Below are 70,858 nucleotides of genomic sequence, written 5' to 3'. Positions count from 1 at the left end.
CAGAACCAATGTTTCTTAAGCTAGAGAAGGACATCATGTGAGAGTATAGTCAGGAACTATCTTGTTGAACCAGACGGCAGTGGGAACCCTCTCCTGAACTCACACTGCCTGGGAGGAAGCATAGCCTCCTACACACGGACTATACACTGCTTCACCAGAGGCAACTCCATTCACACACTCTGTGAGAGACAAGAAAAGGTAAAGGTAGGCAAAATAAACATGACCAGGTAGAAAATTTGGTTGCTGCTTAAAAAAAAAAATGCCTTTACAAAGAAGACTTCCAAACCAAAGAAACTCAGTAGAAGTAAACAGGAAATGAGATATCTGAAAAGTAGGAAGAGACTAACAAGTTCAACCAGACTCATATATAGCATTAGCCAATGCTTTAAAACAAGCAGTGAGGAATGATTTATGTGTACCAGAGCCATGAATGGAATTCAACCAGATCTCCCTTGGCTATAACTGGCATTTCAACAACTTGTCCTTAGAATAATACTTGGTTGTAGATACTTTTAGATGTCCTAATATCAAAATTCATCCCCCCTAGGGCATCCACAGCTATGCTAATAGTTCTGTTTCATTGTCAAGACATAATGAAGGCAAGTTGTCTCATTTTTTGTAGCGTTCCTTGTTGAAAAGCTGCATCGGCATATATGGCATGCTCATACTATATGGTCCTTTGGACTGGAAAACGCACAGAGACAGAAGTAGGGTCTAGAAAAAGTTGACAACTTACAGAAACAAAAGTTGCAGGTGCACCAGAAATGCCAAGAATAAAGGTGTGCACTGCTTGTAACTATGTAAACCTTTGCTCAAACAAACTGTACAAGAAAACTTGAGATTCACATTCTCTAAAATAGGTCTAAGCAGGTTCAGCCTTTTTTCCTAGTCTCTCAATCACATTTTATAGCCCCAGTTCAATTTTGTATCACTGTAGTTATATTAGTTTAAAATTATTTTGGACGTATTCTATGAGCTAACATCGTGTTTTAATTACAGAGCAGACATCCTCAAAGTTTAATAATGTTCACAGCAAGATTCAACGATTTCTGGACCAAATAACAAATAAAGTGTTGAAAAAGGTATTTTATTTATTAGTTAGGTACAGTGAAGCACACCCAACTGTCATTCTTTAGTATGTTCAGTTTTCCATGAAAAAAGTTGAGAAGTGAGAGTTCACATATTAAAAAATGAAAAATTCTTTCAGGTTAATTAGGAACTGACAGAAATGTCATCAAGTTTGTGATAAATGCTGCCATTTGGGATATTTGGGACAATGGGAAAGTAGCTGAATCCAGTGCTACCCAGTGCCAAATGGCTCATCAAAATTCCTGTTCCTAAGGTACTCTTCTGAATGGAAAGCTGTTCTTAGCTGATCTGTGGTCTGAAGAGAAAAGAAGATGACTGAAAGTAGCACTGAAACTGATAACATATAACAAAACAACAATATGTCTGCAGTTGGCTTTGACCCTTGCCCCCAGGAAAAGGAAGAAAAAGTGTGATTCAGGGTATTGCTCTAAACATTATTCTAAGGGCTATTAAAGCCTTACTACACGAAACCTTGAAATTAGCCCCAAAAGCCTTTCATGCAAGATTGTAGATTAGTCAAAAAAAAGAAAGAAAGAAAAATGGTAAGCAGGCCAGCATTGAATTCCTGCTAAAACCTGATGCAGGCAGAGCCATTTCCCCTCCTGCTTTGCTTAGACAGTTTGGATCTCACAGGTGTTTTCCATGTGCTCCTACCAACACACTGGCAGGAGCAGGTGCAGGCTCTGGACATGCTGGCTGGTGATGGGGGCTCTGACAGAGCGGCCCCAGGGAAGTGAGTCATCCGCACCCCGACAAAACCAAAAGCAAAACCATCCACTTCCCAAAAGGAGCCCTCAAGAAGTGATGGAAAGCCAGTCTAAATGCTTGCTTTGCTGCAAGCACTGACCACTGAGTAGGAAATTCTGCAGTGATGTTCACAGGATCAGAGAGCAAGAAAACCTGATGTTCTGATGCTGTGGCCAGGATAGATATGTGGGACAGCAGTAATCCTGAGTCATGGTCTTTACACCGAATACAGTGAGGGTATGTATCATAACAAGAGTCTGTGGCCTGGCTGTCTCAAACCACTGAGCTGTAGCAGACAATAATGAGCCTACTTGGTTCTTTCAAAGATGACATCCAGAAGAGGCATGTCATCTGCTTGCCTTTTCTAAAGAATATTTTCCAGGAACAAATTAGAATCTTTGACTCTTCCCATGAAAAAATGAAGAGTTGCAGAAACCAAAGTACATAATTTTTCTCTCTCTCTTTTTTTTTCCTGTCTTTTTTTTCCAGAGAAGAAAAGATGTTTGATACTCTCCAACTCATTTGCATGATTTGGTGGTGTATGATGCTATTTCATCCTGTGCATGCTGACATCCAGTGTACAGAGTGTAAGTACATTTTTGCAGATATAAGCTGAGAAACAGGGTTTAATTCTTCATTTTGCAGAGATATTTGCAATTAATCTGCCAGCAGCTGTCATCTTAAACCTGTCAGATCATAGAATCAGATAAAGGTCTGGGTTGGGAGAGACCCCAAGGATCATACAGTTCCAACCCCCTGTCACAGGCAGGGCCACCAACCTCCAGGCATGTTCTAGACAAGATTGCCCAGAGCCCCATCAAACCTAGTTTTGAACCCCTCCAGGCATGAGGCATCCACCACCTCTCTGGGCAGCCTGTTCCAGCACCACTGATAAAGATGTTAAAGAGCAGTGGTCCCAAAACAGACCCCTGGGGGACACCACTTGTCACCGGCCTCCACCTGGACATAAAGCCATTGACCACCATCCTTTGTCTGCGTCTCTTTAACCAGTTTCTTATCCACTGGATGGTCCACCCATCAAATCCATGTCTCTCCAATTTAGAGATAAGGGTGTGGTGGGGGACCATGTAAAAGGCCATGCACAAGTCCAGGTAGATGACATCAGTTGCCTTCCCTTTATCCACCAACGGATACTTTCCCCTGCATCCAACCAAAACCAATAGCATACCCTTACTGAACTTACTGTGTAACACTTTCAGCGGAGCCACATGAATCACCTTTTACGAACGTGAAAATGAATTGGAAAAAAATGGAACTCTCCTGGGAGAGCAGCAAGAATTTCCCTAAATACATATGTTTCATCAAGAACAGCAAAATGGAAATCCTCGAGGAAGAGGTAAAATTGCTTTTATTTGAGACAAATAATTGCACCTTGTTCTTTACCTTTCACTCACCTTTAAAAATTGCAGGTAAAATCCGTGATAACAGTCTACAGCTTGATCTGTCAGGGGCTGTGGAAAGCTTTTGCCATTGCCAGGGTGTATTTTCTGCAGGAGGAGTATCCTCTGCATGCCACAGAACTGAAGTTCTGGCACCAAAGTGAAAGGGAGGTGATAGGTTGAACTATAGCTACATTGAATCATCAAGTGGGATGTAGAGGCTGAAAAAGGGGTCTGGGAGACCGAGGCTCCTAGAGAACTTAGAGAGATGGAGCAAAATACCCTTCAAAGAAAAAGCATCATGGATTTTCTTTATCTCTTCACTTGTTTCCCAGAAAATTGGGTCATGCCTGTAGCAAAGGTTGTTATAAACATGCATTATCCACAGAGAAAGGTAGGAAGCTTCACAGAAAGAGACATAGAGGTGGCTTATTTAGCCTAGCAAAGCAGCTGCCTTAATTGGAGATGCATATTACAAAAACACATCGAGTCTTTATTGAAAATTGTAAGTACAATGCCACAGACAACTTTCTGACCCCTGAGGAGGTCAGACGAGGACTTTTATTTGCTTAATCCTTTGATTAAATTCCACTAATCCTTTGATTAAATTCCACTGTGGTTCCCCCTATGTTAGCCATCCTCTGTTAGGCTGTTGGGGTACTATTGGCCTTCTCTAATAGTAGCACACTCGTGCAGCATCCAACTCCTAAGTGGCAAAGCTGGTTTTGTAGTTACAGTTTTGGTCACTCCGCTCTGTTATACATCATCCTTGAGTGCTACAGGACAGAGTTAGCTCTTGAACCTAAAACACATGCATATACACACAAGATTTTGGCCCTACAAATTGAGTTTCTGAGTTGCACTTTCATAGGCCACGTCATCTAGCACCAGCAAGGGGAAAATAGAGAAATAAACCATCAAATTGTTCTCTTTTCAGGCAAATAGTACTCTATGCAAGTTTCCAAAGAAACAAGACCTGCCTCTGCACAAAGGGGTGTTGTTTATCATTGAAGTGCCAAACACAAACATCTCAAAAACCTGCAGATTCATCCCTGGAGGTAATGTCTGTGCTCGGGGTGAGGTTTTCACCATGTGCAATCTTTTGAAGGTAAATGCTGCCTTAGCAAACAATTCCTCACACGGCAGGTAACCACTTTATTTTCCATTCAAAATGCTTTTTGTTGAAGAGCTAAAATTATTTGTTCTGTAATGAACGTTTCCACCATTCTGCAAGAGATGCATTATGACAAATGTATCAGTAATTGCAATGTTCTCTTCCATACCAGGGCTCCAAAATGCTACTAAATCACAGTAGTTTAAGGGTGGATTCACCCAACTCCTCAGGCTGTTAGCAAATTAAGCTGTTAACACACATTTCTCTCTGAAATTCTTTTCTGCTGGGCTGTGGGTGAGTCTGTCAGCAGCCAGAGCACAGAGCAATGGAAACCATAAAATGGGAGGAGGAGAAGAGAGGAAAGGAAATGCTGATGATTGACAGCAGCTAGGGGAAACTGAACACATCAATCTTCTGGTCTGGATGCAGTCACACTGAAACACAGACACAGACACACACAGGTTCCCTCAGCTGTTGTGCAATCACCGAGCTGGGGCCGCTGCTGTTGAACATCTTTATCAATGACAGAATTGAGTGCACCCTCAGCAAGCTTGCGGATGACACCAAGCTGAGTGGTGTGATTGATACAACAGAAGGAAAGGAAGCCATCCAGAGGGATCTTGACAGGCTGGAAAGGTTGGCCTGGTGAACCTAATGAGGTTCAACACTGCTAAGTGTCAGGTCTTGCACTTTGGCTGGAAGAATCCTAGACATAAATACAGACTGGGAGAAGAGTTCCTTAAGAGTAGCCCTGCTGAGAAGGACCTGGGTGTCATGCTGGATGAGAAACTTAACATGAGCCATCAGTGTGCTCTTGCAGCTCAGAAGGCCAATCCTATCCTGGGCTCCATCAGAAGAGGGGTGGCCAGCAGGGACAGGGAGGTGATTGTCCCTCTCTACTCTGCCCTCGTGAGGCCCCATTGGGAGTCCTGTGTCCAGATCTGGGGCCCACAATACAAGAAAGATGTAGAACTGTTGGAGAGGGTTCAGAGGGAGGGACACAAAGATGATTAGAGGGCTGGAGCACCTGCCCTACAAAGAGAGGCTGAGGGAGCTGGGCTTGTTCAGCCTAGAGAAGAGAAGGCTGCAGGGGGACCTCATTGCGACCTTCCAGTACCTGAAGGGAGCACACAAACAGAAGGGGAATCAACTTTTTAAAAGGATAGATAATGGCAAGGCAAGGGTGAACGGACTAAAGCTAAAGGAGGGGAGGTTTAGGTTAGATACTAGGGGGAAGCTTTTTACAGAGAGAGTGGTGAGGTGCTGGAACAGGCTGCCCAGAGAGGTGGTGGATGCCCTTTCCTGGAGGTATTTAAGGCCAGGTTGGATGGGGCCCTGGGCAACCTTGTGTAGATCCAGGCCTGGAGGTTGGTGGCCCTGTTTATGGCAGGGGGTTGGAACTGTATGATCCTTGGGATCCCTTCCAACCCAGACCATTCTATGATTCACAAAGATAGCCTGAGCCTAAGCCGTGTGGGAGGTAATCAAAGTGGGATTGATGCACATCTGTGTTTCATAATTCCAAACTTGAGGCTTTTATGGCCCATTTTCCCCTTTTATCTGAACTCACAGTTCTCCACTAAAATTCTTCAGTCACAGTGCTCCTGCAGCCCTGTGTAACTGGAGTATTTCAGACTTGACGGAGGTGATGAGATTAGGAGTTTGCTTATATCCAAGCAGAGTACTCCCTACTCACCTCTTCCTCGGGGCTCAACAGAGGAAGCACTCTCATGGTGACCCTCAAAACACAAGCCAGGACACTATGCCTTCTAAAGCCTCTTGCTTTTGATGTTCCCCCCCCAGCTGGCCTTAGCCTCCAAGCATGCAAGTTCCCTGGGGAATTCCCCCTGCTTCAACAAGTGCGCCCTGAGTCCTGGGTGCTGGAGGGGGCTGGGGGCAGCAGCAGAGGAAGCCTTCACCCTTTCACTGAAGTTGGGGCACACCACAGAATGAAGCAGAAAATCGGCTGAAGGGGAAAAGAGAAGGAGGCTGAGCGTGCCTGCACAGCCCAGCCACGAGGGAGTTTCCAAGGAAATGAAGTTCCCGCTTCAATGGGCTCCAGAAAAGGAAGAGATCAAGTCTCTGTCCCCACATCAGGGTGGACAGCTCTACCTAGGAAGCTATTTGAATAAGAGGGCCCACCTTACTTTTCAAAGTCCCAGCTTTTTAAATGTGGGCAAGCACTTTCAGGATTCTTAAACATTAGTTTCAAAAAGAGAAATACTTCTCTGAGTCACTTCAAGGATGGTGTTGAAAGGCAATGTGCCTTCCTTTACCTGTGTGAATGCTCCACTCACTTCCAGGTTTCAAGGTTCAGAGGTGGTCAAAACAGGGTGAGAGTCCGTCTTTCTCTCAGCTGTCATGCCTAACCCAACCAATAACCAGCTGGAGTTGCAAGTGTCTCACATATCTAAGCATGTGCCAAGATCCCCCAGCTTGGAGCAGGCACACAGTTCTTCCTCATCACAGATATTCCTGTGTTTGCAGGTGCGACTGGGTCGGCCGTTGAAAATTTCTCCTGTGTGATTTATAACGTTTCCTTCATGAACTGCACTTGGCAGGCAGGCTGGGATGCTCCAGAAGATACCCAATATTTTCTCTACTGGAAGCAATGGAGGTAAGCAGGCTTGAGCTCAGAGAAGTCTGAATTCACATTTAACAGACCACTTTGCCCACATTTAACTAAAATGCAATGCTACCTACAGTAACGTCAATGAGATGGAATGTGAGCTTTACATTAAAGATGAAAATGGCAGAAACACGGGATGCAGATTCCAAAACGTGATGATAGGGGATACGAAGGATAGCACTTACTTCTTGGTGAATGGGTCTAGCAATGACTCCCCGATCCAGTTCTATGATGACTACATTGAACTGTATAAATTTGGTGAGTATTTTCCTTTTCTTAATGCTTTATAAAATTAGGAAGTGTGGAATCTTTCTCCAAAGAGAAAAGAATAATAAAACAAAGTCTGTAGCCGTCACAATATTTTTCACTGCAAGACAGATTTTGCTAACAGAAATAATTCCAAAAAATAACTTAAATTAGTAGAGGCAGCCTGCAATAATGGCTTGGAGAAGTGGTGTGAACATATCCGTGGAATCCAAGTGATAAGACACAGTGGCTAGACTTTCAAGGCCAGCTTTACAATGGGCTTCTCATCATCCCCTAATTCCACACCTCTCTGATAACCACAAGTGCTACCTGTCCCGAAACCAGAAGGAGGGTTCAACTTCCAAATTAAAACCATGTTAGTTAACTATGTGGTGACCTATGTGTGAGCTAACTGTTTAAGCGCTGATAGAGATCCAGAATGAGATTCAGTTACCTAAAAACAAGCCTCTAGTGCCTTTTGAGACACCCTCAGACCTTTCAGGCATTCATAAGGCTTGCAGATGTGGCCTAGGTCCTGTGAGAGATCAGGGTCCTCCTGGGTGTCCTCCATGGACTGTGACGCACAGCACAGGACTGACTCCTGCCTACAGCTGATGCAGCTGTAGCCCAAAGCTATTCAGGTGAGCATGCCTGCTCCGTGGTACACCAGATGACTTTGCAGTCATGGGCTCTTCTGACATGTCCTCCACTGACTGTAGTGATTAGGCACCTGGGTGGCACCTAGTCAACTATATTGTAGGCACACAAATTCAGATGAATTGACCTCCTACCTGAACACTACCGCAGCACAAAGAATTCCATCTTTTCTCCTGTGAGGATTGTCATTGTCAGGATGAAAATTAAATGCAGAAGAAAACAGCGCACTGGTGATTGTACTACTGAATCACACAAGTTCCCTCATGCATGAACTACAGCTACTGCAGCTGTCCAACAACTGAAATTACCTATCCCAAAGGTTTGCTACTGTATTTTACTCCTCCTTACTAGAGAACATTTAACATCAGCAACACACAGTTGTACGCCAGGTGCCTCAACTGCACGGGTATTTTGCTGCGAACACGTGAGCTGCAGCTGGTTAATGACTATGTCTACATTAAATTTATTTCCAGAAATACTCACCCCTCCAATAAATCTCACTGTCAATTGTACCGGAGGTTTGGACGGTTGCATAATCACATGGAATCCACCCGTTACGAGTCATGTGACAAACAAGGATTGTTTTGAATATGAAATTATTATACAAAATAAGGTAAAAGCAATTTCTTCTTATGTGGAATTGTACCTATGTACATGCATATCTAGAACTTCTGTTTCCTTTGTTTATTAACTCTTCTCTCGTAGACTGTGGTGTTCTCGCACTCCAGCTCTGATGAACCTGCATCCCACTGCTCATGACCTTATTTTGAACTAATCAGATGTGCAAAGCACAAAAGCAGAGGAGAGCAGGGAACTGCCATGAGGGGTTCCCGACCAAAGACTGGGAGAGGCCCTGAGATGCTTTTCTGCATGAGCATGTCTCTCAGGAGGCAGCTGCGGCATGACAGCTTGTGACCTGCAATGGGGCTGTTGCCTTGGTGGCAGCCTCCAGCACAGGCCATGGTCACTCATGCTCATCCTGCTTCCCTGGGCAGGAAAATTCTTTGAGCCTATGAGGGTGACAATGAGGCAAGAAATAGAGCTCTTCCTCCCTATCCCTGGGATACCTATTTCACCATTACACGATTTCCACACGTGGATAACATCTGCAGTACGACAAGTTAGGCCGCACTCCTGTCATGGTTCAAACCCAGGCAGCAGCTCAGCCCCACACAGCCACTTGCTCACTCCATGCCATGGTGGGATGGGGGCAATAATCAGCAGGGTAACAGTGAGAAGACTCATGAGTTGAGGTAAAGACAGTTTAATAGGCAAAACAAAAGCTGTGTGCACAAGCAAATCAAAACAAGTAATTCATTCACCGCTTCCCATGGGCAGGTAGGTGTTGAGCCGTCTCCAGGAGAGAAGGGCTCCATCACACAAAATGGCTACTTGGGAAGATAAACACCATCAATCCAAACATCCCCCCCGTTCCTTTTTCTTCCCCCAGCTTTATATGCTGAGCATGATATCATATGGCACAGAATATCCCTTTGGCCAGTTGGGGTCAGCTGTCCTGGCTGTGTCCCCTTCCAACTCCCTGTGCACCCCCAGCCTCCTTGCTGGTGGGGTGGGGTGAGAAGCAGGGAAGTTCTTGGCTCTGTGTAAGCGCTGCTCAGCAGTAACAAAACCATCTCTGTATTATCAATGCTGTTTTCAGTACAGCCCCAAAACACAGCCTCGTACCAGCTACTGTGAAGAAAATCAACTCTATCCCAGCCAAAACCAGCACATCTGCCCACCCCTTTTCCAGACCACCACTCAGAAGCTTAGTATAGTGGCAGATCCTCAGGCATTTGTAGCACAAGACAGGAAAGCCCAACTAAGGATTAAATATAAACATAGAACTGGAATAAAGCAATACATCCTTAACACTCAATTTATTCAAAAGAAGGCCTGCAGTTTGCATGCTGTTTGGCTTGTCTGCATGGTATCTACCTTGCTAGCTATTTCAGGCAGCAACAGTTTTCCAGCTGGCTGGTATACTTTGACAGTAAGGTAATACTTAAATTTTTTTACATAATAATATAGCTTGCACATTGTGACTAAAGTAATATTATCAAAATGTGGGGTTTTTGAAAGACATATACGTTACCTCTTCTTTCCCATGCTGCAGTCAGAATGGCTAGGATTCAGTAGCTTCCTACATTTGGGTGTGACATTCATGTCACAGAGTGAGACACCTTCATGTAGGTGTCTGCAAAGGAGCACAAATACTACGTAAGAGTCAGTGTGCGTCTAGGTCCCCGTGCAGCTGAGCCCTAGATGTGCACCAGTAGGTGCCTCTTGCCCCTGAAGGTGCTCTAGGCACTGGAGGCACCATAGGTACTTTTATGGAGATGGCAGTGGTAACTCACACCTTTTGGGACAAGCTGCCAGAGGTCTGGCAGGATACCCCAGTGCCACTAAAATGGCACTGTGCACCTAAAGTTTAAGCAAATCATTTGCACCCTCCCCGTTCACAGCGTAGGCTGATGACTTCCATCACGTCCTAAGTCAAAGGAGTTCAGCTGACAATGACTCGTGGAAAATACCAGTATAGTTTACAGAGCAATGTGTGTCTGTTTTCTGAAATGAGACACTCCTTCCAATAATGTCTTGCTGAGATTTCCATAATGCCAGTTATCCTTCTGACATTACATGTGATAGATGTTTCCAGGACCTCAGCTTTTCAATGTTCTCTGGGATCCTTGCTAAAATCACTGCAGTTGATTTTGTTAGCTCACTTTTTTTAACTCACCATTTTTTAAAAATGATCACATTCTTTGATCCAGGTCGGTGCTTGATTCTTGTTAATCAAATTTTGATTGCATGGGATGTGTATGCAGGTCTTCAAAGGACTTTGGAAAAAGCCCTGGAGTATGGATCACTCAGATGTCTACAGACAATTTGACTGGAAGGAGAATAAATTTCCTGTTCAGATCAGTTTTCTGCCAAAAAGTTGTGACATCACAGCTTTCTGATCTGCTCTGTTTGGAGGATGCAATTTTGGCTAGCTCAGGCTGGAGAAAAGAAGGCGCCAGGGAGGCCTTACTGCAGCCTCCCAGTACCTGAAGAGGCCCACAGAAAAGATAGAGAGGGACTGTCCATCAGGGAGTGCAGTGATAGGACAAGGGGCAATGGCTTTAAACTAACCGAGGGTAGGTTTAGACCAGACATTAGGAAGAAATTCTTCCCTGTGAGGGTGCTGAGGCCCTGGCACAGGCTGCCCAGAGGACCTGTGGCTGCCCCCTCCCTGGCAGTGTCCAAGGCCAGGTTGGATGGGGCTTTAGGCAACCTGGGCTAGTTAGTGGAGGGTGTCCCTGCCTGTGGCAGTGGGATTCGGACTAGATGGTCTTTGAGATCCTTTTCAACCCAAAGCAGACTGTGCTTCTGTGATGTGATTGCTTGTGTAATTTTGATATACTTCTCCTGGATGAGAATGCACAGTGCACATATGTCCTTAGAGGCAAATATAACTTCTCACAACCACTGATAAATAATCATTTTTTCCTTCCTTTTCTAAATTTAAATGGAGGGAGCCAAAACTCTGAATAAAGAATTATATTATGGGACATTACTGGAACAGGATAGCCAATTGATTTTTCATTTTAGAATTGCTTATGATCTTTATAAGCCAGAAAATGACAACAAAAGGGGGAGAAATGTTTGATTATTTGACATGAAAGCAACAATAATGAAGATTTATCTCTGGTTTTCAGGATGAGAAAATTGAAAATGAGAAGAAGTATCCTATAGTAAGTATTCCTGTCCTATACAAATTTGTGCTTTTGCAGACATAAGCGTACAAATGCCTTTATACAGAATACAATTACTTCTAGACCTATAGTTTCTGTATCAATATAGCAATGAGAATTCAGGAGGGCATGTTCCTGTGGTATATTTATGTGTAAACTTGATATATATCCCTTTTGCTGAGGTACCTTACACTGGCAGAATTTCCCATGCATTTCACAAAGCTTCATACTTATTATATATCACACAAATAGACTGGGATTTTGATTAAGACAGATGTGACCTTTTGCTTAATATAAATTGGAAACAATCCCCTTCTCATATCTGCTGGTGAAAGAATGACACTGTAGCTTGGGAGAGCTAGACAAAGGGAATGCTGAGATCTTTGATGATTCGATGATTCTATGATCTTCAAAACCTGTGGAAGTTAACACACAGCGTCAGTCTTCCCCTTGAAACTGCGTGGTCCTCTCAGCCCTGGAAGCACCTTAAACTTGGAAGATTCCAGATTTTGTATAAAGTACCATGAGGCCAGACGATACTTATCTACTACAGAATCATCTCAAAAACATCTAGTCTGTTTGACACACATCATCCAGGGAATACTCTTTCTGGGATTAATCCCTGTAAAGTTTGTAAAGTGAATTTACAGGGTGCTTCTGAAGTTTCGGCTTCCCATCCTGTTTTTAGGATCTGTATACAAGGACATGAAAAACATGTCCTCAAAGCATAATAAATTAAAGACCAAATAAACTTCAAAATCCAACTTTAAACTTCAAAACCCAGAAAGACTGGTGGCAGGATGAACTAATTTATCACAGGTTTAAATTTAGGGTGAAGAATGTTTAGCTACTACATACCTACAAATATCATACAAATTGCTTTTTTGTAGAAATGGTATTGGGAAATTAGCCCCCAAAATTTTATTAATATCAGTTAATAAAGTTAAATGCACAGTCTGATTGCTTTGATTCTAGGTACAAGAGAGGAAATACAAATTCCAAAATTACAATGAGAAAAAAAAATACATTCTGAAAATCAGAGCACGTGGAAGAAGCTGTTTAGTAAGCAAAATGTGGGGGGAATGGAGTGAACCCATTGAGTTCGGTAAGACATAAAATATGATTTTAATATTCAATATTATCATGTTTTCCTCCCTTTCTCCTTCACACTCAGGTGTGAATACATTCTTAGCTCTTACCCAGTGACAAGGAAGGAACATGGTGGAAGTTACTGATGTGGAGCACATGCTCCAGTGCTCTGGCAATGGAGGCTGATATGAGCCTTTGCTTAATTGGGATTGGGAAAGCAGCAGTTTGTAAGATGCCTGGGCTACAAAAACAGGTTGAGACAGACTCAGTCATGTCTTTGGTCCAGAGTGCTGAGGCTGTTTTAGGTTTGTGTGGCAAGGTTATGTTAGTGAGGGGAGCCTCAGGGGTGGCTTCTGTGAGAAGCTGCTAGAAGCTTCCCCTAGGCCTGACAGAGCCAAGGGCAGCCAGCTCCAAGATAGACCCACCACTGACCAAGCCCATCAGCGACAGTGGAAGTGCCTCTAGAGTAACGTATTCAAGAAGGAAACAAAACCTAGGGGCAGCTTTTTGCAGCCAGAGAGAGGATTGGGAAGATGTGAGAGACTTTGAAGACACCAAGGTCAGTGAAGGACGGGCGATGGGGAAGAAGGTGCTTCAGACACTGGAGCTGAGGTTCCCCTGCAGCCTGTGGAGGACCCCACGCCGCAGGACTTGGACCTGGTGAGAAGCCCATGCTGGAGCAGGCTCCTGACAGATCCTGCAGCCTGGGGAGAGAGAGGCCCACACCAGAGCAGGTTTTCTGGGGGGAATCATGACCTCATGGGGGACCCACACTGGAGCAGTCTGGTCCTCAAGTTCTGCAACCCAAGGAGGAGACCCATGCTGGAGCAGTTTGTGAAGAACTGCAGTCTGTGGGAAGGCCTCATGCTGGAGAAGTTTGTGGAGGACTGTCTCCTGTGGGTGGGACCCCAGGCTGGAGGAGAGGAAGGGTGTGAGTGGACCTCCCCCTGAGGAGGAAGGTGCGGGTGAGAAAACTGTGATGAACTGACCCCACCCCCTATTCTCTGTCCCCTGTGCTGCTTGGCAGGAGGAGATAGATCAGCAGTGAAGTTAAGCCTGGGAAGAAGGAAAGGCTGAGGGCAGGTGTTTTGAGATTTGGTTTTATTTCTCATTATCCTACTCTGCTTTGCTTGCATAATAAATTAGATTAATTTTTTTCTAAGTTGAGCCTGTTTTGCCCATGACAATACTTGATGAATGATCTCTCCTTGTCCTTAACTCAACCCGTAAACCTTTCATTACACCTTCTCTCCCCTGTCTAGCTGAGGAGAGGAATGGCAAAGTGGCTTTGGTGGGCACCTGGCCTCCAGCCAGGGTCAATCCACCACAGGCTGCCTTTCAGTTCTTTTAAGTTTTTGCCAGGTATATAATCTCTTTCCTTTTGCATCTTCCTCTCCACCCCTTCCTCAACACTCTCTTTACAGAGAGTGTTCCACCACATTTTACTCTGTTATTCATCCTGTGACTCCATTTCTCCTTCTGCTTTTCTGGACTTTGGGTTTTTTGGTTTTTGGTTGTTTTTTTTTTTAATTCTCTACATTTCAAGTGTTTGAAATAGATTAAAATGCACCAAGCATACCTGAACCTTTTGAAAATGTTCTGTAAGAGGCCAAGTTGAAGTTCTTCTGGCTATTCAAGAACTTGGGTGGAATTTGCCTCCGTTGCTGAGAGCCACAAAGACAGCTTTCGTGCACGCAAAGATATTTCTCTCTCTTGGATGTTTCAGGTCAAGGGGAAGATTACATGGCTTTTGTGCTTGTATTTCTGATAGCACTTGGAATAATCTCAGTGGCAGTGCTCCTATTTTGTCTTTGCAAGAGGTAAATCAACCCTACTGAGGTAGAAACTATTGTTACAGTATTTTGTAAGAGAAACATTCCTCCTCTCTCCTGCCCTTCCTACTTACAAACTTAAGTAATCTGGTTATTAATGCCATGCATGGGGTATTATCACCAGTATTGTTGTGCATGACACTTTGGCATGCAAATTCACTACAGCTGAAACAGGGGGAAAGGATGTGAAAGTTAAGTAAGAGACTGATTCCACCAGATCCTGCAGAAACATTTCTGTTCTTACTTTCAAGCATTTAACATACACTTCACTCTGAAGCCACAGGCTTCATACACTACTGGGCAAGAAGGAATCAGGACAAGCCAACTTGTCATTGTTTTGATAAAACTTCTCACTTAGTGATGCAAGAAAGTGATGTAATCTGATTTATTGGAAGTCACTGTTTACTTAAGTATTACTGTCATTCTCATCTCTAAATACATTTTAGTTACCCATGTGGTAAGTGTAACAGTAGTTACCCACCAGCCTACACTCAGAATACTTTCCTTCTCCTGTAGTGATTTGTAGAGCAAGGGCTATTTAACCTTAAAAGTAAAAAAAAAAAAGTGCTTAAAGTATAACAGAAAATGTGTAAATTTTATTACCAGCGTTTTTAATTTCTTCCTGATCCTGTTTTCTGCCCAAAGGTACTGCCGCTCCAAAAGCATATTTTCTCCCATTCCACAACCAAGAGACAAATTTAATCTATCGACTGGTGAAGACACCCAGGTATGCTTTCCTTTCAATCCAGTCAAATTTGTTAGTTGCTAACTATAAATCATGACAGGCCAAAGACTACAATAATTGGCATATAAAGATGAGCATTAAATTTAGTCCATTAAAAGCTAATTATGCTGTTTTGGAATGAGAAATGCTTTGTGCTAGTGCTGAGGCTCATGATTATCCTGTACACATCTGCAGGCTCATTTTAAGACCAGACCTGTCACTTTTACTGTGGCTGGTAATTTCTGCATGTGCCAGTTTTGCTAAATTGCTCTTCATACTTTGAAAATAGCCTAAAGGAGAAAGCATCTACCATTGGGTTATTCAAATACCAGTGATCATAAGACAGCGTGAATATGTATTTTATAAGCCTGACCATTACCCATGTGAAAAAAACCCAACCCCATAGCATTAATCACAAATGGCAGGGCTGGAAAGTCTCATCAGCTTAACCAGCCTTCCTCTTCCCTTCAGCACGGGATTGCTTATGGCAGCTTTGGTGATCTGTGCATATTGCATTCAACTGATATCCTGTAGCATCCCTACACAGCATATTCTAATGACTAATTACCCTTCCTTTTACAAAACTTTTTAAAATTATGTCTTATTTCCCTTAAAATCCATTACCTTTTATCCTTATTCCTTTCCTACTTACACCATCTTACACACTTGCACGCTGTCAACAGCAACTAACCCTTCCAGTCTTTCTTCACATGCCGTGACAACCAGGCTTTGAACCACTCATGCTTCTCTCTGCTTGAGAAGGTGGCTGGGCACTGGCACAGGCTCCCCAGGGAAGGGGTCACAGAACCCAGCCTCAGTTCAAGAGGCGTCTGGACAATGCGCTCAGTCACATGCTCTGACTTGGCCCTGTGTGGAGCCAGGAGTTGGAACTGGGTCCCTTCCCACTCAGGAGATTCTGTGATTGTCAACTGTCCATTTGAAGAGTGGTTTGCTCAGTGAGAGATCAGCTGGCTAAAGCAGAGATGTACTTGTAGTCAATAAATCAGGCCAGTTGTTTACTGTTGACAACCAGCCTTTCCAAAGAGGCTTTCCAAAGACCTTACAGAAATGTTCGTTCTCTGAGCTGGAAAAATGTGTGAATAAAATTGTAGAAACTTAGAAATTTTTAAAAAAGAAGTATATTTACTTATTTTGAGTTCAAAACCATGCTTTTGGAAAGCAGCATTAGAAAACCTATCCATTTTGAGAGGACAAAACACTCTCTCTTTGTGAGAATCTGTGTTTGCCCATTTCCCGGAGACCCTCAAAAACTGCAGACCCTCCAGATCACTTGCATTTACCAAAATTGCAGGGTTCCCAAATTCCTGCACACCAGAATTACCCAAATCCCTCCACCATGGCCCAGAGGCCTTTGGAGATGCAGCTTTGTACCCGGTGGCACAGGCACCACCATGCAGGCAGCAGCTTCTTGGTGATGAACTGTCAGAGCTCAAGTGAAACAGTCAGCTCAGGCGGCCTCACACCTGCCAGCAGGCACTGTGAAGATAAAACTCATCAGTCCCTGATGTTTCTAAACAGTTTCTAGACTCTTCTCAGCCTATTTCAATCTTCTCTCCACACCTGGGTACCTTTAAGGCTGATCAAAGGCTGTAGCTTTTCAAAGCAGGTAATAAACAGGCAAAGAGGTTCTCTCAGGAGAGCTCTCTGTCTCCACCCAACACCAGGATACCATCACTTAGCGTTAGTGCATTTATGAGGTGTTTTGAAACCTGTGATCTCCTCTGCAAATAATGGCTTTTTAAAGCTTCCCTTTCCTTATTTTGTCCCCACTTACTGGATGACCTTCCACATTTTCACATTATTCACCCTGTTTTGCAATACAACTTCTCCTCAGATCGCTGCAAAAACTCACCATTTACAACCCCCACCTTTCTGCACCGATTTTGCCCACCATGGGCAAGATGCTACGAACCAGCTCATTCACTCCCTTGGGCACCGTGCGTTCCTCTAATGCATTTTGGTTTACTCATCTTTGCTTTTCAGTCATCCTCACCCCAAATGCTTTCCTCACCCTTACTCAGAACTAAACTTTTCATACTCTCTTTTCTTTTCCTGAACAAAACAAATGCCAAGAAAGTGCAAAACACACTCTGTGTGTCTTCCTTCCTCACAGAATTGCCAACTGTACAAAACCCCACAGTGCTTCCCAATCTGAGAGATTTCCTAAACAAAGTACCCCACCAAGACATCCCCTCAATATGATAGGAAGCCCATCCCGTTGGGGGTGTGCATGCCCCAGTACATCCCTCCCACTTTTTTTTTAATCAAATTTCTCTCCTCTCCATGTTTTAAGCCCCAAGCCCTGTTATCAGCACTATGGCCTCACCCAGCGACCTGCGCTCTTGTAGAAGTCCAAGTTAACCAACATAAAAGCCTGGAAAACTCAGGCAACGGTCACTGAGTAAACTCCTTGTGTTATCCTAGTTAAGGATGTCCAGTATTTAAATTAACTTTCCTCTGCAGCTGACAAAGAGCTAGCACCAATCATCTATGTTAGAGACCAGACAATCCATAACTGTCCTTAAGCTATGTTCACCTCCTGCTTTGCACGTCTTGTGCGTTAGAATAGTGAGATGGGGTGCCCTCAGCACTGGTGCATCCAACATTCACAGATCTTCTCTCACCATCAACAGCAACTCCGTAGCTCATTGTGTGCTATAGGCTAACTAACCCCTTTCCTTTCTCTTCAGAGCGAGCACTTAAGCCTACCCAAAAAAATCTGCATCGAGGAGGTGACTGTGGTTCAAGAGATGACCTAACTTTCCAAAAAGAAACAACACTTGGATTCCCCAACAGGAAAGGAAATCATGGATCCTGACAACTCAGGAGTACTTCACAGCAGTCTAGAAACTGGTATCATTACCTGTAAAACTGTTTATCCCATCTAAAATGGAAGTTGGGGAGAAAAAGGCAGCTAAGACCAGTGAAATGTGTTTATCTCCCCGTGTTCAAACCCACGATGCCTGGCAGCTAAGCCCCTCTGCAGGCACCTGCTGCGAAGCCCTGCTCAAACCTTGCCGGCGTTTTCGTCGCAATGCGAGGTGGCTTCTCATCCACAACAAACTCGTTATCTTTTCCTGTCTCCAGCGCCATGATGCTTCTTCCCTCAAAACACAGACTCCCTCCAGGATGGTAGGACTGGACAATACCACAGCAGCTAGTTTTCCCAGCTTATCCCTTTTATATTCCCAGAACGTTTCCTGAGGGGGAACCAGGCTATTCGATATGTGTTTGAAATCGCCCTTTAACCTTGTGACCTGATGACCCCCAATCCTTGCAGCACGTAACAAGCTTTATGCTAAAGGACACAGGAAATGACACTTGACAAGTGCCAGGCTGCCAGCCAGCCGCTTCACCAGCTCCACGCTCCCGGTGCAAACGTGAACCTCCCCAGCACTGACCCACACACTGAACTCAGACAGCAGCTCAGTTTTCAGCAACAGCTGTGAGAATCGGAGTAAAACCTGTGAGAAGATCCAGTAACTGCATTTTAAATGTAAAAAGTGCCTCCCCTTGACAACATTTTATTTGTGGCAAAGTCTGTGAGCTTCATTTCCAATGCCTTTCATGTAACACAGGCTTCAGTTGCCAGCATTTCTTTGTACAAGCTCCAAGCATTTCATACAGCATTTCAGTAAGGCAAAAAACCAAATGCTTTTAAAGTCTCATTTATTGTTTGTTTCCTATGTTCCCACGCTGCGTCATCACAGGTTTAGCCATATGCTAAAAGCAGTAGCTGAACAGAGCAGCACATGCTGCACACCCAGCCCAGGCAAACTGCAGCTCTGCTTATGAAAACCACCCACGCTCGCTCCGATTTCCTATGTCACTTGGCTGAAGCCCGGTTCTTGAAGGGAAGGTGGGCAGCTCCAGCACTGGTGATGCTGGGGAGGAAAACCAGAGGTTGGGCACTCAGTGACACTACAGGAGGTACCCACTACCTCTAGGATTTCAAGGCAGATGCAGAAAATAAACTAAGCAATGCATTTGTATAGACCAAAACTCTTCCCCCACCCCACAAAATCAATATAATTACCACTGAAACAGCAGGTTGCTCAGCAAAGTCAACACCAAACGACCTGCCCACACCCTGAGAGCGCTACCATTCACAGCCACGGTTAAGGAATGGCAGTAGGCAGGCCATGTTTGCTTACAGCCCTGTGTGCAAAGCAGCTCTGTCATGTACTTGCATTCACACACTGATGTGAAAGGGAAAAAGTGGTTTGTGCTTGAGAAGGTGGTAATAATCAGCCAAAGCCAAGTGGTTAATTTAAATACTTCATCTTGAACAGCAACCTCAGAAGGAAGGCACACAAAAGAACTCAAGTCAGCTCCATCAGCCTTCACCAACTCATATGACACACCATTTCCTTCTCTAGACCCACACAGAAGAATTCTTAATAACAGTTGGAGGATGAACACCTCATTTTCCTTGACTGGTCCCTCTGCCATGTCTTCACATATCACAGAGTACAAAAGATTATATACATATGAAGAACAGCACACAGGTATTGCATTATCTCACATAGCAGTATGAGAACTTGTTCAGTCTGATCATGGTCTTCTGACATCAGTCAGTTAACACTGAAGGTTGACCTATCTTCAGCTGCACAGAAGCACAAGTATTCCCTCTTACACACCCCTTCCAGCTTCACCTTCCACAGAGGTACCACCGCTGCTACACACCAGGGCACACAGTATGGCAAATGGCACAACCAGCACTTCCACATAGCAGCAATAATACAATACACAGGGAACTCAGAAGTTGAAGGCATGTACTAGGCCCCTGGGTTTTTGCATGAATGCCACATCACTTTCTAAAGTGGTTTAAACAAAATAAAATTCATTTCCATTTTAAGCTGTTTTACCAAGGGCAAGAGCATTACTTTCAGACTGTCCTTGGGACTTTGGGTTCTCCTAGCACTACAACAGAAATCACCCCATTGCAAGTCACATGAGAAGTTGCAAATCGATTTTTAAGGATCATGCAAAAAGCCACTTGCAGCAGCCCATCATCACACACTATCAGGCACAAAGAATGGGTGTGGTTCCTATTAGTATAACCCATGCTTCCCCCTCCCTCCACCCCCCAGTTCTCACATTCAATTTCTTAAAAAAAAATAACTGAGCTTGTTCTGTTACAGAGCAGTGTAAGTGCATGAGAGGAGCCATCACCTGAAACAAGTTTTCAAACAAAAGAGGCTTTCCCAAAGCTTTTATGTAATAATCTCAACACAGAAAGAGTAAGTACGTTTATTGTTTTACAGCAGAATGCCCCAATTTAAGAACAAAATTGCTAGATGTTCAGCTGTGCAAAATGGTACATAGTGCTTCAGTACAAGTGGAAAAGAACATGATTTGTTAGCAAGTACTTTCAAATACAATTTAATGGTCCTACAAGATAGGACTTGAAACCGGGGACTGATCCAGAGGCAATTTTTTTCTGCCTAAATTGGACCCAGCCACTTTGGACCCAGAACCTACCCCACCAGTTCCCCACTGCAGAAAAGAAGAAAGAAATCACCACACTGAATTGCCAGATTCAGTGTCTGCAGGCCTGTTACCAGGAAGTGGATCAGTCCTTAACGTCAGTTTCTAGCCCCATCTACAAACATCATCTGGCTCCGATAAATAAGACTCACAGGAATTTCTTGAAGGTCAATGGTCCATAATGGTAGTTATCTACATGATCTGCTCAACTTGATTCCCAATTCTAGTTAGGCTGCTTAAATAACTTTCTTGAATTCATCGTACAGCACAAGCACAAAAGCACCCCCCATGCCTCTGAGAACATTGGACCATGCACCCTTGAAGAAGGCCTTTCCTCCCTCATCCCGTGCAATCTTCCGCCAGCAGTCAATGGTTCCGGAGTACATGATATCAGCTGCAGGAGAAGAGCAAAACAAAGCAGAGGAGTTACTTCTGACACCTGTAATTATACCCAAGAGGTTCTCAAACAACCCCCCTGTTCCACTCCCCCAGCTCGTTTGTGATGTCCCAAACCACGCTTTAAGACCGCAGCACATCACGTTTGTCACTGCAAACAGGCAGCTAGCCTGCCCATTTCATATTCTATCAACAGCAAAGTCCTCAGCACAATTCCTGCCACACAGCAGAAGTTATGAGCCCTACTGGGACTCCTCTTATTACTTCAGTGTTGTATAACTTAAATCAGATCTATGGAAAAAGTATCCCCAAGTGCTGAAGGACGACTGTTCAGGGGGAAGAACAACAAACTCAGTTTTATTAATGCTGGTTAAAGAGCTGCACAGGTTAAGAGCCCACCTCCTTTGCGTCCTGACTGCATCATCATCCTACGCCGCACTGTGTCGAAGGGATAGGAGACTACACCAGCCACGGCCGTCACCGTCTGGGCAATCATCCAACTGATAACAATATGGGTATTTCTGGGATCTGGGAGCATGCCTGCAATAAAGAGAAGCAATTAACTTTATCTTCTACATCCTCCTCCAGTTCACTCGCTGCGTGACAGCTACAGGAGAACGATTACAGAGCACTGTAAAGCCAGCTGACACAAGACACCTGACAAACTTTAACCATGCAGCAGCAGTGTAAAAAGAAGTAAGAAAATTCAGAGGATTTTCTTCTCAACAATCAAAATAGGTAATGTTTAAGCAACGTGACTCTGAATTCAGACTGGCAGAAGAAGAAAGCCAACTACTCCCTACTCTTTTCAGAGATAAATGTCATTAAATTAAGTCACTGCCCCATAAACTGCATTAAACTCTAAGCTAGTTATCCATGACCTCTAGGTCCAAACCTCAAGCTTAAACAGCTGCTTTGTAAAAGCATGGCTCCACCCCATTCTTATAAACACTTTAATCTGTCTAATAAATAACGTACTGAACAAAGAAGCTTCTACTAATTGTGCAGTTACTTTGTTGGCATCAGGAGTAACTTCTTTAAGTACAAAACCAGGAGTACTTGAAAGCAGCCTAATGCCACCAACCCATGCCCAAATTTTGCCTGCAACACTGCAGCATCACAGATGCCCTTCATGCTCACAGTTACCACACACAAAAGTAACACCCAAGAATATACGACAATTCTGAAAACAGGTTTATCAGATCCCTTTTGAAGTTTTACCTTTTGCTGTATCATAGATTCCAAAGTAGGCAGCTCTATAGATGATGATGCCTTGGACAGAGACATTGAACCCTTGATACAAGCCACGCAGACCATCAGACTTGGTGATTTTGACTAGACAGTCCCCTAGACCAGAGAATTCTCTGTCTGCGCCAGCTTTTCCGACATCAGCAGCCAAACGGGTTCTTGCAAAATCCAAGGGGTAGACAAAGCAGAGGGAAGTGGCTCCAGCTGCACCACCAGAAGCCAGGTTACCAGCAAAATACCTCCAGAATTGAGTGTGCTTGTCTACACCTCCCAAGAACACCTGCTTATACTTATCCTTGAAGGCAAAGTTGAGGGCTTGAGTCGGGAAGTATCTGATGACATTTGCCAAGTTTCCTCGCCAGAAAGACAGCACTCCTTGTTCCTTTGGAATGCGCACTACACAATCGATGATACCCTTGTACTGCTTATCAGCGGCAATTTGTTTACTTGCATGTTGTACCTGCAAATAAAAACATTCATTTGGACTGCAGGCCCTGGCTGGCCTGTGCTACAGCTGCTTCAAAACCTGCTTCTACTACAGACCAGAGAGCTGTTAAGCCTGAATGCGTGATGGGGGTCGTGGACAGAGACAACAAAGCCTCTGTCACCCATGACAAACCAGCTGTGACAGCAAACTTCCACGCAAAGCCTCCGGGGCTGGCCCGAGTCCACGATTAAAGCTGTCATTTATATGTATTTCAGTGAAGACTATGAAGAACTCGAGACCTGGTTTGGGCTACGCCTCGAGAGCCGAAAGGCTGAGGGGGCCACACTCACTGACACGGAGCCAGCAAACGCCTGTGAGGCAAGAGCCACCCCACCGGCCGCCCTGCGCGCTCCCAACAACCCGAGGGCGGTTTATTGTGGCTTCCCAGGCCCCGCGGCCCTCAGCGCCGGCCGACACCGCAGGGGGGAGGCACGAGGCCCGGCCCCAGGCGAGGACGCGGAGCCTGCGTCACCTACAGCCGCGAGCCCCCGCCGCCGGAGGGGCGGCCCGAGCGCGCCGCGGGGCCTCCCGGCCGGCGGCGGCCGCCGAGACAGCCCCGGCACCGCTCAGGCCGGCGAAGGTCACGCGAGTCACCTTGGGGCGCCGGACTGCCTCGCGCCGCGCCCCGCCCCGCCCGCCGGGGTCACGCGGGGCCCCCGCGCGCGGGTCGCGGGCCCGGCCCGCCCCGCCGGCGGGCCAATGCGCTGCCCGGCCGCGCCGTCACGTGAAGGTCACCAAGATGGCGGCGCGCTGGCGCCCTCCCCCCGCCCTCCGCCTTTCCCTCCATCGCTCTCTGCGCCGGGACCAGGACGGGAGGAAGTGACACCGGGAGCCGCCCCCTCACCCCTCCCTTCCGCAGCCCGCCCCCGCCGCAACGCCGCGCCCCGCATAGCGGAACCGGCTTCCCCGCCGCCGTCGCTGGCGCCCGCCGCCCACGTGACCGCCCCGCCAGCCGGCGCCGGCTCCGCCGCACCGCCCGGCGCGCGCCCTTTGTTCGGCGGGGGGGCCGGCGCGCGCCCCCCGCCCGCGCCCGTCCCGCCTTCCTCCCCCCCCACACCCCACCCCCCCACACACACACCGCCCAAGCCGCGCGGGCCCCGGCAGGGGTAGAGGACGGGCCGCCCCCGCTCGCAAGCTCCCGCGGGGCTCGGCCGCGCCGCTGACCTGAAGCAAGAGCTTGACCCGCTCGATGGGCGCCACCGCCGTCTTGCTGATGGCAGCGGCGACGCCGCCCGCCAGAAAGTCCTTGAGGAAGGAGATGGCCTGGTCCGCCATGTTCGCGCCGCGCCTGAGCCGCCGGAAAGGAAACGCTGCTGCCGCTCAGGCCGAAAAGGCGGCACCGGCGCCGCGCATGAGCTAAATGCCGGCGCCCGCCGGCCCCGCCCCTCGGCTTCCCATTGGCCGCTCCGTCGCGGGGGCGGGGCCTCACCGCCCGGGGCGGGAGGGGCCCGCGCTGCCTGAGGGCGGTGGTGAGGGCGGGCGGTGTCGCGCCGGGCGGGCGGGGCCGCTCCCTCCCCCCGCACACCCCCGCCCCTGCGGCGCCAGTGGTGCAGCGCCGCGTCGCCCAGGGAGCCCCGGGCCTTGTAGGCCCCGCCGACCGCGGCCACCGCCTCTGAACGGCGAGAGGCCCTGCCTCCGCCCGAGCCCGGCCCCCGCGGGGCGGCGCGGCAGAGCCGGCAGCGCAGCGGGGTCCGGCCGGCCCGTCCCGGCTCCGCCCGGGCCGCTGCACGGTGTGAGGACGGATCTCCGTTCCTCGGAGAGGGTTTTCGCTTCCCGCAGCGTTCCCCGCGGCCGCTCTGAGCCGCTCTCGGTGGGGCGCAGGGGAACGCGTCACCGCGCCCGCCTCGCGGAGCCCTGGGCTTGGGGCGCCGGCCGCTCAGTGAGCGGGGCAGCCAAGCGAACTGCGAGGCTGGTTGGGCGGCAGCTGCTGGAAGGCAGGGCAGGGTAGGGGTGCTGCGTTCTGCCCGGGGCAGCTGGCGGCGGCCGGCGTGGAGCGGCTTTGGGGTGTTGTCGGGACACCAGCAGGTTTTGTTCCGCTCTCACCTCCCCCAGGATAGTGCTGATCGAAAGCATCTTGCTTGTTCCCAGGCTCTGTTCCCACCCGCTGTTCCTCACCATTGCGATGCCCAGCGTCCCATCGCCAGGTTTTACCGTCGGTAGCTAGATCATGGAATAGTTACGGTTGGAAACAGCCCTTACGATCATCACATCCAAGCATTAACTTAATCCTGCCTTGCCCAGCACTAACCCACATCCCTAAGCACCGCACCTACCCCCCCTTTTAGACACCTGCAGGAACGGTCACTGAGCTGAGCCAAGCCAAATACTGAAAGAACTCAATGGCAGTTTCCTAAATGGACGATGTTGGAAGCGTGGTCCCAGCTGCTTGTTTAGGTGCTGGAAGTCAGATGCTGCGAAAAGCTCTTCGGCAGGTTGCCCAAGCAGGCAGTCACCGCAGGGCCTCTGTCCCTCTAGACGGGCCCGGTCTCGATCAGAATTTCTGCCAATGGTATTGTATGCTGAAAGCTGAATTATTACAGCTAACAGCCAAACTTCTGCCTGAAACTCTTCCTTTTAAAAGCTGGTCTTGAAATGGTTCAGCTGGAGGGCATTAGTTCACGCACACCTTTTGTTACCGCTTTCACTTTTAATGGATGTTTCTACAACGGTAAATAAAGCCTAACATTCTTTTTTAAACAGATGACTGGTAAACCACAAAGTTGCAGTAATTGAGGTGTCTGAAACCACTGCTTACACATGTATATACCTCAGAGGATTTAAGAGATGAGAGTATCTCTCCCAGAGGGCATGTTGTGAGAACAGGATGTGCCAGGCATGGCCTTTGTCTCCAGTCTACAATAGACTATGTATTAGATGTCACTGTACCTTGGTTTTTTGCCCCTCGGAATATATTGTGTGCTATTTCATATTCCAAACCACGACACAGTGAAGTGACTCCCATGCCCACACAGGGTTAGGCACATACAGTTTTACAGGACTGTATTTTGGATGTAATTCATGAAAGGTTGTGGTGTGTATTCTCAGGGAGGCACACAGAGGCTACCGTGCGATTTTTCCTTCAAAAAATACTCGTAACTGCATGTTACTACATCACAGTGTGTGCAAGGCTGGGATTTTTTTTTCCCCATAAGATTTTCTGTTGAATTAAAAAAAAGAATGTCATGGTCTGGGACTCTGAAGTGGTGTTGGATTTGAAAAACAAAGTGACTTCATGATACAAAACTGTTTACTCAGTAGTTGCCCTGTCCTGGTCATCTTGGGAGCTCAGATGCATCTGACTGAGGAAAATCCTTTTCTCTTTAGCATCATCCTTTTCCTTCTGCTTCTGTACTTTATTTTTTACTCTCTAAATGTTGGGTTTTTTTCTAGTATTCACTTTTGTAGAGCTCCCAGATTAAGTAGGGCTAAAGAGGAGGAGGAGGATGTTCTTCTACCAAATGTGATGCCTCCACATTTCATCTCCAATTATAATCACAGATGAAACTCATGGTTTTATGCAACTGCCTTTTCCCAGAAACCTCCCAGAAGGCAGAGGATTCTGTCCTGGCTGTTGAGGAGCTGCTGCTCCAGTTCTCCCATCTCCAGTCTTGACTAGGCCACTGCAGTGGTGGTTTCCAGACTTGGTTAGACAGTCCTCCTTCATTTACACAGAATGACGCGGAGAAGGACGGTGATGGAGTATCGACACGGCACCTGCTTTAACTTCCTGCACCAGGGGCGAAGCAGCCTGTGCTGGTCTGAAAACTGGGCCGTTGTAAATGCAACAAGCACGAAGGAACTGGGGCGTGAATGGTGCAGTAGGGCTGCTGATGCCATTTCTGGCTGGAGACGGTTTCTGAGGGTGCTACAGGGGGTGTGCAGCCACACTATCTCTGCCATCAAATGATACCAGAATCTTCTGGCGTGATTTTACTACTCAAGTTCAAAATAAATGCAGTCAACCTCTCCCTCCTTTCAAAACTAACTCCAGAAAGCTGACGTAACATCTCTTGTTTATGACATTGATGGGAAACTGAGAATGCATTTGCATACATTTTACAAAGCATGAAACATGACTAGAAACATTCAGATTTTACTACTAAATCCATTTTTTTTCTTCCCTAGGTCTTAACACAGAGAACAACATCTAACAAGTTTCCTGTCAATCTGATTCTGACATTTGTGAACCCATGTTGTTCCAGTAAGCCTCGATACTCAGCGCCGCTTCTCTCCTTTCCCTCTGTCTGCACAAGCATGTTCAGAGACTGCAGCAGAACTGTGCTCCTCTTCTTCTTCTCGTCATCCAACACCATTTCAGCCAGCAAAATCCCACAGCCTAATTTAAGAACAGATACATGCGAAAGTACTAATCCATTACCAAGCAAGAGAATTCCTGCTACCATACATAAGGGTATGAGCTGCAACACACCGGGGATTTAATTTATCATTTAGGGATTTGCTCTGCTGTTAAATGGCTAATCCGATATTAAATACATAATCCACCCTTCTCAGAAAACCTGGGGAAGATTCCCTTCCACATCACAGAGGGATCAAACACAAGTCAAGTCATGCCCCTGTTTTCAGAGGAAGAGGGGATGACTTCTGTAGCCTTGGCGTGAGGGTTGTGGAAAGCACTGAGAGAGGAATAGTAGTTACATTTCTCTGGGACATACTGCAGCTTCATGTTCATATTGAAATGGTGCCAAGCAGACAAAAGGGTGGGTGGCAAGCAGCAGAAAACAAGTCAGTGTTATACATTGTTTCTGCTGGAACGGAGGTCTTTGTGGTGCCCTAGGGATGTGAGCAGAACTTAAATGCCCCTGTTCAGATCCCTGAGGGGAAAGGGAAGACCAGAGTGGGCTACTACTGACAAAACTAGTGTTGCTTTACTCATTGTCTTTTGGCCTGTGGTGCTGTCTCCTGGCACAGTTGGCATAGGAGGCCAACAACTCACATTTCACAGTGATTTCAGTACTGCTAAGGGCTGCGTGACATCCCTCTTTCTGACCCTTGAGAGGATCTCCTCAGAGCCATTCCTACGTGCACATCTCAGACATGTAACAGCTGATAGAAAGTAAATTAAGCATAATACTGTGGTTTCTTAGAGAAGAGACTGAGAGCTGCGGATAAAACTGTTGGCTGTTAATTATCAGGAGTCATGAAAGTCCTTCTGACAGCTTATTAATAAATTCCCTGTTTCTTCATAGAATTATAGAATCATCACAGAATCATAGGGATTGGAATGGACCTCGAGAGATCATTGGGTCCAACCCCCCTGCCAAAGCAGCTCCCCAGCTGATATTGTACAGATAGGCATCCAGACGGGTCTTGAATATCTCCAGAGATGGAGACTCCACCACCTCCCTGGGCAGCCTGTCCCAGGGCTCTGTCACCCTCACTATGTGGCTGTATCAGGAGCCACATTGACAAACACAAGCTCAAGCCCTACCCTGTGATGACCCAGTGACACAGGTTTGCATCACAAAGGAAAAGGATTAGCCAAGCATGTTCAGGGTGAGACAGAACCTACATTATTTCTCCTTTGGGATTCTTCTGCCCTAATTCAGTCATTCATACATCAGGCAGCTGTACTTCTTAAACACGCTCTGTCCAGTAGGAAACGTATAATCACTTTTATTAGGAAAATTAGGACATTTCCTTCCACAGATGTGTGAGACGAATCGTTCTCTGAAAATCACTTGTTTTCTACTGATGGGGGTGACTAGGTGAATGCCTAATATTTAGGTATTTAAAACCGGGGTGCTGCAGCTCATTTGTTACAATGCAGTGGTTTCTACTTCCCCACCACCACCCCCCATTCCCATGTGATTCTCCTTTGCCTTCAACAGAGAGAGACCTGGGAATCGCTGTTCCTGGTTACACAGCAAATGTTGCTAGGTGGAATAACACAGGACTGTAAATTCTAAGTGACCATTACATTACAGCTTTGGAAGATGCTGTCCAAATTTTGTATACTCTGAAAGGAAGATGCAAATAGAACAGCCATTGTAATTTACCACAGACAATTATTTGGGGCATCCAGGTAACATGAGAGTAATCTGAAAAAATATAACCAGATAGCACAGCCAGGGTGGGAAGAACATCTTCAAAGATTAGACACAGAAAATTAAGTTGGAAAAAAGAAAAAAAAAATGTTCTGCCTACAGTTAATGAGGGTTTACTGATGGGATTGAAATTGCATCACGAGAGGGATCAGAACAGAGCTAACCTCCAGCCCTTTCAGGGTGCATACTGTGATGAAGAAATTTTGGCCATGGTTTTACAGGAGATAAAAGTTAATAGATGTAGCAGTCTCTTTTGAATTAGAAAGTGATTAAATCCAGATAGTAATTGTTTAACAAATACATAATTTATGGCTTGCAGGTGGAGGGGGGTGCAGTGTGTGAGCCCTTAAAAACCCTTTCTTTTTTTTTTTAAACACAACAAAACAAAACCCACATGAAATACTTCCACTAGACAGGAGCCAGCTATCACAACCAAAACTGAGAGCTCACACAAAGGGGCTTAGCTATTAAATAGCTCTCCCTAAACTTTTGTGCTGGGTGGCTCAGATGACATCCCTCCCTTTGCTTCTATCCCACTACTGCCGAAGGCACAAGTACTGCTAACAGCTGTGACTAGGTCAAAAATTTGATATAAAAATGACAGGCCCAGGACAGCCAACCAAGCTGCAACTCTTCTTTCTTACAAATTTATGTTCCTCAAGGATTCTCACCTCAGGGTTCAATGAGCAAATGCTGAAGTTTTTGTTTCTACTGTTCTGTTCCTGTTAACCCCCACAACTGTCCACCTCAAAATACTGTTTCCTGTGCACCCATTTCCTCTAAACTGTTATTAACACAGGATGTGGGTAAAAAGCATCCTCAGGAAGGCACAGCTGAATGTCACCTCCAGAGCAACAGACCACCTACAGGCTTTATTAGCAGAAATTCATTTGGAATTTGAATCTTAACCCCCTCCCCCCAATTCTTCAGGCCTCGACTAGTGAACAGGCCCAAAACTTTCCTCAGTTATGCCTGCTGCTTAGGAAGCCTTTTCAGCGTAACACCATTAAATCCACCCCTCCTACCAGGCAGCAAGAGGTAACAGCTTTCTCCCAAGCCATAGGAAAACTTCATGTGGCCATGTACTGAGGGACGACAAGTTTGTAATGCCCAAGGTGGCTGAGATACCTCACATGGCTATAGTACAGCTCAGGCTGAAATGGACTCTGGGAGAGCTGTGGTCCAGCCCCTCCTCGAAGCAGGGCAGCTTTACAGTCAGCTCAGCCTGTTCAGGGCTTTAAGCTCAGATCTTGAAATCTTCAAGGTCAGATTCCACAACCTCTCTGGAGACCCTGCTCCAGTGCTTAAGTATCCTGAGCCCCACAGTGCAGCGCATTACCCCAGACAGCATGCCCAAGGGACCGATGCTTGGCCTGTACGGAGTGCTGTGCTTGAATCAGACTATGTCGAGGCTGTGCAGTAGCCAAGCCCATTCTGTTCTGATTTTACAGTCAGATACATAGTACTTACAGGCTTAAAGTCTGAGACAGCTACAGGTGTGCCAGCTTTAGGAGGGAAAGTATCTGACTCAAACAGCTTAATGCAGCTTAAAGAAGAGCATTATGAACTTTATAAGTAACTGTGAGATGAGAAACGTCTAATTCCTGGAACGAGTTCCTCTCAAAACACACACCAGTTAAGCATAATGGCAATCTTCCTATCAATATGGAAAATAAACTTATTTTAAATTTATTTAGCTGTTGGAATATTTATGTCTGCACAGATGAGATCACTTAAATTTCCTTTCATAAAAAAATTCTACCAAGAAGTAAAAATCCCAATCAGGTAAAAGTCTGACATTTCCCTGGTTGTACACAGCTGAAATGCTCTGCAGTAAGCATGTTTCTCCTGAACAATTCTATCACTGTGGCACTTTTTCTTCACTCAGTGCTCAAAGAGCAAAGTAACTTCTGATTAAGTAACATAAGATGGAGCCTACCAGGCAGATACCACGCTTGACCTCGCTGAGGTTGGTGATTCAGCACAGGCCTGGCCTCTTTCACACTGGCTTATTAGGATTATTGCCATAAAAGGGTGACAGGTAAGAAACTCAACTGATAGAGGAGAAAGCAAGTTTGAAAGTGCAACTTTAATTTCCAGGAAGGCTTCCACTACAAAGCACACTTTAAATAGGAAAAGAAATATAAATATCAATGAAGTATCAGGAAAAAAACCCAAACCTTAGGAGAGGTAACATTAGTGACATGTTACTTGAAGAGGTGGGATATAGTGTGTACTCCTACAATTAAAAGACTGGAACTTATAGAAGTTTCTGAATTTCATTTTCATTGGAGAATTTATACATAATTCCTAAAACTCCTCTCAAGTAATGAGACAGAAAACATGTATGTCCCTTTAACCATATTCCAAAAGCTCTGAAACGGAAGACAGCCATTTCTATCAGTACCCAGCAGCAGCCTGTGAGGGGATACATACCGTGGCTGGAGGTCAGAGGCTGCTAAAGTTTCTCTGTGACATGACTGCTCCTGTAGGATAAACCTTAAACATGTCCCTATGTTCATTTTTGCCTGTGGAAAAAGTCCTTACAAGAAGGGTGTCCTTGAGATGTTTCTGAGTAAAGCCCCATAGGAAAGTGGGAGAGAAGAATAGCATCCCCAAATTCATGCAGATGGTACAGTATTTACAGTATTCATCTTTATTTTTTTAAGTTCTGATAGAAAATGAGCAGTCACCACCCAATACACAGCAGACAGATAATTCTCTTTAATTTTAAGGTCCAAGAAAACTAAGATATTAATGTGACTCAAAAGCTTGTCGTTTTAACTTGCCCAGCTGTACAGCTATGCCAAGTCTAAGCTTAATACTGTCTGCAAACTGGCCCAAAGAACTGGGTGGGCATGAAGGTATTTAGTGCACAGGAGTTTTGGCCTAGCCCAGGGACTTATGCACAGAGCTCACTCCTGCAGAAGCTGCAGTCCAGCTTTTATTCAAGAGCTGTAACAGCTATGCTTCAGATAAGAGAGTCAAAATGATCTTGAACTGACAATACATGCTGGTTGATTATGAGTGTATTGCATGAGTGCTGTAAAAACTGCATGTTATGGTGACAAATTCTCCTTGAAGCACAAAACAGCATCCAGCAAGTTTCCTGTGATCTTAACTTGTACGTTTGTGAATCCGTATTTCTCCAGCAGCTGTTTATATTCTGAGCCACTTCTCTGCTTGCCTTCAGTCATACTGAGGGACTGCAGAACAGCTCTAGGAGGGTGGGTCTTCTGTTCGTCAAGCACAATTTCTGCCACTAGTAAAGCACCTCCTGCATTTCCAAAACAACCAGAAGTGGTTCAGTCAAGTATTTTTAACTTCAAGTTTTCAGTATTTTGTTCAGAGACAGTTATAGAGGTCCCTCAGATTTGCATTTTAATGGTAGTCAGTGGAAAGCAGTGACAGAACTTTACTTTCAGTCACCACTTCCTGGAAGCAGCCCTTAACTGTTGAAAGGAAGGGAGAATGGAGAGCATTGTCTCCACTTCAATGAAGTTCAGATCACTTCCTGACTATGCTGAGCTTAAACTCAGCCTTGTTTCTATTCAAAACTAAATAACTCCTGTCAGCATCTGCAGATCCCAATATTCACATGATTGGGACAGTCACCCATAATTTTATTTCATAATTTATAAAGAAGATTATGGTTTATGGCCTAGATCTAATTTTGACTGTTCTTCATAGCTACAGTCAGACCTGTTGGATTAAGGAATCAGTAGATCTTAGCAGTCAGGCTTTTCTGCTTTTTGTTGTAGTCTTTAATGTTTAATACTGTCCAAGTATCAGTTAACTGCATGCCCTGGCAGCCAAAAGGGCCAACCATGTCCTGGGGTGAATCAAGCACTGCCAGCCAGTCCAGTGAGGGGATTGTTCCACCCTGCACTGGTGTGGCCCCACCTCAAGTACTGTGTGCAGTTTTGGGTGCCTCAGGGTAAGAAGGACATCAAAGTATTAGAGTGTGTCCAGAGGAGGGTGACCAAGTCACTGAAAGGCCTCCAGGGCAAGACTTACGAAGTCACTTGGTTTGTTCAGCTTGGAAATAAGAAGGGGTGACCTCATCGCCATCTACAACTTCAAGGGGGGGCAGCAGAGGGGGAGGTGCTGATCTCCTCTCTCTGATGAGCAGCAACAGGACATGAAGAAATGGAATGATGCTGCATCAGGGCAAATTCAGATCAGGCATTAGGAGAAGGTTCTTCAGTGAGGATGGCTGGTCACTAGAACAGGCTCCACAGGGAAGTGGTAACAGCACTGAGCCCGACAAGAGTTCAAGGAGCATCTGGACCACACTTAAGTCACATGGTTTAGTCCTGCAGGGAGCAGGGAGTTGGACTCCATGATCCTCAATGATCCCTCCTACTCGAGATACTCTATGATTCAAATGCAGAAGGCAGAAGAGGCTACATAGTGCTCCAAAAATTTGTGCATAAATTAGTGCTGAACTCCAGTTTACCATAACCTGGGTACTATCAAGACAGCAAAGCAAACTGTTTCTTGAATAACCTAAAGGAACTTTAGTTAGACTACTTGTGTGTCTACAAGTAAGCACATGTTTAGTTATGTGACAATACTGGGCTTAGTAAGAAAGACTGGGCATGGCAGATTGTCACGTCCCCTTAGTCATATGTGAAGTCTGCAACTATAGTGAGGGCTTATTTTATATAGTTTTATTAGCAGCTTTGTTTCCTTTTTTTCCTTTAGTAGGTATTACCATAATGCAAGTGTAGACATTCAAGGAAAAGCTACTATGCTTGGACAGAAATATCTTTTTTAATATGAACTTCTTATGATGACTCATTTTGTTTATACATGAATATGCACCTTTAAGCCCAGACTATGAAGAACACTTACCTTGTTTGCAAACAGATGATATCTTGCTTAAGAGCACATTTATCTTTTCATCAGGCCAGTCATGAAGAACACGTGAAAGGATGTAGAGATCTGCTTCTGGAAGATTGTCCTTAAAGAAGTCACCTGTTGGGAAGCAGAGTTAGTACATTCCTACAGAAACCACAGAGTACATTCCTACAGAATGAAATTCTAAGTATCACAGAGGAACTAGGAGGTTGAGCAGAGGTAAAGAAACAAACAAGAATGAACAGGTACAGAGAGGCACTGGTTTGCAGATGAGGTGACTGTAGTTAAAGAGCAGATCACAGGTAAGAACTCTGTAATGTAAAAAAATGGAAAGAAAGCCTACAGCAAGGAAGGAGACACTGTCCTTCACAGCCACCATGTTGATCTTGCATAGAAAAGAAAAGCCCAAGACAATGACATGCAGCCTCTGCTCCCAGTGGTACTCAAAAGTGACTAGTTCTTACTTATGTATCCACATTCCCCAGTCCTAGCCAGTTTGGTTTTAGCCCCAGGGACTTGAGAAATACAATGTCCCCATTTAGCATGGGTGAACCCACAAACCTTGTACTAAGACAAACCTTTAGGGCTGGAGCACAGCAGCACATCGTTTTGTGCAGCAAAGGAGCCCGTTCTGTGCTCCAGGATAACAGACAGAAGACAAAAGATGATGTGTCACATTTACCTGACACAAACGTCACTGGAGCCGCGTGCAGTCCAGGAGGCTGAAAGTGAGAGGTGTTTGCAATGACTTCTGGAAGGTCAAATACTGTGACCTTGAGATTTGGGTATATTTGTACTAATTCATGAGCCAGAGCTCCTGTGCAACCTGTTGGAAGTTTTAAAAGAAGTTAAAACAAGCCTTTTCTCCCAGCATTTGCAAACATTTTTAAAGACAAGGCTGTATAAAAACATTAGAGATATAAAACTGGTATGAGAGGTAGACAGCTCCACAATTAACATGGGCAACAGCACTTCCTGGTGCATAGAGCAATGCTTTAAAGCTTGGGGAATGCAGGCATGACCCCTTCTGCCATGGAATTGCTAATATGAACTTTGATATCAGTACCTCAGGGTTTGTTTTGGGTTGTTGGGTTGTTTTTTTCAGGGGGAGAGGGTAGAACAACATTAATGAAAGGGCAAGGACTCGTAATTTGTGGATGAAGAGTACCACAACTATTTACCATTTACAAAACACTGATATCTGAAGTATGATAAATACTCTCCAACATGATGAAGGACAGGGATTGTAGTCTTTGAGTGTCTGCACAAGTGGCACTAGTACTGTATTAATGCCTCTGACACACCACCCACCTCCCCAGGCACTAAGTGTTCTTCCTTAGTGGATCTTTCCCTGTGTAATAATGCTCCCTCTGTGCAGCTCCAAGCACAGGGCAAAAAATGGCCACTGACAACAAGAGTTTCATCAGGTCTATCATTGTCTTCCAACATTTTGGTGGTCATTTTAGATATTAAAAATTAAATCACACAAAACAAACCCATTTTAAGTGAATCAGTGTTTCGAGTTTGATACCCCAATAGAATTAAATCCTTCATTACTTTCAAAAATCTTCAACATGTCAAAGGACAGCAACAGCACAGTTGAAAATGGAGCTCCCAGCCCAATAATCTACCAGCTGAGGCACAAACCATCTTGTTTTCTGCGTTGGGCTGTGTCAGTAAGTAACCGATTGCAATACTCACTTATTTCAAACTACTCAAATACTATTTAAGGAACTCTGCTTTCAGTTAACTGTACCCAGTCCTTTTATTCTGACAATACCAGAAAAGTAACAGCAGATAACATTACTGCAGTTCTAGTAACATATATATGCTTTAAGTAATAAAACAGAGAACTTATATAAAAATTAAAGGGAAAAACCTTATTTAAGTTAATTTTTTAGGCAGTACCTCCTAAGTCACAAGCAGATTTAAACTGTGAGAGATCAAATGCTGTAGCCACGTCTCGCGCCGTCAGGTGGGCAACGCTGTGCATAGCGGCCATGAAACGCTGCTTCACCTCCTGGCTGTCATAGTAGTCCTGGAGAAGGACAAGAGCACAACGATTGCAGTTTGTTTTCATCACATCACTAAAACAACACACAACCCAGGCAGTGGGTCCACACCACTAACACAAGAATTCTAAAACTAAAAGGTCAGGTAAAAGTGCCATTGACTAGAAGCTCCCCCCAAAGTCTTTTGCTGTTTCACTCTAGTGACAAGCAGACTTTAGTGTCTTCTCCAAAGTTCTGAGCACAGACACCTTTTGCAGTGGATCTCAGGAGACATGTGCTTGGTGGGTTTGAACCTGAGCTTGGTGATGTCTCACAGGCTGTTCAATTCACCACTTCTTCCCACTGAAGCTGACGCAGCACAGCAGGGGGAAGGGGTAATCTGAGAAGTGCTCTTTAAAGAAATACTGTATCACATATATTTTTTTTACTAACAGATTTGCTCCATAGCAAGAAGCCTCCAGACTTTTTGAAAGGTCAGATTCCTCTTTTAAATTGCTTTCATTTAATTCTGATATTTATTCTCCCATGATGGGTGAAAAAACCTGACTGGACCACAACTTAAACAAGAAACATTAAAGCTCATACTGGTTTTTGGTTTCTTTGTGTTTGGGTTTTTTTTTTTTTATTAGGGAAGAAGCAAGCATTCAGCACCAAAACCTCAACCCTTTGAAACAATGCACAAGCATGAATCTCTTTATGCCTCACTTACATACAGATTTCATCAGCTATGTCTGGCTTTACAGCAACTGCCAAGTGTAAGTATCTCCAGGCTGTGGTACGCACAGTGCCACAGACAGCCCATAATATTTTGCTTGGTCACAGTCACCTGTACACATCTGGAGCCCAAACCTGAACGCATGGTGACTTCTGCTACAAGCATCACCCAAGCAGACTCAAGCTGACAATCCAGGTGTTGAACAAAGGACAAGATCCAGTTCAACTGTTGCAACATTTAAGTTGTATATAACTTTAAGCACCTACTGCAGCAGCTCTACTAAAACAAAGTATCTAAACTCTCTTTAAAAGAGCCTTTTAAAAGATTGCTAAAGGATGTGCTGTCTAGGTACTAACATCAGGTTAGCACGCCCTTCTTAAGTCTCCAAAAGTCCTTATTTTTCCTTCCCTCAACTGTATGAGGGATGCAGACATCTCATTTACCAGGCTGGCTTCATCAGCATCTAGACATTACGTACAAATTAAGAACCTCAGGACGTAGTCTGAAGTACAACTCTGACAGCAGGCTGGCTTAAAGTGAAGTCCTGACATGTTCTGCTCAGGCTACTGGCTCTCCTCAAACAGGCACAAATATTTATGCCCCTAAGCTGCTTCACCAGGCAAACTGACAAGTTAGGCTAGTTATAACCCTAAGTGATTCTCCAGTTTGAATACATCCTAGCACTAGAAAAAGAATGCTAGAGGTGGAAATGGATAGAAGCAAAGGTTTCAATTCTTACCAACAATATACACTAGCTTGAAGCATATACAAAACTACAAAGCTTCACAGAAGTGACAGGATCCCTCCTCCACTGTATCTACACAAAGTGACTTTGAAGACCAGCCTTGATTACACAGTCAGCACAGACCAAACTAGACACACATCAGTACCCAGTGACTGGCAGCCAGTGTGGAAGGAGTGCACGTGTGGTAAGGTACTGCCCGGGGTTGATGAGAGGCCACAAAGCTGCACATTGAACAGGCCTAGAGGCTGTTCTGAGACTGTGGCAGCTGGATGGGCAATGCTTCTGCCAGAGAATTTCATCAGCACTCCCCAGTATTTAGTCAGAATTTCCCAGTATATTCTGCGATTGCCCCAGCAGTTCAGAGCCTGAAGCTGAAGGGAACAGAAGCCTGAGACTAGTGAGTTACACTGTTTCTTCAATCTCTGAGACTGACTAACTTCGTTAGCTCAATCTTCATTTCCCCCTAGATCAGTTCTGGACAACTCACAGCTAGTGCTCACACTACTAAGAGTTTACGTTACCTTGAATAAATTCTCTGTTTTCTTTCCAAAGGCTCGATGGTTCTGTCTGCTGCCTTCTTTGACAGCAGACTCCAAGTTTGTGAAGAGAGGCCAAAGGTGGTCATTAGAGTGGATAATGTAGCCATGAAGTGAGTATTCACCATCTGAGGCAAGGTAGGTATTTGCTGAATCTGTGTTACTGTAACCTTATGGGAAGAGAACAATTTTAACTAGCTTTGTTTCAGTCCTTTACAACTGTCATTTAAAAACTGAAGGTGTTTTCCTACATAGCTGTTAAGTAGCTAGCAAATCCTCACCTTAGGATCATATTAATTTTTCTCCAAAGATTTCTGAAATATTTTGAGAAGTCTTCTCTTCTTAAAGAAGCAGGTACTTTATTTATAAAGCAAACTTAGAAGCCAGAGATTTTTTTAATTTTTTTAACCAGAGTACCTCATTAACACACCTGATACCCAAGGGAGTTTATTAGAAGTTAATTCTTGACTGGATTTTTCTTTAGATAAGGGCTTCTCCTTCCATTAAATTCAAGACTTCTCCAGTATGTTTTGCCTTCAGGGCTTTCTCCTTGGTCTTGTCCTCTACCAGGAGTTGAAAGCTCCTTTATTTCCTTTTCTTGGCACTTGACCCTTTCAAGTATTACTATGTAATGATGCACATGAAAAACTTACAAATACACAATGCAGCCTGAAGAAGTTAATCCTAGTAACACCTCCCTCACCTACCCACACCTTCAAGCACTGTTTCAGTTAGGGGCACTAAAATTTAAGCGATTTTCCATGAAGAGACATTCCAGAGCTCTCCTCCTTAAAATCCCAATTTTTTACTAAAGATTGTGAACCTACATTGCTCCATCAGGGAATGGAAGTTGGTCCTTATTTTAGGCAGAATCACAGAATTATTTAGGTTGGAAAAGACCATCAAGACCATTAATCTAACACTGCCAAGTCCACCACTAAATCATGTCCCTAAGCACCATCTACATGTGTTTTAAGTAGCCCCCAGGGATGGTGACTCAACCACTTCCCAGGACAGTCTGTTCCAGTGCTCCACAACCCTTTCAGAGAAGACATGTTTCCTAATATCCAATCTGAACCTCTCCTGGTGCAGCTTGAGGCTATTTCCACTCACATCCTATATTTTTTTACTTGGGAGAAGAGACCCACACCCACCTGGCTACACCCTCCTTTCAGGCAGTTGTGGCGAGCGATCAGGTCTCCCTTCAGCCCCCTCCAGGCTAAACCACCCCAGCTCCCTCAGCCGCTCCTCACTTGTGCTCTGGACCCTTCACCAGCTTCACTGCCCTTCTCTGGGCACGGTCCAGCAGCTCAATGCCCTTCTTGTAATGAGGGGCCCAAAACTGGACACAGTACTTGAGGTACAGCCTCACCAATGCTGAGTACAGGGGCACAATCACTTCCCTGGACCTGCTGGCCACACTATTCCTGATACAAGCCAGGATGCTGTTGGCCTTCTTGTCCACCTGGGCACACTGCTGGCTCATCTTCAGCAGGCTGTTGACCAACACCCCCAGGTCCTTTTCCAACAGGCAGCTTTCCAGCCACTCCTCCCCAAGCCTGCAGCACAACACAGGGTTGTTGTGACCCAAGCGCACGACCTGAGCTACGACACTGCTCCCTGGGAATGCCCACTCTGCATTTTCATAGAAGTCTGGTCCATACTTTGCACAGAGAGCAAGAGCAATCTAAGGATTCCTCAAAGGAGACCTGAATGTGCTCATTAGACAAAGCCTGCCCCAAAATAATAAACAACAACAACCAGCTGCTAACAATGAAAGTAAAGCAGCAACAATCTGTCCCCCTTTCCTTCAAATCCAAGCTACCCACAATATCACATTACATCCTGTGACCTTCATGGCTTCTAGTCCTGCATGTCTTATGTGCAGCTGGGGGAAGGAGAAATCAGTCACCTTGTGGCGTCTTCTCCAGCAATCCAAGAGCAGCACATGCATCAAGGAGTCTCTCTGTTCCACACACAGAGGTTCCAACCTCATTTGCAATATCCTCAGCCTTCAGTGGACCTTTATTCTTCAGGTGATCAAACATCTTTAGCTTAGAGGCTACAAACAGAGCCTACATATAGGAAAAAACCATTTAGCATGCTGTGTTTAAAAGACTGCAATCAAGAAACAAAAGAAAGATACCTTCTGGCTACAGCTACTGGCCTTAAAGAAGTGCAACACCATTTAAGAAAACTCCTGAAAATTGGTATGATACCTTTCCTTCTTTTAGCAAAGTAAGAGAATTATGAACAGAATTTGGAAGAGAAAGGAACTCAAAGTATTCTGGAACACAGCCTAGAGATTTTGTAAGAAGACCACCTCTTTATTTGGGTATTTTGCATATCCCCATCTATAAAGCTTGTTTCATAAGGTTAAACGTTCTTAAGCACCAAAATCAATGCCAAAAGATCAAAATCAAATTTGATTTACTGAAAATGGAACTGGAACGCTTCCCTAAGGCAGTGTAACAGCTTCAGCTGCCATAATCTTGGTCTGTGTTTAATAAAAATTAAGGAGATAAAGGAAAAAAACACCCCAAACTTCAGAACACAACTGTACTACATACACACTTTAAAAGGACACGTACATACGGAATGGGGAAGAGACAACAGCTAGTTCCTGATGGCAAAGAAAAACCCATGAGCAATGCATCTGTGTAAACTGAAAACCTTAACTGAACTTGTAGAGATATGTTAACCAAACTAGAGAGGAAAAATAATGATAATATATATATATCTCCACTTGGAATCCAGTTGCAATTCTTTGGTTTCTGTATTCTGAAACTATTAGGATACCAAAATCCAGAGAATTTATATAGAGAGTAAGAGTGGAAGGGCACACAGTAGTCACAGAGTCTATCTGTTCCCAGCTACAGGCAATCCAAGCAGTTGGACTATATGATCACTGTAGGCCACTTCTAACTGTGACAGTTTATTCTATTTTAAAAATCAAAGAGAGTCAAGGGGGAAAAAATATTGACATTCTGTTTAAAAAAAAAATCAAACGCAGAAAAAGAGGAAGGTGTGCTACTGTGCATCTATACAATTTATCACCTTCATTCTCTGTTTTTCTGGTAAGAACATATAGCTGGGATTTATTAAAATCCAAGCTTTTGCAAGACTGAGCCTCTAGTCTTTTGGCTTCCAAGACCTGCCCAATCTTTGGAGTGGTATCACCCGGAAACTATAAGAACAGCAAAGCGAAGGTGAGAGCACAGAATGATTTGCATCAGCCAAGTTTTTGATCCTTTCTAGCATGCTCTAATTCTCAATTCAGGGGTGAGGCAAAAACAGTATCAAAGAGTAAAACACCCCAGAAGTCTGAGTATGGATCAGACCATGCAAACTCTGGACAGAGTAAGTCTGAGAAAGTGCAATTTAGCCCTGATCCCTTCCTGTTCTGCAGCAGCTGCTCGGAGTAAAATAGGCAGCAACATCTTTGCCTGCAGGAGATTTCACTCCGCTTTATGAAGCCCTTGAAACAACACTCAAGTCAACCTGAGAACTTTGCACTCTTGCCCCTTTGGTAAGTGAAGAAATGATGAGTTTTGTCAGATCACAGGAAACACTCATTGCAACTGGTAATTAATTTTACACAGATCCATGCCCTGAGGAAAAATTTTTGCCACCAGCTCAACATGAAACTCAGCACTTCATGCTACGACTTTACACTGAATGAGTGGGAAAGCTGCTTCTATTTACAGCCTCCACTGCACAAAAGCAAATATAGCATTGCATCACTGAATACAGTACACACAACGTGCAACAAAATGCTGATGATTCTCCATGTTATTTTTTTCCTTAGACTGAAGAAAGGCTAAGTATCATCTCACTCATTCAAGTACAGGAAAACTTGCTCCCTTTGGATACACAAGAAAGTTCCCAAACGCAGGAGTCTCAAGGCTGTTTGTTCCCCATCTCTCAATACTGCATTGCCCACCTGCAAACAGCACACCCACAAATCAACACCGACCACGCTACAGTTCTCCTCTAAAACTGAGCACAACTTTCTGCTGTTTCAGCAAAACCACTGTCCACTGTCCTACCTGTTTCCCTCCACCCCCCCTCAAATTTGTTGTATCTTTAGTTTCAGGTTTGTCATTTTACTTAAACAGTTTTTTCACCTCTTCCTGAACCATAAGTGACTTCATGGAGATCAGCAATCTATTAGAATGGTTGGTGTTCATTTCCCCTTCATCATTGTCTTCACTACACCAGAGCTGCAAGCAGGAATTTTGGCAGCACTTAGAAGGTCCAGCTACTCATTTCTCATCATATTTGGCTGCTACAGAAAACACGTGACCTCCTGTTTGTAAGCTGTTACGTGCCTGTCTCCATTAGGTACTGCATGGAGCCAATCTGCTAAACATACCTCAAACAAAACAGGGTATTAAAAAATAAAATAATCTCCTTAATAGGGAATAAAAATAAAATAAAATAAGATGTTCTAGATGTTTAATGCTAAGCATTAAAAGTTAGAATAGAATATACAATTCCTGTTGCAGTTCCAAGTCAGATAAGCTAACCATATTAAAGGATTTCTTTGCAGATTACGTAGAGGTAACTTCCTGCTGGACCTCTTGTGATGAGTTAAAATTTGAAAAAACAACCAACCACACACAAAAAAGTAAATAAAACCACCTTTTTTTTTCTTTCAAGAAATTATTTTTTTTTAAATCTAATGAGTATTTGAAATTTCATAGAACAATTAAAAGAAAACACACACAAAAAAAATATTTGCAATGCACCAGAAGTTTCTGCTGAGATTCTCTGGTACTTCAGTGGTTCTTTTTTACTCATACATTTATTAATACCTTCCTACCCCACTTACCCCAGCTTGAATATTGTGCTTTACCTGCTACATACTGAGTTCCAATGACACCATCACATCAGTCAGCAATGCAGTGAGTAGTTTTATTTCCCCCCCTCTTACCTTTGAAGCTCTAAACCCATCCATCAGCTCCAGAATTTTGGAGGGGAGTTTCACTGCGCTTCCCGACACTCCGTTCTGGTTTTCCAAAGGCACCACAAAACCAGTTCTGACACCGGAACCGTTTCCCGAACTGTGAACAGCTCCTGGAGAACAGGCCCCGCTGCTGCCCAACTTACTGGCGCCTTTGTGCTCTGTGAAATTCGAAGGTTCACTTTCTCCATCACTTAGGTTCTCAAAAGTGTCCACAGAAGGGATGGAGTCGTACTTTTTATGTTGTATGCTGTGTTTTGAGGGTGGATAGTATAACTCTGCCAGCTTTTTGCAGAAGTGATTCAGAGGAAATCCCACCACGTTCAGGAAGTCTCCGTGGACATACTCAACTAACATTCCACCGAGGGCCTGGATTCCATATCCACCAGCCTTGTCCCTGAGGGAGAGAAAGCAAAGACAACATGTACCTAATTGAGGTTAGGAGTAGCACAGAACACAAACAATCCACCAGTACTGCAGAGTCTGGAGTAAAGTCGGGTGTACTCAAGTTAAAGGCAGGTCAACTAGTTATAGTTGGTCATATAACTAGTATAGTTGGTCATACAGCAGGTCAACAACTTATAAATCACAACATAAAGGTAAGGATCATTATTTGTACTAAAGGTGAGTAGCCTATGGACTTCATGCTTCAGTCCAAGTGCCACAGCCACCCAAGCAGGAGGTGCATCAGCAGACTGCAGCCAGAGTGCACTGCCATAGGTTGCCTGGCATTCTCCAAACCCTGGCTACCAGAAAGGTAACATCAAGCACCACTGAGGCCCAGCACTGTCACTGGGTCACCCAGCTGCATACCGACCCCCGACCTATTCCCCAAGAAGCTGAAGGGCCTTTAGGAATCTGTTAGCTCCAAAAGAAGGCGTCTCAGAACTCAAGTGACTGTAGTATGCATCTTGCAGATCTCAGTCTTAAAAGTACCAAAAATGAGGATCAGGAAGTTAAGACCTTCTTGGGGAGGGGCAACCTATTCAAGTAGAGAATCTGGTACTATCCCATTTGGTCCTATCCAATTCTCACATAACCCTCTGAGATATAAGTAGGGTTGGGATTCACAATGCTGTGCTCTTAGATGTCACACTCATACCAAGAGTCTGGCACAGGAATGTAGTTTCACAGAAAGCAACCTTGGAAATTTTATTTGTCTTCAGGTGCAATTATGCAAATTCCACCACATGGAACTGATAAGATGCATTTTCACTGCTCACATTGAAGGAACAAGGCAGCTGGAAGCATGCTTACATGATAACACCAGAGTCTGAAAGCTTAACTCAGCAAGCCTTGAAACCAAAGGTCAGTCTCAGATCTATTAACTTCAGATAGTATGGAATTACACAAACTACTTGTGACAGGAGGTTGCTACACAAAGAAGAATGTTGATTTTTTCATCTTGTGTTTGCTCAGAAGCAGCTCTTTTCCAGATTCCCTTTCTGACAGGCTCCTGAGAGAAACAGGAGGAATCAGTGTTACAGAAAATAGGATTTTTTAAGTGCTATAAACTAGGAAACAGGCGTTCTCCTTTAATCTTCCATTTTAAAAAACCCTGTATAGCTTTGTCATAGTTTAAATTACTGTTTCTTTTATAACATACTTAAGACTTACACCATCTAAATTAGGAACATTCCAAACACTAAGAAGTCTTGCTATTTTTCAATGAAGTAGCAGTCCAGTAGGATGAAATCACTCTAGTATATACTGACAGAGAGGCAAAAAAATATTGTTATCACCACAAGCAGTGGTATCATACTCTCAGAAAGGACATTAACACAATGTGCCACATCTTGTTTATTTTTATACAGAACTTTACATTCTGGCATTGCACCCCGAGTAGGGTTTTCTATTGCAAGTACAGCTCCTAACCCACCATCATGAAGCTGTGTGGTTAATTCCACTGACTTTTCCACCAAGTCTCTTCCATGCTAAACCCCAGGATATATCAATATTTACATGGGTCTCAACCAGCTCTGGCCAATCTAACTGGCTTTTCTAACTGGATGATTCTATTAGCACAGCACTAACTTTTAAGGCTTCATTTATAATACTGTGCAGAGCACCAGTTCATTTTTCATTGTAGCAGAAAATGCAACTCACTTTAAAGACCTTTTGATAAATAATAAGATCACTGCTGCAACTGAAAACATTTTTCAGTAACTGACTGCTGTAGAGGATACACAATTTCAGCAGGAAGATGTGCAACATCCACTGGGTTTTGTCATTTTGTTTGTGGTTGTTGGTTTGGTTTGTTTGTTGGTTGTTTTTTTGGTTGTTCGTTTTTGGTTTTTTTTTTTAACACAGTACTAAGTCCATGTATACAATATTTGTGTTGCTCAAAACAGAACCAACCCACAAAGCAGCACTACTGCTCCTACAGAGAGATGCTTGGTTGGGTTCTAGGTAGGTTCACAACATCAGGAGCATAGGCACGACAGTTATACATGTGTCTTGGCCCATGCACAGTCATGGCTGTAGAAATACAGACAAATTTGAGCCACATTAGAAAATCCATCTGAGCTAGTGACTGGGCTCTGCTAATGGCCAGAAAGACTTAAGTACATCATCTTCACTGAACTAAACATTTAAAACACATGAGAAGCTGTACACTAATTTTTTGAGTCTCTGTTACTTAGCTGTCTGGATACCCACACTTATTTATCCTCACGTATCTACAAATTAGAAGTCCTACCTGTGGTTCCTTTAAATATGAGGTTAGTGGGTTTGTAGAGCACAGAGACAAAAACTACTGGCACAAGAGAGGTAAGGAGGAGCAGAATTTGGTCACCCTTCTCTCAGGAGAGACAACAGCTAGATGCCCAGTATACACACAGGGCACACACACATCATGGAACCAGAGATGTGCTTCCATTTGAAAAGGAAGAGAGACAGGCAGATACAGGAAAGATTTGGTACAACGTTCTGGTGAATGTAGAACAATTATTTCCTTTAGAGCAACACGATAGATTAAGAACAAACTGATTCTAGTGTAAGAACAGTACAGCTCCCCTTACCTCTGTAATCCTGCACCTGCAGGATTGTTGTCCTTACACTCTAAGAGCCAATAACCACAAGCTGTCCGTGAGCTAACCTGGGCTATGACACTGTAACTATTCACAAAATCCCTCAGATACATTTACTGTAGCTTTGAAGGAAGTAACTCTTAAGAGAAATCATACAAGGGAAGAAAGCCGAACAGTTACATTCTACATTTTATTACTCCATAGTTAAGTCTGGAACTGTAGAGCTGCAGCCTCTGTAAGCACCTCTTTCTCAGAGTGCAGTGGGGCCCTTTGGTTTCATTGCTACCACTCAAAGCAGAGCCAAAAACCACATAGGATCTTCAGGCTGGAAGTTGTGAGCAGAGGCAGAGGGAAAGATTACAAAATAAAAAGCTCAAAGAAGCCAGCAGAAACCAAGCCTACTCACTACACGAGCCCAAAGCAGCTAGGATTACTATGGCCCTTTTCCTACAGAGGGCCAGAAAAGCAGAATGGTCCATGGTTGGAAAGAAGAGGATTAAAGCAGAAAGGGAAAGGACATCTTTCTGCAGCCAAAGTTTTTGAGGGGTTTTTATAACCTTACTATATACCACCTTAGGAAGTATTTTTCCCTCCTCCCTTAAACATATATTATATGCTATACATATAGCTATATACTTTAGGAATTAGTCCATGTCACCAGTCACTTTTAAAGCATTATAGACCAATTTTCTACTTGCTGTAAAAGGAACTCAATCCAAACCTCAAGAGCACAAAAGAGTCAGTTTGATTTTAATTTTTCACGTGTTCATTGTCTTTCAGGGTTTCATAAGTTTAAATCACCGTTTAAAAAAATAAACAAATGGTCACTTGAACTGCAACAGTGTTTAGAAAAACCTGTATGCACATAAATGTGTCATCAGTTTGTGTGTCCACAGAGGAGAGAACAAAAACACCCAAACAAAAAGAAAAAACCAACTAAAACCCACTTCTCCTTACTGTCTTGCAAAATTTATAGGACACTATATTTAGTAGTTCCTTGCAAGGTCAGAGCAAATGCTTCCTATCCTCTGGATTGTATGAATAAAGCTTGGTTGGCTTCTGCTCCAGAGTAATGAAATACACTCTCTGAACCTTTGGTTCCTGAGAAACCCTTGCAGTCACACACCCTGTTTAGCAGGATGAACAGAATTACCCAGTGCTGCTCATAAATCATTTTATTGCAGCACAAAACTTCTAAAGTGATTTTTTTTTTCCAGAAGAAATAATCATAATATTTCAAAATATTTTTCAACTTGACATTCTTCCTAAAAATCTATGGTCCTTCTTCAAATTGCAACTTTCTGATCAGTTGCATACTAAAGATCCCTTTCCAAAAACCTCGCTAGGAATTTGTATTACAAACTGTATTCTTGCCAAAATATTCTTCTCTGCGTAATCCAATTTAGCTCTGGGAAGCTAAATAAGCTGGGAACTTTACATGTTCAGAAAGTATGCTCCATTTATACATAAACATTCCAATAGATCCAAAGTTCACCCTGGTTCTCCTTTCCCCAGTAAAACATGACTGTATAGTTTTACAACACAAACGAGTAAAAAACCACTGTGACTTAGGTCTTACACAGTCAGAACTGAAGTTACAGAGCCAAAAGTTCACCTCAGATCCCCAGATATGCAGAGTCCATAGTGCTAACTGTTGCCTGATTTGCCTTCAGCAAGCTGCAGCTAACACAAAAGAAAGGCAAATTCCATGAAGTCACATGTTTCCTTGTTGTAAAACTCCAAATAAGTACTTTTTTGATTTTAAACAATCTAGTCAGCTTCATCTTAGGAGTAGTTAGGCATTCTGTTCTCATCCTACTCCTTCTATGGAATCAGTGTTGTCTATATTGCAAGGGCAGAGGAAACAAACTAAGACAATTATGGCATAAGAACACACATAAACTGGTCACAAGTGAAAATGAAGTTGGTGTGTCTTGAATCAGAGCAATGCAATTTTGATAAAACTAAACAAAGTTGTAGCTTCTTTCAATAAAGTCCCACAATACCCTGAAGGTATCCAATGTTTACCTGTTTTACAATGAGAACTACTCATTGCCTCAAGTATCCAAGCTCCCAGGATGCCTCTGCTCACTGAGAGGTAATTTTATATTGCAGGAGCACTTGCTCTGACCCAGAGTATTTCAGCAATCTTCACTTCTCAAATTTTAAGGGTACAAAAAAGGTAGCTCACTTTCCCTGGAGGAATGATAGCTCTAGACAAGAACAGGATGACCTGCCTTGCATCACCCATGCTAACACATCTCAACCCTACACAGCAAAGTTTTGCAGAACACAGGGCAAAATGTTTAATGCTGGTGTCTAATAACATACCCTAAGCCCTGTTCTCAAGTGCTGTGTGGTAGCTTCAGGGTCTTACTTACATTGGCTCCCCGCTATGAATGTATTCCCACAACAGCTCTTCTGACAGGTCAGAAAATTTTACTTTAGTCTCTTCATAGAAATCAGTGACTTCTGTCTCTAGCTGATTGCCTACAGAAAGGAAGAGGTCTTATTAGAAACTGTATTTTAGAGAGTCTAACTTCTTTTCTTTTTTCCTTTTTTTCCAGTTTGTATTCAACACTTGTGCTTGGGAAAAGGGTACTACACAGCACTACGTGGCTAACAATGGGCTTTAGAGACAGTGGGCTCAATTTCCCCAAAAAAGTAGAAGCCTGCCTTTTCAACCTCTGCAGTCCTGTCGTGGGGTAACAGGTTGCTCTCCCTGCATGGGATGCACTCTGAAGTGAACGGTGCTTACGCAGGGCTAACTATGGACTGCTTGCACATGCACCCAGCAGTGAGTACAAAGAACACTACAAACACCCTCCTACCTTTATGACTGTTGCCAAAGAACTCTCAACACCACATCATAGTTAAGCACGTGGCTGTTATAAATCCTTGGATGTGAACGTGCAGCTCTATCTGTACTGCAGACTTGAGCATCCATCAGTCCCACGGGTGTAATTTTCAATTAATTCAGCCTTCTAGATCTACAAGTGGTTGAAAGGTGGCCAGAGGTGCAATAAAGTACTGCACATCTGGGCATGGACCCTGTTGCATGTGGCACACTGTGAATCTGTTACCACTGTAGGCTTTTCCAAAGTATTTCCAGAAGGCAACAGCCTTGCACAAATGAGTGTGCGTGTTACAGATCCACAGAGCAGACCAAGGGAAGAATGTGAACTAACTGCCAATGGTGTTAGTGTTGGGAAAACATTTAATGACACAGATGAAATGAAGCTGTTGCATATGGAGACCAGTTACCACATCTTTCAGTATTGATAAAGCACCCTATCAGCTCAAGATGAAAATTCCACCTGTAACATATATGGGGTACTTAACAACAGCATTCCAATTACAAACTAAAACATGTTCCAGAAAAGTCTTCCATTGATTGCATCACTTGGAGAATATGCAGACTTAAGATATTTTTATTCATTTGAACATGATGTGGCTTTAATCTGTAAACTTCAAATGAGATGTACTCTCATGGCATCAGGACTGCTTACTCTACCTTCCTAGAGTAAGCAATGAAAGGCATCATTATTCTTGCTGGATTGCTCACAGGTTGATAACATGTTCTACTTCTGTTGTAGCAGCTCCCTACTGTACTAGCACGTTAGTAAGATTACTGGATTACTGACTAGTAAGGATCAAGTCCTTATAAGAATAACTTAGATGAAAATACTGAGTTTTAATAAAGTGAGAGATGTACCTTTACTGCTGCAATGTATAATGGCCACGCCTGTGAACACACTGTGCTCTTTCCCACTCAACCTGTCAGGGAAAATAGAATGCATTAAGCAACAGTTTTATGAAATCTGCCACATGCAAAAGTGTTCTAGATAGTTACATTACTGCAGCCTGAAAAGCAGATCATTACATTAAGACACCACTTGATGGCTCTGACATGTATCCTAAATAAATATTTTCACTTATACTGAAATGGAAAAACATCAGCAAAGCAAAAGAAGTGTTATCAAGAGAGTCAGTCAGTCATTTCAAGTCTCCAAAATCCCACCTGTACTGATGTCCACAATTTGGAAACCAGTCCATGGCTTATTACCTTAGACAGTGAGAAGTGACTACTTCAAATGTGTATGGAAAAGCCAATCAGCAGCCACAGTACCAGCTGGCAATGAATAGCTAGGTGATGCAACTTAGGTCCACAAGCAACAGGCAACTACAGCTTACATACTTCTTTCACACAGCCTGGCGCCAGAGATGCCATGGCCAGCGCAGCCACAGGTGCAGAGGGCAGAGGAAGGGAGCCGACATTCCCTCTTGCCGCGGCTCCAGGGCGCCACGCTGTGGGCGATTAATTTTGAGGGCTTTGCTTTATTCATCTGATGTGTAAGGGACGGAGGTGTTAATGAACAGCACGAGAACTCGCATCTTTGAAGAGACTAGTTAAGGATCAGCACCCTAGAGATTAGCCAGACTGTTATTTGATGTGGTCAGAAACCTCTTGCACTCTGTCCCCCCAAGATTCCACACAATTCTAAGATGAAGCAGTGAGCAAAAATTTTAATTTAAGACCTTATATATAAATATGTATCATCTGCATTTTTTTCCTATTCCTAATTTTTACGTGCACTTCATATCCATGATTAAGAGACTGACCTACTGAACTTAAACCAAAAAGCCAGAACGTTTGTGTGTATTGTATTGTAGGCTAAGCTTTTTCTTTTTTTAAAAAAAGTACTATTTTTGAACTAAGCAAACTTGGCACGATTTCAAGAGAAAACAGTTGCAAAATCTCTTGCCAGACAGATTCCTTTGGGAATCTCGTACTAATAACATATGCTGCTGTCACTTTTTTTAAGACTACTATTTTTAAGTTAATAACATGCCACAATCAAAAAAAAAATCAGCCTGAATCACTGATGAGAAAAATTAAATCTAAAATAAGACTTACAGAGCAAGACTCCAAAAACTACCAAGCCACTTCTATTCTCTTTAGGAGATGTCAGAGTTAAAATGTGAACTGGTGAAGCGCTATCTTAGCCCTATAAAAAACCCAGTATGACCACTGGGTTCATCACATCTCATCCTTCAGAAAGGAGGTGACTAGAGTTGTGCTAAGATGTGCTTCTTCAAAATAAATTTTAAAAATGCATTACAACATACGTTAAATTTGTAGGAGAAACAAGCTTTTAGGAAAAAAAGCAGAAGCCTCGAACCCACCAGCCTACCATCCATGGAGAAGCCTGATGTAAGGTTTTTCCTCCTCAGTTAAACTACAGAATTGAAGACTGTCCATGAACACATATCACCATGTACCTTCTTGAATATGCAATTTTCTTGCATTACACATCAAGCCTCAAACCACTTCTGACAGTTCAGTCCACCTTCCCACCACGATTTCTCCTGGTACCTCCCCTTCTTCTGCCAGCTGAAGCATGTGTAGTGTCTTGTGACACCTGACTTTGAAAACCAAATCCAAGGGAAAACAAAACAGTTCTTTATGACCCTGATCAGCTTCCTAAGGTGAAGGGGCAAGATTAAGCAGCTGTGGGTAACGAAAGCACGTCCAACTTGTTCAGTGGCAGAACTGGCATATACTACATAAATTACTGAAAGATCAGTGGCCAGGGAGTTCTTCATATACGTTAGGGAATCTTTACAGCTCCTTTAAAAACAGCTCAATATGCAGATTAGGAATCTTACTTAAAAGTACAGACCTTGACAGCATCCTATACGCATCCTGCTTATCAACTGGTTTCTCCAGGATCTCCTCATCCACAGTCTGAAACAGAAAGACAGAGTGAGTATGCTCCTTTTTCTTACCTTTCAGAAGCTGAGGCCAGACATTATGTTTAAACCACGATTTCAGCCAGGGCTATAGTGTCAAGCACATGATGAGTGCAACACTGTGCCCTCCAGTTGCTGCAGTTCAAAGAAAAAGGTAATTCAACTCGTTCTCCCCTTAGTAACTGTTCACTGTCTGTGGAGATGGTAGGTAATGCCCACTACAAGGCACACCACTGAACACTTCACATGATCTAGACTTTGACAGCCACCAGCTGGCCAAGAACAGAATTTCCATTCCTTACTAGAGGATCCAAGGCAACACTTATGCACTACTAATGTCTCTGCAAAAACAGCAGCAGAGCTTCTAGCACACAAGGTATCAAAGATTTCCTTGTTGGGAAAAACCCCCAAAACTAAAACTCACAGCCACAATATCCAAAAGATGTATCACGCTGCAGGTATAACCTCTCAGTGAAGATAGTTTTCAAACTCTAACTTCAAGCCTAAAGATAGGAGTATTTTCTACACCGATCAGAAGAGACAATGCTAAACCACCATGAGACTTCTTACCACAATAGTGTCTGCTCCAATGACAACATCAGGTGTTCTCAGGTGTTTCTGCAAAGGCATAAAAAAGAAACTTGTTGCTGAAGAGGCAGAAAGAGCAAAATCTTTTAAAACTTAGGGTAAGAAAGCATGAGTGTGCTAGTTTACATGTAGGGCTCTATGCTGGCCTGAAAACCAAGCCAGTGTTTCTCCTTTCACGCTGTTTACAAAATACTGATCATTTATATTACCATGCAAGCAAGGAAAACAGGAGGCTTGAGGAGACCATTCTCAGGCTACAATTCTGCACAAGCATGTCACTGACAAACACCTGCATTCAGTAAAGAAATAACAGCATTCTCAAAGGCCACCTGATCTTCGAGGTGGCAGGCAGGACTCCTTTACAAGAAGCACCCTGAGAATGGAAGACAGGGAGTACAGTATTGAAGGCCTCTAGGATCATTCTTCCAAGGCAACTTTTGCTGAAAAAACCCTCACTTTCTTTAACTACACTTTGCTTACCTCTCCCAAAAGGGAACACATATGGTCCATTTTGGGAAACAGAGGTAGGGGGATAGTTTAATTGTGGTCTTTTGCAGGGTTTAAACTGTAACCTGTTCTTATAGCTTAGTTTTGGTTTACTTGCGCTTTATGAGGTAGTTATTATGTAACACAACAGGGCAGGAAATTTACCTATGCCTGTTATCACTGCATTTAAAATTTTGGAGGGAGGTGATTCTTCTACAGGAAGGCTGTTGATGTGCTTTAAATATCAGACTTAATAAAAACCATCATTAAAAAAATCCCTGTGTGAAGAAGCACTTTGAAACCCACCGTGCCAGCATTATCACCAGCAGTGTTTTGCAATGAAACCCCAAATTATGTCAAGCTACTGAGGCTGGGTTTAAAATCCACTCTCCTGCCATCGCATGGTTCTCTGAAAAGAAGTCGACAGCAACCTGGGTAACGATTGACATTGGAGATCATGCAATATTTGCTTTGAAGAATGGTGACATCTGGCAACATTGTTGTTTAAAGTGTTGGACATTCCTTTCCTGCCACCAGTATAGGGCCAACAAACACAGTCCTCTCTTATGGAGCTGTAATAAGAAATTACTGTGGTACATTTGGTGGGATCTAACCAGCCAGTCTTCTAAATAGGTTCTGGTAGAGAACAGCCTTATGTGCTCAAACACAGTGATCAAACAAGGGCAGAAATCAAATATGCTGCTAGTGGTTACTGCTTTTGGTAATCTTCAGGTTACAACATTGATGCCTTGATTATAGAACCTAAAATCATATCAGCCTCTTCCTTCTTAAATCACCTGTTTCTTTATCTACAATGCTTTAAAACAGAAGCTTTCTTCTTTTTCTGCCTTCCTCCAGCAGGTCTATGCTCACAAATTCTGAGCTATTCTCTTGTCACAACTGTTCAACTGAACTACTGTTGAAGGAACGCTACAGAAAAGCACTTGGGTTCACATCAGTGTGTTTTTCCATACAGCCTGACTCTACAATTTGTTCGTTCCAGGTATTTGGGACAAGCAACTGTCCAGTCACAATCCCAAATGCTGGAAGGAACTACCATGTATATATTCCAAGAAAGAGTCAGACATGCAATCCACTTCTGGTTTTGGAAAGCCTAAACAGCAGGCATGAGACCTTCTTTTGATTAGGTGAGTTAGTCTCAGGAAGTTATCCTTCCCAAGTGACAGGAAAACATCAGTTTCCTTTTAGTGGGGGAAACATACTCAGAGACCACCGAAGGAGCAAATTAAGTCAGTGACATACTCACTGCCAAAATAGCTGGTAACTTACTACATGCATTCTGTTCGCTACTTCAAGAGCTTTCTGCTTTGCTGTTTCCACAGCATACTCATAGGGGGCTGCAAAAGAGGATTTTTCAAGTGTCTCCTTAAACCAGGATGGAACCACCTCAAACCGCAGGCCCTGTAACACAGGAAAGCAATTGTCAATCTAATCTTGTTATTAAAGGTTGTTCCCAAGATATATTAAGTAAGTGGTAAATCTGGTTTCTGCTCTTTCCACTTTAATACCACCACAAGCACCAGGGGGAGGGGGAGAAAGAGCTTCTATGATGGTGTTTGATGTACACACACCTTGCATTTGCAAGCAGCCCAAAACAAACCCAAAACAATAGAGAAAAAACCAAACCCAAAATCAGAAAGAACTTTAGAACTCTATGCTTACTCGATTTATTCCTATTAGTTATTAGAATCTAATCACACTTGTAATTTCACTGTTCTATAAAAGTCTCACAGTATAAGCCTTATGTGCTTCATAAACAGACTATTCTGCTACTAGCTTGTTCCCAACTCAACCCCTCCACAGCACTTGTGCACCAGAAGCATGACCACCCACACTTTATTTGTTATTGCACATGTGATAAACAGAAAACAAGAACCAGTTTCTGTATGGTTTTGTCAAAAAACTCTATTTTTTCCTACTCTTTTCCTCCAGGTTATACCTGTACTGGTACCAAACTCAGCAGGCACATTATATTCCTCATAACTTAGTCCATGCTTGAACGCTGATGCTTCACCACATCTCTGTATTTTGGAGAGGATATACTTTTTTTTTCTCACTTACATTCAGCTTCTCAAAGAACAGCAACACTAAGAAACCCAAATTTATTGTACTGTAATACTCAGGAGACATTCAAAGGACTCCTGCAGCCTGCCCTGTGAGGTCCCCATGATCCTCCACAGGGGCTAAAGGATCTCAAAGAAGGTTCATGGCTTCCTTTGTGCCCCGTAAAGTGCTCTACAGAAAGAAGGAGCAATTGCCTTATTCCCCTTGCCTCCTCCAAATACATATCCCATTAAGTTTTCATATGTTCCAGAAGCCTCAGTTGAATTTTCAGAAGTTTGGGTATTAAGGGCAGTGGAAGCACATTACTCGAGCCCGTGCAAGGTATTCCAAACCTTTTTATTAAACACTAGAAGTGATTATTCAGGCATTTCTCCGTCTGAGCACGGCTTCTGCTTGCTTAATCACACCCTCTCCCTGCCAGCAGAGCCCTTCAACCCGCTCTCAGGTTTATCCGATCGCACCCAGAAAGAAAACCTGACCAAGGCGAATGGGGAGCGAGGAAGAAAATAAAGCACAATTCATGAAGTAAGCCGGCTGCGGCTCAGGGAACAGGATGGGACCGCAGCCGGCCGACCCCGGGGCCGCGCACCCCTGCCCGGGCTGTCACCGGGCCCGGCGCCTGCGCCCCCGCCATCGCCGCCAACCACAAGGCGGAGGAGGCGCGGCTCCGGCGGCCTGTGTCCGCCCTGGGCCATCAACCCCCGGGAGCACACGGGCGAGAGGTAACTGCCCCGCAGGCCCGGCTCGGCCAAGCACCGAGGCGGCCGCTGCCCGCGCCCCGGGCGGGAGGGCCCGAGGGGCAGCACCGCCGGCCTTCTCCCCTGCCCTGGGAAGGGGAGGCGAGGCGAGCGGCCCGCCCGCACTCACCACGTTGGTGAGGATCTCCTGCCGCCGCGGCGAGGCGCTGGCTAGCACCACCCGCTTGTTGACCAGCTTCCTTAGCACCGGGTTCAACACCATGGCTGCCGGCACGCCTCAGCCTCCCGCTCAGATCGGGGCGGGGAAACGGCGGCGACGGGTTTATACGGCGTCGGGGCCGCAGGGCGGAGCCGGGTCGGGGCCGTCCCAGCGAGCCTCGGAGGCCCCGCGGGGCGAAGGTGGGTCGGTGTCTCCAGGGGCTGGCTGCTGGCTTCCAGCTTCCTGGATAGCATGGCATGGCTCGGCTTTGCCAGCCAGCCCGCCTGCCTGCCTGCCTGCCCGCCTGCCTGCCTGCCCGCCCTCCCTCTCGCCTGCTTCCCCCCTTCCCTCTTGCGCTCTCGCCGGCCGTGGCTGCGGCCTCCGGGCCCGCCCTTGCTGCTGAGGGCCCGGTGTGCGAGCGCCGCCCCGCCGGGCGCAGGGCTGTGGGGTCGGGTGACACGGGAGGAGGTGCAGCCTTACCGGTAACGGGCCGCACACCGCCTGACGGCGGCCTGAAGGGAGGTTTTTACATCACAGGGGCCACGTACAATACCCCACGTCCCAGAAATAATTCAGGGCTGTATTGGGTGAAGGCACGATGTCATTTGTTGGGGTTTTTTTGGTCAGAAGGAACTGTTTCCATCATCTGATGTGATGTAAATCTTCAATAATCCCACGATTAGCTGTTTAAGTGAACTACTAGTCGAATTTTTTATAAAATTCAACATAAAAACCCGGACTTACTCCCAAAAACTTATATAGCGTGATGCCATGTGTTATCTCAGTTGGCTAATACAGAGGTAAAATACTTAGAATGAAAACATACGTGCAGCCAGTTTACGTTGAATAATCGGGTCCCTTGACATCTGTCCATTGGACTGTAGGTCTCACAGGCTCAGTGAGGGGTTACTAAACCCTGTGGTGCTACAGGCGAAGCAGCTCTGGCTCTGTGCCCCAGCGATGGGCTGCTGAGTGTGCATTGCCAGAGGGCAGGCGCACAGGTGCTGTGCAGCAAGTGCACGGGGATGCACAGCAAATGGCACAGCAGCGCAGGCAGGCATGATCAGAACCAGCAGGGATTCAAGCAGCGCCAGAGGCCTCTTCTTTCCCCTTGCTGGCTGATGAGGGGGAAGGTCTGTTGGTATGAATATCACAGAATCACAGAATCATAGGGGTTGGAAGGGACCTCCGGAGATCATCGGGTCCAACCCCCCTGCCAAAGCAGCTCCCCAGCTCATACTGCACAGATAGGCGTCCAGACGGGTCTTGAATATCTCCAGAGAAGGAGACTCCACAACCCCCCTGGGCAGCCTGTGCCAGGGCTCTGTCACCCTCACTGTGAAAAAGTTCTTCCGCATGTTGGTGCGGAACTTCCTGTGCTCCAACTTGCGGCCATTGCTCCTTGTCCTATCCCCATTCTGTGATTCTATGATTTGTGCCATTTCCCCTTGTCCTATCTCATGTCACCTGGTTGAAGAGACCATCGGCCACCTCTCTACAACCTCCCTTCAGGTAGTTGTAGGTGGTGATAAGGTCTCCCCTCAGCCTCTTCTCCAAGCTAAACAGCCCCAGCTCCCTCAGCTGCTCCACATAGGATTTTCCCTCCAGCCCCTTCACCAGCCTGGTTACCCTTCTCTGGACATGCTCGAGGAGCTCAATGTCCTTCTTATGGCCAGGAGCCCAGAAAAAATAGAAAGCTCTGTGCAAACACAGGCGTACATACTTACTTGCACACAGTGTTTAGCCCTCCAGTAGCAGGCCTTCCCTTGGCCTGCTGCTCTCGTCACAGTGCATGGCAGGATCAGCCCTTCGTCACCATGACCTGACAGGTTGTAAATCACCCTAAGTTGTCAGAAGTTAAATTTTGAGGTTAGATTTTTGTTTTGTTTTTAATGGGTAGCAGTGACTTGAGAGCACATTTGAAAATGTATCTTTGAAACTGTTTTTGCTATAATAAAAAAAAATGCTAAGAACCTATGGAAAATATACTGCATTGAAAATAGAAATAAAATACTTTAATTAAATACAGCTATGAATGGAGATAGCTGTCCTCAGCAAATCCATAATACCAAAAATAGTTCTGGGATAGCTGGAGAGGCAACTAGGAAGAAAGGGCCCATATGAAAGAGAGATAAGTACTCTGTGGTGGTTGTAGTTCTTGTCAGAACAAAGTCACTGCTCTTTTTTTCAGGCCTGTGAACAGCGCTCCTTGCAAACAAGGAGGTTTGCAAGATACTATGGAAATGAAAAACAGAGTACCATTCATATGATACTAATACAATTTTTGAATGAAAGGACAAAGATCTCATCAAGTAACAAAAACATATGTTTCCTGGCACACACAGGAGAAAGATGTGGAGTTATTCTTCTTGGAAAAATGTTAAATCCCCACCCTAATGCCTGCAAGTTTCATGTAAGTTGTAAATCCTAATATGTGTATGTCTTCCTTGTGACTGCAGTGCTAGCCAAAGAAAAGGAAATTGCAATTGTATGGATGCCTTTAGGACTCAGGGCACACTTCTTAATCCAGAGTCATCTTTCTACACTATGCCTTGCTTTGTGTGAGATATGAGCAAGCTAGATAAACTAAATTCAATCACTCCAGAGAACTAAGACGATAATGCAGAGTGTTCTATCTCAAACCAACAGGCCCAAATTTCTTCTTTTTCTCGTTTTATCCAGTCTTTTGGTGTAGTTTTGCTGGCATGGAAACGAAGCAATGAAGTTGTGACTCCCAACTCAACATATGTATACCTGTAAAGAGAAGACAAGAAAGAACACCGCCTGTTCCTGCTGGCTCGTTTCGATAGACAATAATGGAGCACAGATCTGCCCCTGGCCGTCTGCAGAGACTGCAGAGATGCATGCAGTGTAACTCATCTTTCTTACTCCAGAGTAAGACAAGCATGACTTGCTTGCCTTGGCTGAGTCCTGCTTGTATACTGCACCCCTGATTTGCTCAACAGACTTCTGGAAGGTTAAACCATATGTAAGCAAAAGAAGTGTGCAGGATTTCTATAATGTATTTTCCATTAAAGTTCACACAATGTTCAAAAATGGAGATTGCTACAAGAATTTTTAATATGGAAAAAATTAGATGTATCTTTTTATTATTTTTAGTTAGAGGAAATTACTCATTTTTTTTATTCTGATAAACTTACATGACAAAGAGTGATTTAGTTTTTTTAAAAGGCAAAAACATGAAGCAGTTAAAATATGCATCTTCATTTACCTTTACATTAATTTTTGCTGGTCTAAATGTGGGTTCAAAGAACCCTGTGTGAGCAAGCTGAACGAAATCACAGAAGCTACCACAGCTGGGAGAAGTTTGACGAGTAATCGTTATTAACTGCTCCAGAGCAGCCTTGCAAGAGTCAGGCAGAACAAGTGTGAGGCTGCAGTGAGCTGACCGAGGTGAAGATCAATGACACCAGCAGTTATCAGAAAAGTTTCTGTCTTGGCTGACCATGCTAGTCAAAGATTAGCTTTCCCAAGGTTGGTTATGAAACTGTTGACATTTTCAAATACCTGAGGTTTTCTGAACAAGAGCAAAATGGCAGGCAGAGCTCTGAACTGCAGAGAAATTTCCTTGATTTTTTTTGTTCCAGACTTCTCTGCTTTTCTGCCTACAGGTCTATGCTGTGGCCATCACAGTAATACCTTCCAGCATGTGAAGAACACTGCAGTAATCAAATTCTTGTGCCTGCTTTGAAGTGCATCGATTGCAATGAGCGTAGGTATTCAACAGGGATGTGTAATTTGCCTGGGTCACCTGTGCAAGCAGAAGACCAACTTATTGGGGGAGCAGAAGTTAGTGAATCCCAGGGATGCTGCTGTGAAGGGAGTGACTGTTTCACCTTTCAGGAGGCAGCTGGGCTTTTCTGGGATAACCTTGTTAATTCCAAGAGCTCAGTCTTAAGGCTTTTCAAGGAGACTCTTCTGCCATGGAAATCCTTGCCATAGCTCAATGAGTCCACGCAGTTCATGAAGCAAATACTACCTCTTGTTTCTACTACTGTAGGGAAAAGAATGTCAGTGGTTTACAGGTAGATTCTATTTCACAAGCTAATCATCAGGTACGCTCCTGTGTTTAAAGACATCATTGTGTAAATTTAACATTACCTGTGCTATGGTTTACTTTTATCTGTTTATATATTTAACTAGCAGTCTTCTGAGCAGGTACCTGCTTCTCTCTCTCTTTGATCTGCTAAGGTTGCTTTCCACGTTCAGCTAGAGTTGTGGGTTATCAAGGGGGCTGTTCTGGGCTTTAAAAAATAATTTCAGATACTGGTAGTATCTGTAAAGCAGAAGCACATGTTGGCTTTCATATTATTTTGTCATTGCTCCTTGCAGAGTACTGCTGAAGCTTTACTGGAACATGGTGAGGCTTTCAAGAGCTGTTTTCCAGACTCGGGGAGTGCTCTCAGGTTGCGTACGCCAATTTCTTTCACTAGTCTTAGTGTTTAGTGCTGTGTTCTCATAGTCCATTTTTTAAGAACCCCTATCCATTCAGTTTTCTTTAGCTCAGGTCTAAATGCTCCTTCTTCCTCTTCTATCCAGCCCGGGAGGCCTGCAGTAACTCAGTGTGTCTAAGTAATCCTTTCCTGTCATTTCCTTTCCATTTGAAGTAAGTTATGTTGTAGGTATGTAGAAGTACTGTGGGGAAACAACAGGAAGTCACAGTAAGTGAGATTCTAAGTTAAATACGTGGGCTGCATATTGTGTAATGTCCCTGTAAATGTTTTTGCATACACTTACTTTGAAGATGTTATCCCACATAGGTATCAAGTGACATTATACCTTGCATCTGAGGAAACTTCACAACTGCTGAGGGAGTGTATGGTACCTAAGTACCAGATAAATATCAGCCTGTCTCTCAGGCAGCTCCTTGATCATCTCTTGGGACAAGGAGAAGCAGATACATCACACATGGATGTAGCAGTGCCCAGGAGGAGAACGTGGCCATTCACAAAGCATCTTTTAGCATGACAAAAATTTTTATCCAAGCCCCGGTGAAACATACTTGGCCAGCTTATTTAAATTATAGTGTAGAGGGATATTATTAACACAAATAGGTAAGTTTTATTAGAAGAAATTATTTAGGATTATAATGTGGTGTGATTTGTACTGTTTGCTTAGCTTTGCTTCACATGAGTAGCTAGATTTGCTGAAACCTTTAGACTGTGATAGAGTTATTTTCCTTAGTAATTATCCTAGCAGCTGGTACAGGGCTGTGTTCAGCCTTTTAGCATGGGAAAATGTTTTGATGTCACAGTAAGGTTTTGGTAGTGGTTTTTCCCTGAGTATGGGACTCTTCAGTTCTCCATGTCCTGCCCACAAAGGCAGGTTCAGGAATCAAACTAGAAGATACAGATGCTTCAACCCACAGCTGAAACTGCAGATCCACGTGTCAAGAGCCTATCTGCCTGGACACAGAAGAAGAATCCGATCAGATGTTAGAAGACCCTAGACCAGTAATCACTATTGGACCAAAAGGCACATGGTCCATACATGAAGGGTGTGTGGGGAGCGGGTGTGTGAGTTGCAAAGGTGAAATTGCCAAGGGATTTCTTTGGTTTGGGTCCCTCCCTCTCCTTGGAGGCATCCAGACCAGGCTGTTCTTGCTGATGTGCCTTTCAGTTAAATTATTCTATAAAATCCAACACCTAAAACTCTGCTGTGGGCAACCTACATTCGTGCCTGAAAGTGGAAGTGGACCCAAGAATAGCTGTGCATGTGTGGCACCAGGAATGGTGTGTGAGTGCTGGGGCAGCAGCTCCTCTTTTATCATACACAAAGAGTTTCCTTCCAAGAATAACTAAAGAAGGGAGGTTGGGGATTCAGGCTAGCTACATTGCTTTTGGCTTGTGCCACAGAGGAAGTGTTGCAAGGTGGAGAATCTGTGAACTCAACCACATCCTAGTGAGAGGAGCATAGAAGAATTGTGGGGAAGGCAGGGGGCCTGCCAGCAACCTGGCTGTGATGACAGAGGGTATTTGACAGTATCCCTGCATTCCCTTGAGATGGGGAAGTCACTCATGCTGAATGCTTTGTAACAAGTTTACCAAACATAGTGCCCCTGAAGACAGGGTGTGCAGACCACCCTGAGGCAAGAAGGAGGTAAAAGAGGGCAACCCATGGAAAAGGTTCAAAGCAACCCTTTAGCCTGTGATGTTTGTATGTGTTGTTTGCTTGATACTCTAAAAATGCCTGTGCCCTTGCAATAAAGCAAGTAAGCATCCTGAAGCACATTGATGACCGACTGGTGTGTTGTGTCCATCTCTATGACGACAGAAGAACAGGTTTTTGTCCCTGTGTTGTCTCAGAGGATGAGCTGATGGATCCACAGCAGTAACACAGGGCGGAAGAAAGAAAAGAATGCTTCCTTCCTGCTAGTTCCCCTCTGGTACTAAATGTGTGCTACAGCTGCTTCTGGGCCTCACAAGCTGCGTGGTACAGATGCAGCATCGCAGCCACATACACTTCCAACACCGTCTTTCCCAGCTGTTGGCACGTCCCAGTATCTGCTGCTGAAAGCAACTTCTGATCTGCCACTTACTTTCTCTGTGCTCTTAGCTTCAGGCCAACAATCAGCCTCAGAGGAGAAGACAGGGCAGTGCCTAATAACCCTCCAGTCCTGGGACAGGAGGGTATGTGTGTGCTGAACACGCTTATCCCTGTTATCTGGGTGTTTGTTTCCTTGAGGGGCTGCAGATCACATCGTATCCCTGAGCCTCTCCTAAAGTCCAGTGTCTGGCCTGTGCTGAAGATACGTCATGATCCACAACCAGATAGACTATTTTGGCAGAGGTTACACCCCCTTGCATTCCAACCGACCTCAGATTGCTCTGGGTGGCTGGGGGCCGCTGAGCTTAACTCCTGGGAGAGGCTCAGTTAGGTGTTTTGCTGTGACCAGGTCTTCACAGTTCCTGAGAAAGGAATTAAGACTAAAAATGGAGTCAAGTGTCCAGTCACTTTATTTGGCTCACAACAAGTGTGCAAGAGAAGGGGGGAAGAAAGAGAAAAAAGAGACATCACAATAGCTACCACCACAGATCTGTGGTGTCCTGTCAGTCCGATGTCTTCAGGTCCAGTGGGGGAACATTCCTTCTTGCCTTTTTACAGTGTTACCTCATTGCATAGTCACTGAGTCCTTGGCATAGCCACACCTTCCACCTGGCAGTGGGACACCTGCCCATTGTCATCTCCAGAGGGTTCCCAAAAGTTTGAGAGAGTCCAAGTCCACTCAAGAGGTTCTGAGCCCCCTCACAGTTTGTCCTTCAGTTGACCCTGAGTCTGGGCACATGCACAGAGCACTTGGGATACATGCTTTGAGATAAGCCACTGAGATAAACAAGATGTATATCCATTCCTGACGGGTGGAATTCACTTTGTTGCGAGGGTGTCGTGAGGATGGGGTTTTATGGTGATTGAGAGAGAGGAAAGAGGAGGGTAGGGTAAGAGAGAACTGAGAGAGGGGTATGGTACTGTTGGCAACTGTTAAGGCATATATCTACTCCCTTACAAGGGAGTACTTCTACCTCTGATCTCACCATCACCCCAGGCTCTCTTCTGTTAATGCTTACATAATCTCTAGAGAAAAATAAATAGCCTGTCAGACCAGAATGACCACTGCTTCTGAATTGTTTGTATCTGAAAACACATAAAGAAGTTTATAAATTCTTGCTGTGTGGTGGGTTGACCCTGGCTAAAGCCTCTCTGTCACTCCCCTTTTCAGCTGGACAGAGGAAAGAAAAATACTGTGTCCAGATCTGGGGCCCACAATACAAGAAAGATGTAGAACTGTTGGAGAGGGTTCAGAGGAGGCCACGAAGATAATTAGAGGGCTGGAGCACCTGCTGGAACCTTGTGTAGATCCAGGCCTGGAGGTTGGTGTCCCTGCCTGTGGCAGGGGGGTTGGAACTCTTGGGGTCCCTTCCAACCCAGACTGTTCTATGATTCTATGATAACAAGGCTCTTGGGTCGAGATAAGGACAAGGAGAGATCACTCAGCAATTAATGCCATGGGCAAACCAGACTACAGTTAGAAAAATTAATCTCATTTATTATGCTAGCAAAACAAAGTAATGAGAAATAAAAATAAATCTTAAAACACCTCCCACCACCTCTCCCTTCTTCCCAGGCTGAACTTCATTCCCAAATTCTCTACCTCCTCCTCCCGGCAACACAATGGGACCTGGAATGGGGGTTGTGGTCAGTTCATCACATGTTGTCTCTGCTGCTCCTTCCTCCCCGGGGGGAGGACTCCTCACACTCTTCCCTGCTTCAGTGTGGGGTCCCTGTCACAGGAGACAGTCCTCCACCAACATCTCCAACTGAGTCCTTCCCACAGGAGCTTCAGTTCTTCATGAATTACTCAGCATGGGTCTCACATGGGGTCACACATCCTGCCAGCAAACCTCCTGCCCGGGCTTCTCTCTTAACAAGTCTGCAGTTCCTGCTTGATCCAGCATGGGCTTCCCATGGGGTCACAGCCTCCTTCAGATGTCTCGCTGCAGATGGGACCTCTGTTCCCCATGATCTTCTACGGGCTGTAGGGGGACAACCTGCTTCATCATGGTTTTCTCCACAGGCTGCACAGGAATCTCCTCTGGCACCTGCAGCACCTTCTCCCCACCCTTCCTCGCTGGCCTTGGTGTCTGCAAAGTTTCTTACATCTTCTCACTCCCTTCTCTGGCAAAATTAGCTGATGCTAATTTTTTTCTTCCTTGTTAAAGATGTGTAGGGGCACTGCCACCATCACTGATTGGCTCAGCTCCAACAGGTCCATGTTGGAGCTGGCTGGCTTTGGCTGTGTCAGAGCTAGGGGAAGCTTCTAGCAGCTTCTTGCAGAAGCCACCCCCACATCTCCCCCCACCCCACTACAAAAACCCAAATCATGTTGGAAAATGTGTGTATGTTTACTTAATGTATATAATTATATACACAACACGCACATACTATACGTGTGTGGATTTATGTAGAACACGTGTGCATATATAATGTAAAATACAAATTCATATTTGCCTAAGTATGGAAAACAGTTTTCCTTCTATTGTACAGTGTAACGATTTCTCCGATGGTAATACTATAAAGTTTGGGGAAAGGAGGACGAGGTACAGAGAAGAGAAGGTTGATTGGCTCAGCTGGAACACCAGCTCTTCCAGAAGGTGATTTCCCCTGCTCCAACGTCAAGATCGTTTGTGGATCTCTTTACGTTTGCTGTTTCCATCTCCACGAGAGGGCAGTGCATCCCATCATTTCCACACCTGTTTGCTCCGTACTTTTCAGTAGCTTTATAGAGCTGTTTATCGAACATATATAAAATTTACATGTTCCTTTGCCGGGTGCAGAATCGGTGACCCATCCACCTGGTCCAATTCGGTAATGTTGTCACTTGCAAGGAGAGAAGACGTGTCATGTGTTCACTTAAAGGACGAAAGACCATTCACTACAAACACTCCAAGTCCTCGTTTTCCGTGCCAGGATTACTGAGTATAACTGGTGTATGCACACCTGTGTGTACATGCAAGGGCAGTCAGAGCTAATGCTATGTGTGTAGAAAGAGATGCGTTGAGGCTGGAGCTCCAAAGTGACACCAAAAACACATTAGTAGATGCTAAGATATGTTTGTTGCAGAGTTTACCACCCTTTCTGCAAATTTGCATGGTTGTGAGAACAGGAGTAATTCCACCCTATGACCCAAATAACTTCACTGGATGTGAAGATAAAAACTGAGTGTTGATATTGTCAGATTAAAGACTTTATTTTCGTCTCCTGTTTTCCTAATCTGATCAGATTTATCAACTAAGGAAAAGTTATTTGCTGTATTTTATTTCTGTACTCCTTTTAGCAGCAATGTGTGGGAACACTTGCCTTGTTAAAAAAGCTCAGATATATTAACATTTTAGGTAAAAAATCAGCAGAATAGGGTGAGAGACACTGTTGTGTTCCGCATATACTGCGGAAAGCAAGGTGAAGTAGGGGATGGAAAGACGTCAGCCTGTGGACAGTACTGAAGAACTGAGGAGACAGAACCACTGGTGTTGCAGTGCTGAATCTTTTTGAAGGAGAAAAAGATGTTGCACCCCCATAGAGGGTTTCTCATTGGGGTGGTGGTACAGTCTTTTTGTAGAGGTGAATGTTGGGAAGAGGCTTCCAATCATTTAACTTATAACTTTGCCTTTATTTTCTGAATCTATATGAGTTTGGGGAGGTGAGGAAGATATGCAGCCTATTGAAGTGTTTGCTGAGGGCCCCAGAAACATAGTTTCCCAGGCCATGAGCCTACGTAGTTTTCCATCAGATGAACAAACTGCTGTTACAAGCACACAGATGGCAAAAATCCAGAGACAGCTGTGAAGAAGAAAGTAGTAACAGTCCTGGGATGCCAACATTTCTTTTGTGGTGTGGCTTCATGGTAACATGGAAGCCTACCAACATCTGGAAGTCTGAATGCAACCAACAGCTTAAGCAGCTATCATGTAGGTTTCAGAAATGGAGGAGGCAGTCAACATGAACACTGATGAGCAATAAGATGCTTAGTATCTACTTTTGATCAGACAAATTGCACCTTTTATGCCTGGCAAGCCCACATTTCTAGAAATCTGAGTCCCTCTGTGAGATGTTTGCTCAGTATCTAGTTAGTGGTTTATTTGTCTGTTAATCAGATTCCTTTCCTTACAGCAGAGATCTGGATATTTGAAAAGGGAGCCATGTTTCAGTAATGAAACCGTCTGTTTATGAAGAAAAAGTATTTGTAGACATTCTCTCACTGCAGTAGGTCTTGCAGAGACTAACTTTCTGGGTATTTTTCCAAACTCTCACTTGTTTCCCCCTGCTCTCCTTCTCCCTTCACTGCCCTGCTGCTGCCACAAAGGCTACTTCTTCAGGCTCTCTCCTATCTCAATTTTGAATCTGTTCATACCTCCCTCAAGTCTGTTGTCCTTTCTCTTATGACAAGGTATCCTGGTTTCAGCTAGGATAGGGTTAATTTTCTTCCTAGCAGCTGGCAGAGGGCTGTTTTTTGGAGTTAGGATGAGAGCAGTGCTGATAACACACTGATGTTTTAGTTGCTGCCAAACAGTCAGGGACTTTTCAGTTGTTCATATTCCCTGCGAACAAGAAGGTGAGGGGCAACCAGGAAGATAGGAGGGGACACAGCCAGGACAGGTGACTGAAACTGGCCAAAAGGGGTATTCCATGCCATATGAGCATATTATGTCATGCTCAGCATAAAGGGGGACTGGTGGTGGGAGGAGCACTCAGCTCCAGGACATGTTGTTTTGGGGATGGGTTTTGGGATGGCTCTGAGCTGTACAGCCTGAGCTGTGCAGTTCGGTGAGAAACTGTGTGTCACCAATTTCATATATTTTGCAATAAAGCCCTGTTGTTATTATTATTGTATCTGTCTTTCTGCATCCCAGTAAACTATCCTTATCCCAGCATGTGAGGCTTTGGTTTCTCTGGTTCTCCCTCTTAAAGAGCAAGTGGCTGCATGGTGCCCCGCTCTCAGCTGGAGCAAAACCACAACACAAGGCCTTGGAGGAATACAGCAGAGGAGACAAACCTTTGAGTTTCCTCAGATTTAAGACACTCAACAAAACACTTCGCCATTTTTCTGGTACCTCACATATCCAACAGCAGCAGTTAAAGGTGTGGAAGGTACTGGGGAAAGAGTCAAAAGATAGCTAGCTTTGGCATCTCCCAGCAGGACAACACTTACACAATACTTTCTTTACCAGAGTAACTGTGGCATCCCAGATCTGGGTCATATGGGCAGTGGTGCAGAAACTGAGGAAAGAGGTCCATCAGGGTACCAGTGCTGAAAACTTCTGCAGAAGGAAAAGGGAAATACTGACTGCAGGCCGTCATCATGAGCCAAGATAGGCAAGTAGAGTGTTAAGGTATCTATTTATGCTAAAAGCTAGAAAGGTATTGTCTGGCACCTATGAATTTCTTGTTTTGTAATTAAAGAATTCAGAGAGTCTCCTCATTTGATCACATAGTCCAGCTGTTTAGACTTTAAGGAAAAACACTACAAATCATAAGACTTGCAACCAAGCCGTGAAAGACCAGGACTTCAGTAGGAGTCCAGACTTCAGACAGGGTTTCTTTGTCAAATAAAAAAGCAGGCTTTAAAGAAAGATACTTCAGCTAAGCATTATGCTCTGCTCTATTATGTGCTCCATAATTACACTTTGCAAGTTTGACAAGAGAACACCAACTTGCAAAATTTATTCCAGAATGAAAGAAATCTAAATATATCGAGATTAATAATATGATTGAAATTCTGCCCTCAGTAACTCCTTGTAAGACTGTGAGCTGTGGCATTAATGACAAAAAAACAGTGCAAGATTTATTCCAATAACGAGTTCCTATTTTTTTCAGGATGGATTTAATTAGTCAGTAAAATAATCAAGGCTTATATCCTAAGCATTCTTGTGAGGGTCACTTTATATTACAATTTTCATTTTGGGCACTTAAAAGAACTGTGACTTAAGATACATCTAAAAACATTGCCAACAAAACTGACTCTCCTAATTAAATTTGCCAGGACAAGATACTGACAGAATATCTTAAATCAGCTCCTCTAGAAAGCTTGTCAAGTCACTGAAAAATGCCTTCTTACATGCTCTTTCAGCAAAAGGGCAGGAGAGTGTATTTGCCCATGTATTTGTGACAGTTCAGGCCAGGGAATCAAAGTCTCCAGTCATGCAGCTATGACAGCTTTTAAGTGTAGACTAGGCTGCTGCCTAAGAAGTTGAAAGAGAGACAGCAAGTGCAAATCGCCCCAAGAGGAGGGGGATGAGGTCTGCTGCTAATCAGCTCCAACAGCAGCAGCCTTCAAGACAGTCAGGTGATGGAAAAAATGAGAGCAGAGGTGAGAAAAGATGTTAGAAGTGGAATAAGTCATGATGTTCTTTGAAGCAAAATGGGTTAAATGGCGCCAGCAGCGGGAGGGGATTGTTGAAGGGTGATACATGAGTTCATCTTTGCCTGAACATGAGGGATTGCTTCATCAGTGGGGTGGACCTCCAGAGTTGTCTTCCATCCTCACCATCCTGTAATTCTGTGATTGACAACCAGGCTATTTGAAAGAGGAACAATGTGGTTTGACCCTGGCTGGGGGCCAGAGACCCACCAAAGCCACTCTCTCACTCCCCTTTTCAGCTGGACAGGGGGAGAAAATACATATTGAGAGGCTTAGGAGTTGAAATAAGGACAGGGAGAGATCATTCCACAATTAGTGTCACAGGCAGAACAGAGAATAAAAGAAACCCCGTCTCGTTTACTACACTACACTATACACAGCAAGAAATAAGAGGTGGATGAGTACAACCAAAGACCTCCCGCCACACCTCCCTTCTTTGTGGATTTAACTTTATTCATGATTTCTCTCCCTTCCTCCCCTGCAGGTGTCACAGGAGCAGACAAGGATCGGGGTTTCGGTCAGTTCCTCACAAGTTGTTTTCCATCTTAGCTAGGGGGGCATTCCTCACACCCTTCTGCTTCAGTGTGGGCTCCCACCCATGGGAGACAGTCTTTCAAAAACTTCTCCAACGTGACTCCTTTCCCACGGGGCTTCAGCTCTTCACCAGCTGCCCCAGTGTGGGTCACTTCTATGGGGTGATGTCATAGAATCATAGAATGTCTCTCAGTCTCTCAGGCCCAGACTGCTCCAGCCTGGTCCTCCACGGGGTCACAAGCCTCACCCCCAGAAAACCTGCTCCAGCGTGGGCCCCTCTCTCCACAGGCTGCAGGTCCTGCCAGGAGCTTGCTGCAGAGCAGGTCACAGCATCTTCCGTATGTCTCCACCCATCCCAGCATGAGGCCTCTCCACAGGCTGTAGGTGATGTCTCAGCTCCCCATCATCTTCCATGGGCTGCGGGGGGACACCCAGTCCATTATGGGTTTCTCCACAGGCTTCAGGGGCAGCTTTACAGCACCTGGGGCACTTCCTCTCCCCGTCTTCACTGACCTTGGTGCCTGCACAGTTTCTTACATCTTCTCACTCCCTTCTCTGGTGGCAAAAAGCGGCTGCATACATTTTATTTCTCCTCAATGTGATTCCCAGAGGCGCTGTGACTGTCACTGATGGGCTCGGCCTTGGCCAACAATGACTCCGGCCTTGAGCCGGCTGGTGTTTGCTCTGTGGGGCCTGCAGGGAGCTTCTGGCTGCTGCTTGACAAAGCCACCCCTGCAGCCCCCCTTCTCCATCAGAACCCAGCCATACAAATCCACAACAGCCAAATTTGTGGCACAGGCTTCCCCTGGGGCACTCTCAGCTCTTCCCTGACTTTGGGACAGCCTCCTCCAAGAGAGTAGCTGATAAAGCTCCCTGCTGCATCCCCACCTCCAGCACCCTAGCAAGCAAGGTGGAAGAGCTTGGGCTCCACATTAGTTCAGGCAGACCTTACGTGAGGGCTTGAGACTGGGTGCAAGTGGGGCCAAGGGAATGTACTGTCAAGCTTATGGTGTCCTGCCTCAAAGCATTGGCATTTCAAGAAAAGGAAGAACAGGGCGATCACATATTGTCACTTCCCGTTAATAATCCTCCAACCTCTGACCTTTTTAAGTTTAGGGGTTTTCCTGAGTTTGTTGTGGTTTGCTATTTAGTAACATGCAATGGATTTCTTTTTTAGGTGCTTTCCCAGTCCCTCTGGAAAAGAGAATACCCATATGCTGTGTGCATCCACAACATCCTTGGCATAGTGTTCCCCATTTACATTATGTGTTATGAGGGGAGGTACTAACTTTCTGTCTTTTTGAGTCTGGATGTTATTTATATTTTATTTATAGGTTATTCCTGAGTTCTTGCTTGGGCAAAGGCAGTGAAGCTCACCTTATAAACTTCTGCAATCCATAATGATTTTGTAGACCTATTCCCTACCTACCTTACATTGTCACTTTTCTGAGCTGAAGAGTCCTCACCTATTTAAGTTGTCTGGTTTTAAACTCATACGTTAGACCATCCCACATGCCCTTCTCTTGACATTTTCCAGTTCTTCTAGATCCTATCTGTGATGAAGAGACCAGAAATGCACAAATTAAACAATGTGTTGGTGAAATGTGGATTTCTACAATGCTGAGCTGATGCATGGAAATATGTGTTAGGATTCATAGTGGCCACTGCTGAGCAAGATGATTTTGTACATAAAGCAGTGACTGGATTTCCCCACGTGCATTACTTCATATTTACCAATGCTGA

The 70,858-nt window shown here is 44.6% G+C and overlaps 3 protein-coding genes across 5 annotated transcripts; 1 reads left to right on the top strand and 2 right to left on the bottom strand.

The window, feature by feature from the left end:
- Positions 1–2,307: 2,307 nt before the first annotated feature.
- On the top strand, positions 2,308–18,203 carry LOC311205395 (granulocyte-macrophage colony-stimulating factor receptor subunit alpha-like). The gene is made up of 11 exons (XM_084279804.1): positions 2,308–2,447; positions 3,057–3,193; positions 4,174–4,294; positions 6,838–6,967; positions 7,056–7,237; positions 8,356–8,495; positions 11,584–11,619; positions 12,595–12,724; positions 14,435–14,528; positions 15,186–15,267; positions 17,976–18,203. The coding sequence occupies exons 1-11, from the start codon at positions 2,336–2,338 to the stop codon at positions 18,042–18,044; spliced, it is 1,233 nt and encodes a 410-aa protein (XP_084135930.1). The 5' UTR covers positions 2,308–2,335; the 3' UTR covers positions 18,045–18,203.
- A 2,321-nt stretch (positions 18,204–20,524) lies between these two features.
- On the bottom strand, positions 20,525–24,220 carry SLC25A6 (solute carrier family 25 member 6). The gene is made up of 4 exons (XM_084261154.1): positions 24,071–24,220; positions 22,393–22,879; positions 21,571–21,711; positions 20,525–21,169 (listed from the first exon to the last, which is right to left on the bottom strand). Exons 1-4 carry the CDS (start codon positions 24,179–24,181, stop codon positions 21,012–21,014), a joined length of 897 nt encoding a protein of 298 aa, XP_084117280.1. The 5' UTR covers positions 24,182–24,220; the 3' UTR covers positions 20,525–21,011.
- A 2,717-nt stretch (positions 24,221–26,937) lies between these two features.
- Positions 26,938–55,724, bottom strand: ASMTL (acetylserotonin O-methyltransferase like). 3 transcript variants are annotated; one of them, XM_084266303.1, is made up of 14 exons: positions 55,618–55,724; positions 53,956–54,087; positions 52,162–52,209; positions 51,522–51,586; positions 49,553–49,614; positions 48,219–48,327; positions 42,779–43,205; positions 39,755–39,917; positions 37,828–38,012; positions 35,743–35,872; positions 34,517–34,660; positions 33,829–33,951; positions 32,094–32,248; positions 27,018–27,242 (listed from the first exon to the last, which is right to left on the bottom strand). In XM_084266303.1, the coding sequence occupies exons 1-14, from the start codon at positions 55,708–55,710 to the stop codon at positions 27,165–27,167; spliced, it is 1,914 nt and encodes a 637-aa protein (XP_084122429.1). In that variant the 5' UTR covers positions 55,711–55,724; the 3' UTR covers positions 27,018–27,164. The 3 variants fall into 3 exon arrangements, with proteins under 3 accessions (XP_084122431.1, XP_084122429.1, XP_084122430.1); XM_084266305.1 differs by lacking the exon at positions 32,094–32,248 and having other exon boundaries at positions 26,938–27,242; XM_084266304.1 differs by lacking the exon at positions 27,018–27,242 and having other exon boundaries at positions 31,055–32,248.
- Between the last annotated feature and the right edge of the window lie 15,134 nt (positions 55,725–70,858).

This window comes from Gallinula chloropus (genome assembly GCF_964237585.1).
Source record: "Gallinula chloropus genome assembly, chromosome: 1".
NCBI classification, from domain to species: domain Eukaryota; kingdom Metazoa; phylum Chordata; class Aves; order Gruiformes; family Rallidae; genus Gallinula; species Gallinula chloropus.
Note: the sequence above shows the minus strand (reverse complement) of the source record. Positions and strands in the feature narration are given on the sequence as shown.

Coding starts and splice junctions, on each gene's coding strand:
- LOC311205395 (XM_084279804.1), top strand. CDS start 2,336: ATGTTTGATACTCTCCAACTCATTTGCATGATTTGGTGGTGTATGATG. Junction 12,725..14,434: donor GAGTGAACCCATTGAGTTCG/GTAAGACATAAA, acceptor TGGATGTTTCAG/GTCAAGGGGAAGATTACATG. Junction 15,268..17,975: donor CGACTGGTGAAGACACCCAG/GTATGCTTTCCT, acceptor CTTTCTCTTCAG/AGCGAGCACTTAAGCCTACC.
- SLC25A6 (XM_084261154.1), bottom strand. CDS start 24,181: ATGGCGGACCAGGCCATCTCCTTCCTCAAGGACTTTCTGGCGGGCGGC. Junction 22,880..24,070: donor GGGTCAAGCTCTTGCTTCAG/GTCAGCGGCGCG, acceptor TTTTATTTGCAG/GTACAACATGCAAGTAAACA. Junction 21,712..22,392: donor AATCTATGATACAGCAAAAG/GTAAAACTTCAA, acceptor TCTTTATTGCAG/GCATGCTCCCAGATCCCAGA.
- ASMTL (XM_084266303.1), bottom strand. CDS start 55,710: ATGGTGTTGAACCCGGTGCTAAGGAAGCTGGTCAACAAGCGGGTGGTG. Junction 52,210..53,955: donor TAGCGAACAGAATGCATGTA/GTAAGTTACCAG, acceptor ATGCCTTTGCAG/AAACACCTGAGAACACCTGA. Junction 48,328..49,552: donor TATACATTGCAGCAGTAAAG/GTACATCTCTCA, acceptor TCCTTTCTGTAG/GCAATCAGCTAGAGACAGAA.